This window comes from Arvicanthis niloticus, assembly GCF_011762505.2.
Source record: "Arvicanthis niloticus isolate mArvNil1 chromosome Y unlocalized genomic scaffold, mArvNil1.pat.X SUPER_Y_unloc_2, whole genome shotgun sequence".
NCBI classification, from domain to species: Eukaryota; Metazoa; Chordata; class Mammalia; order Rodentia; family Muridae; genus Arvicanthis; species Arvicanthis niloticus.
The window spans coordinates 2,315,380-2,386,585 of NW_023044979.1; the positions used below are offsets into that span (position 1 = coordinate 2,315,380).

Below are 71,206 nucleotides of genomic sequence, written 5' to 3' on the forward strand. Positions count from 1 at the left end.
TCTTCTTCCTGTAATCAAGGTGAACAGCTTCCATAGCCCAGTACTCAGTGTGCCATGGAGGTATCAATCTGACTTACAAGAGAAGGAAGCCCAGGCTATTCCTTAGCTTTCTGTCTAAACTCCACTTCATAATTACCTGGAAAAATCCAGGTAGGCCTGACCCACTGTAAAGGTGGCTACTTGCCCCTTCCTCTCTTTTGATCTCTTGCCCTTTTGTTCTCTCTTTCTCTGGCCCTCTTGGGCTCTTCCCTTCCCCGTTCTCTCTCCACATGCTCATGCCCAGCCTCTACTTCTCTACTCTGCCTCTCTCTGCATTTCTCTGCCTCTACTACCTCTTACCTCCCCTCCCCATGCCCTGAATAAACTCTATTCTATACTATATTGTCTTGTGGTGGGTTCCTCATGGGTAAGAACTGTCTCAGTATGAGACATGGTCCCTTCAGTGGCAGAAATATCTCACCAGGAGGCATGAGCCTGCTGAGACATCCCCTTTCTCCACACCTCCTCACACACCCATAGAACACATTCCATCTGTCTTTAAAGAGAGGTAACTATGGGGAGGAGGATAGTGCAGAACTATTGTGCAGCCCCACTAAGGGGCTGGAGGAGAGGGGCTTCTAGAGAGAGAGGATGGTAAAGGATCCTGAATAAACTGCATTGAAGAACTTGTTTATGTCTGCTGGTTGGATAGAGAAGTGACACTTTCTTCTTTTAGACACTTATTTTTTTCACTTATATGAGGATACTATAACTGTTTTTATACACACCAGGACAGAGTATTAGATCCCATTACAGATGGTGGTAAGCCACCCTAAGGTTGCAGGAAATCAAACACAGTACTTCTGAACAAGGAGTCAGTCAGCAGTCTCAACTGCTGATTCATCTCTCCAACACACAAGACATCCTATCTTAAAAAATGCAAAGTAGGAAGAAAATAGCACTTCTTGCCAAAAGCTGCATACTGACTAAAAATCTCTATGAAGTCCTTAAACATGTTATTCATTCTAAGCTTAAATGACACTGTTACATATATAACTGACTTGAAGTTATTTTATAAGTGAGACTGATCTCAGCTATTGAAGAGGTAGACTATCAGAAATAGAAGGACACTGTAGGACCCACCCTGGATATCTATGTAGGATAGCAGTAGTTGTACTTTCTTTTTTCCCCCTGAGATAGGGTTTCTCTGTGTAGCCCTGGCTGTCCTGGAACTCAATCTGTAGACCAGGCCGACCTTCAACTCAGAAATCCACCTGCCTCTGCCTCCCAAGTGCTGGGATTATAGGCATGTGCCACCACTGCCCGGCGTAGTTGTACTTTCTAAGTTAGATACACATAGCTTTCCAAATCTATTTTTACTTTATTTATTTTTCAATTTTTTATGTATTTTATGTATGTGAGTACACTGTAGCTGTCTCAGACACACTAGAAGAGGGCATCAGATCCCATTATAAATGGTTGTGAGTCACCATGTGACTGCTGGGACTCAGGACCTCTGCAAGAGCAGTCACCAAGCCATCTCTTTAGCCCTATTTTATTTTATTTAGGATTTATTACATATACAGCATTCTATCTGCATGCATGCATGCAGGCCAGAAGAGGGTGCCAGGTTTCAGTGTAGATGGTTGTGAGCTGCCATGTCATTCCTGGGAATTGAACTCAGGACCTCTGGTACAGCTGCCAGTACTCTTAACTGCTGAGCTATCTCTCCAGCACCATTACTACTGTTCTAGTCTGCCTGGTGTCTCCAGTTCATTTTTTCACAAATGTTGGCATGATAAAGTTTGATCTTATGTTTTTGCACTCAGAATGGACACACATCTGCAATGACATGGTCATTTTGGTGTCAATTACTGAAAATTGCATTTGGTAATCGAAGGTTTATTTCTGTTTGTATTTAGCCTGGAACTCTGTATGTAAACTAGGATGTTCTACTCCCTGACATTTACCTGCTTCTGCCCTCCTGCTTGGGCTCTTGAACTAACAGTTGGCCACCAACATGACAGGCACTTTTTTCTTCGTGTCCTACAACCACAAACAATTAAGTGCCTAATATGGCATTTTATAAAACATGCTATTAGGTTAGATGATTCACGACATCTGACATGACTTATAGGTTAAGATTGTTTTACCTGGGTATTTCGAGGCTTTCTTCCATTGGACTAGACAGAAGACACCGACCTGAATTTTTTAATGGCATTCAGTGCCTTCAGCATTTTTATGAGTCTGAAAGTCCTTTGAACTTTTGCCAGATTGAGGGTTGCACACAGTTCTCACTAGAAATCAAGTGTCCATTTCCTTAAAACTGAGGCTGAGTTTCTTTTGAGAGAGGAGTGCCTGTGGTGAGGGTGATTCAGGTCTCCTCCAACTCTTGGACTTGAAGGCAAGTGTGGGAAGACACAGGTTAGGTGCACTAACTATTTACTTCCACAAGGTGGCACCCCATACTTGGTATCCATATGCTCATTTCTTAATAATAAGTACATAACTACCGTTGGCCAGCAGGGGTCGCAACAACACCACTCTTCTGTTTCTCTATTTGTTGAGTGTAACCACTGAACCTCCTATGTGGAGCTCACCCTTATAGACAGCATACTGCTGTGGTCAGAATGGAGAAATGTGATATTTTAAGACCTGTCACTAGTAGGAATTAAAAGTTGACATTGGGCCATAGTCTATCGTACAATACTCTATTGAAGGATTTTGTTGATACTTATAAATTTATAAGAATAAAAAAGGCACAGTAACCCCTTTTTATCTGCAGATAGCATAATAAGATTTAAGAAAACCCCAAGGATATCATCAAGAAAGCTATTATCAGCATTATGGAAAATTTTCAAGGTGATTGCCCATTAATTATATATATAAATTGTATAAAAAATTAAAGAAAAGCATATGCTAATGAATACTGATTACTGAACAAAAAGACTGCATGTTTTTCTTTTTTAATTTTAAGTTTGTTTCACTCAGTGTGTGTGTGTATTCCTCCATTTTATACAGATGTATAAAAATATGAATGTCTCTATGACATGAACAAAGTAAAACTGTCCTGAGAGATAAAAGAAATGGTGAAAAGAGGTGAGAAAAGGATGGATAATGCTATTGAGAGGCAGAAATAGGCCTGATATACAGTAAATACATATATGAAAATTACACATGTGCATGCATGCTCTCTCTCTCTCTCTCTCACACACACACATTTGTGCAATAGCAGCAAGGTACTCAGCAGGTAAAAGTACTTGCTGGACTAGTATGATTACCTGAGTTCAACCCCTGGAACCCATGGTAGAAACTAAGAACTGAAAATTGTAACACATATTGCACAGACACATGCACATACACTGACAAATCTTTGGAAATTAATAAGCATTTTAAGTTTGAAGCACAAGGTTCAGGAGTTGGAGGTGAGCCCCTCTCCCTTGCCCAACATTAACCTGCCTTGAAAAAACCCAGATCACAGATTGAGCTAAACTAATGTATCTTATTAAAGTGTGACACATTTAAGAAAAAAAATTTAATGTACAAGTATGCATGACAGAAACCACAAGAAATATTAGGTTAAAAATATCAAATTGATGGTTCTTTAGCTTAGTTGAAAGAAAGAAAAAACGAAAGAAAGAAAGAGAGAGAGAAAGAAAGAAGGAAGGAAAGAAAGAAAGAAAGAAAGAAGGAAAGACAGACAGACAGACAGAAAGAAAGAAAGAAAGAAAGAAAGAAAGAAAGAAAGAAAGAAAGAAAGAAAACAAACAGAGAGAAAAAACTTAAAAAAAAATTACGAAGGGAAATACAAGCCATTCAAATTAAGTCATGGAATGAAAGCAAATGGGCTCGGGGTGCCATACTTGCAGGAAGAAAACACGTTGGACCCTTTGCTCTAATGAGGTTGACTGAGTTTGTCCCTGCAGGTCCTCCACAGGCACTTTTCCCCTGCTGGCTCAGCTTGGGCATAGTTGTTCCTCCTCTTGTCACCAGGCAAGGCAGGCAGTGGGAGAGCCAGGTCTCCAGCCAGCAGGATAAGCTGCTGTGCATCAGAGCCAGGGAGCATTGTTGCAGCCTGAGCAGGAGTTCCTGAGTCTGCACAGCCACTGCCACAAGGTTTCCACTATGCTCCTGCTTTTCTCGCCTGTGAAGCCCCTGCTGCACAGTAGTTGGTGTTTGCTACTGTACTGAACTGCTGCCAAAAAATCAAGATCACTCCCTGAACAGGTCATTCCTTCCCTATATCCTAGTAAATTTTGTCTTCCATTACCTCTGCTGGGTGGTGGGCTGGAGAAGAGGTTGAATGCTTATTAAAAGTAGGTTGCAAAAAAATTGCACACACACTGCTGTTGTGGAAATAAGGAAAAAGCACGCAAGCTCTTTTGTACAAAGTATTTTATCAAAGGTCTTGGGCTCCTCAGGCTTCCTCAAAAAAGCTCTGAAGTCAATTTTAAGGAGGATCTAATAATCCTGTGTGTGGTAAAGGAAGCAAGGCACTTGGCTCAACTAAAAGCCATTATATGTGGTTTTAAATATGTTTCTTAAAGAAAGAGAAACTTTCTCTTTGAACTCTGGAGCATCCTGAACTAAAAATAACAAATGAAGCTTAAAAATGACGTGCTTTCACATCTTCTGAGCCTTCTGTCTCCATTATTTTTAGTTTTTATTTTTTGTTTTCCTGTATGTTTTTGGGTAGACTGACTGGTTTTATGGGGGTGTTTTGTTCTTTGAGAAAAATCAATAAGACTGAGAAATCCTCTTTGTTTCCTTGATTATTTTTATTGTATTGTTTGTATTTTATTTATTTCAACACTCAATTTGAATATTTCTTGTTACATATTCTGCCTGTGTGTGATTTCTTCTTTAGGTTTAAGCTTTCAGGTGTGCTGTTAAGTTATTAGTATAAAATTTAGCTCTTGGAACAGTTTTCATTTTGTCCCCATAAGCTTGCACATATTGTATATTCATTTTCATTGGATCCTAGAAAGTCATTAATTTCTCTCTTGACTGATTTTTTTTTAATTAATAGAAGGTTGTTCAATTTCAGTGAATTTGTAAGTTTTTGTTGGTATCCAGCTTTAATCTATAGTGGTCTGATTAGATTCAGGGAATTGTTTCAACTTTCTTGTATCTGTTAAGATTTGCTTTGTTTCCAGTTATGTGATCAATTTTAGACAACGTTTCATGAGGTGTAGAGAAGAAGGCATATTCTTTGTGGTAGGGTAAAATGTTCTGTAAATATTTGTTACACATACATTTGTTTTTTTTTTTGTTTTTTTTTTTTTTGAGAAAGGGTTTCTCTGTGTAGCCCTGGCTGTCCTGGAACTCACTCTGTAGATCAGGCTGGCCTGGAACTCAGAAATCCGCCTACCTCTGCCTCCCAAGTGCTGGGATTAAAGGCGTGTGCCACCACTGCATGGCTGAATTTATTTAAAAAACACAGAAATATTATAAGAATGTGCTTTCACTTTAATCCCAGGTGTCCAGGGATATGGAGCTTCCTCAGATTGTCCACAGCAGCTGACTGTGATTTGACTCTTACTATAGCAGGGTCGTGATTTTGCCAACTGCAGGTAACTTCTTCAGTTGTATGATATTTGGAAAACTGGAAACTTTTCTGAGGGTATAGAAATGCCAAGAACTGAGAGGCAGGGGAAGGATTAGTTTGTTGTTGGTAGTTGTTTTCTCACATGGCTTGGTTGTAGTTATGGGTTGGTTAGTTGTCATGCTGAATGAAGAAACAAGAAGAAAAGTAATTAGATTCTGTGATCTTGTTTTTCCTTTCTCCCTTCTATCCTAGTGTTAGAAGCTTGGGGAGGGGGCAGGTGGAGAAAGGTGGAGGAAAGAACCCAGAAAGTAGCAGAGACCAGCAACCTTTCTCCATTTAGTTTTTGTCTAGATGATCTATCTAGTGATGAGAATGGGGCAATGAAGTCTCCACTTTCAGTGTGAGTGTCAATATGTGATTGGAGCTGTAGTTGGGACTGGGCATAGATTTTAAGAATTGGAACATTTTCTTAATGAATTTTTTCTACTATGAGTATGCAGTATCCTTCCCTATCTCTTCTCATTACTTTTGGTTTGAAGTTTATTTTGTCAGACATTAAAATGCTTATAATGCTTCCTAAGTTTATTTGCTTGGAATAATTTTTCTCTAAAGTTTTACCCTAAGGTGATGGCTATCCTTGATGTTAAGGTGCATTTCTTCAGTGCAGCTGACTCCAGATGATGCATCCAATTTAGATATCTCATCTGTTAGTCTGTATCTTTTTTTGGGGGGGGAGGGAATCAAGAACATTGATGTTGAGAGTTATTTATGAGCAATGATTGTCGATTCCTGTTGTTTTGATTTTATTGTTGTGTTACATGTATGCTTCTCTACTTTGACTTAGCTAGTCTAAGATTATTTATTTCCTGACTTCTCAGGATTGTAGTGAACCTTGTTAGTTTGGAGTTTTCCTTCTAGCACCTTCCATAGAGCTAAATTTGTAGACTGGTATTGCTTAAATTTTGTTTTATCATGTAATATCTTATTTCTTCCATCTATAGTGATTGTAAGTTTCACCTGACTTAGTAGTCTGGTCTAGCATTTGTGGTCTCTTAGTCTGCAGCACATCTGTCCAGGTGCTTGTGGCTTTTAGAGTCTCTATGGAGAATTAACATGTAATTCTAATAGGTATGCCTTTATATGTTACTTGGCCTTTTCCCCTTGTAGCTTTAAATACACTCTCTTTGTTCTCTAGGTTTAGTGTCGTGGGTAATATAGCCAAGGGGACTTTCTTGTTTGCTTGCTTTCTTTTTCTCCTTTCTATTTCCTCCCACTTTTTTTTCTTTTAGATTAAACATTTTCCTCGATCTATGTATCTATTCCTTCTATCATGTCTTCAATGTCTGAGATTCTCTATCTGTTGTAATCTGTTGTCAAGGTCTGCCTCTGAGGGACTATTTGAGTTCCTATATTTTCCACATTCAACTTTCCACTTTCCACTTTGGACAGGAACGAAACTAGAGAGCTCAGACTCAGGGATCTCTCCCTTTCCTTTCTTCTTCTCTATACTTCTTTCCTAAGTAAAGGAAAAATGAGTGGGAGAGAAAAGGGGGAATATAGTAATATCATAAAAATTAGAGGAATAGACAAGTAGAGGTAGGTTATCAAATTTATTCTTTTTTTTTAGAGGGCTGATATTTTATTAAAGATATTGGTTCTAACAACTTCCCCCCTTTTTTAATTGGTTATACTTTTTACATTTCAAATTTTATATCCTTATCCCATTCCCCCCACTACCCAGGAACCCCTTATCCCATCCCCCCTCCTTGTGCTTCTATGAGGGTGTGATTTTCCTGTTTATATGATGCTGCTTCCATTAACATAAACTGCCTCCTAAATTTCTAAATCCTTCCACTTGTGTTATTAAATCTCCTTTTTTTGATTTACAGGAGCAAAAGGCATGTTGTAGCCTGTACTATCCCACAATTTGGGGCTACTATATTGCTGTCCACACTGCCCCACGCTTTGTGGCTAAGTGCTCTGGTCAAGAGAGAGAGTGGGGCTGTAGGGGCAGGAGATGCAAAGAATGGAGACAAGACAGGATGTGTGGTCAGGTCTTAAGTCTTGTCACATCTCTCTTATTAAAAGGAAATCTGGGGTATTTATAAGCACAAGCAGGAGAACACAGGTGAAGACATTTTACCACGTGCACCATGCAGCTGGAGTCACTAAACAGCAAAACAAGCTATGTGGGATAAACAAGATGTTTGTCAGAGTGTGCTCAGCTGTTGTAGGCTGTTGAAAACCAAGTCTCTTATCAGGGAATATGGTTCCAGATGGCTGCAAAGATGATCTAGCCACTTTCTGCTAAAAGTCGGCTCCCAACAAAGGCGAGGTGAACATGTGCACCTAGCTTACCTGCTTTCCTGTTTAGAGTATGGGTTAGTGTTTTCTTTCTTTTGTTTTTTGTTTTTCATTTGTTTTAGTTTGGTTGGTTGTTTGGTTGGTTTTTGATACAGGTTTTCTCTAGTGTATTAGTGTTTTCAAAAGTCAATTGCTTGATTAAGATATTTGGGATCTGAGAAAGGACCACCCAGTTTCTTAATTCTTTTGTATGAAAATCAAGAAATTCAACTAAAATTTTTTCAGGTCCCTGGTACCCTCCACCCCCAGGGTTTTTATAGGTACCTATGGATAATCTCAAACTCACTTTATTGTTCAGAATGATCTTAAACACAGAGATCTGTCTTACTCTGTCTCCCAAGGGCTAGGATTAGAGGCCTGTGCCAGCATACCAGGGTAGTGCCTGGAATAATTATAAGAAGGAATGGGTAGCTTCTCCAAGTCAAGGCAAATTTTGATATGCATGCTGTGCAGATAGTTGAAGGGAGTCATGAAGTTGGTGTGGTTTAGTTGCCTTGAGAGGCATGTGTCATAGAATTTTCAAGTTAGAGTTCTTGGCTCCTCTAAAGTGGAAACTTCAGGGTTCCTTGGAACTTCATACACACAAGCATACATGCATACAAACACACATACATGCATGTGTACAGATCTACAGACAGGTATATATACATTCACACATAGATTGGTTAGAGCAAAGCTCCAGCAAGTAGGCTTCAATCATTTCACACATAGATACATAAATACACACAATAGGTGGACAGAGCAAGCTCCAACACACACCCAGACAAGCTTTACACATATACATTCATACACATAGGTGATGGGTGGAAGGAATAATGTTTCAGCCCACATTCTCACAAGCCATACATACATACATACATACATACACACACACACACACACACACACAAACACACACATCAATCACTTAATTTAACTTAGTTTACCTGTTTGTAGCATGTGGGATGGGGAGAGGTATGAATGAGGAGTTAAGATGACAAGTTGTAGGGAGTCTGTTGTATTCTGCTACTTTGTGGGATTCCGGAGCTGAACACAGATTCTCTGGCCTGCTTTGAGAAGCCTTAACCTGCTAAGCCTTGCTAGAACTAAAACACTTTCTTTCTTGAAGAATTTCTTTTGTTTTTCCATTTTGATTTAAGTTCCAAGTAAGGTTTTTCTGTGTAGAGAATCACTTACACACATCACCTAACAATAAAAAAGCCTATGGCTAAGGAGCAGGGGTAGGAAATAGGAGGTGGAACACAGGCAGAAGAGAGAATTCTGGGAAATAGTGAGAGAATAAAGAGAGATTCAAGAGACACACTGGAAGTAATGCAGAAGGAAGACACTAAGGAAGAAGCAGTCAGGGACTGAAGGAGAGGTAACTAACCAGCAGGTAGATGAATTCAGGATCAAATAAAGGGAGATTCTCCAGGGAACATTGAAGAGGCCAGAAGCATGGGAGCTGAGCAGAGGTAAGCAGCCACACAGATGAACTCAGGATAGAGTAAAAGGAGAAACTGGCCCGGGAGTGTTGAGGAGATGGATGTAAACCAGCAGGTAGCTGAAATCAGGATAGAATAAGGAAGAGTAAACACATGGAGGGCTTGAACACATGAAGCTAAGGAGAGGTAACTAAACATGTTGTAGAGAGAATAGTTTGAATGAGTTAAATAAGTTATGAGCTAGTAACATAATGTGCCAAAGCTATGGCCTGGGCATTTATTAATAAATAACCAGTGTCAGAGTCATCATTGTAGGAGCAGGGGCTGGGAGAAAATATATATATATATATATATATATATATATATATATATATATATATATATGTATATATATGTATATATATGTATATATATGTATATATATGTATATATATATTTTTTTTATTGTTAAATTTTATTGTTGTTTTATTGTTGTATTAATGTCTAATTGTTAAATTTCAAAACTGGTGGAGGAGCTGACAAGATGGTTCAGCTGGTAAATTAGGCACTTGTCACCAAGTCTGATGACCTGAGTTTAATCCTGGCATGTAGCCACCTGTGGCCACAAGTCAACTCAGTTCACCTGAAAGGGGGCTGGGAATGAAAGGGGACAGAGGGCGAGAAGAGATGAAGCCAAGACAAAGTTCTCTGATCAAGGCCCCAAGCTTTAATGTTCAGCTCTCAATTTAAAGGGGAAGACCCAACCCACAACCCCTCCTGGTTTCAGATGGGTGGGATAATCCATAATCCATTCCAGGTCATGGAGATGTCTCAAGGCAAGCCCAGAGGCAGTTCTGCTTCTGTGTTCTGTGAAGCTAAGGTGGGTAACTCCACCTAGATCTTATCACTTGGTCTGTTGTGGTAAACAAGGTCTCTCAGGCCTGCTCAAGGCTTGGGGGGAAGGTCACAGTTCCCCCTTTTTTAGTTTATAAAAATAAGCAGTGTCAACAGCTGGATGGGGTACACGATTCCATCCCATCTGGGGTACAGAGTGGCCAGGCTTGTTGGGAAAGATCTTTGTGTGAAGGCAACCTATCTGCTTGAGACACAAGGTTCAAAAGTTAACAGCAACATGATTATCTAAGCCATGTAGGAAATAAGGTTGAAAGTGGAAATGTTTTAGTATCTAATCCAACTGCTAGTTGACAGGGATTAAATACAAGGTCTGTGACTACTCTGGCTGGTAGATTTCAACAAAAGCTGTCTGTTTTTAATAGTTTATAGCCCTCTGTTTCAGTGTTTATCCATAGAGACCCGAGACTTTCTGTTAGCAGGCAAGTAATCCAGTAATTATTGCTGATTTTAGGCTTATAGCTGATTTTAGGCCTTCAGCGTATAAGCAGGGCTGTCCCTGACATCTCCTCTCTTCTCCAAGTATAGAAGGACCATGGCGATTCTAATCTTTTCAAGGCGGGATAGAGGCCTGACCTCCAGTTATTAAAGGGGACCTTGTAATGGCTCCAGTCCTCCTGTCGTTGTCCAGTGAGGCCTAAGGGCCATACCTGTCCCAATGTCTTTTTCCTGGAGAAGGGATACTTTTGACATCAACCCCTATGCAGTCAGGCTTGTCCCTCAGGGAACTCAGAAACATATTTTTAACTTTTATTTATATTCCCTTGCAGTGCTTAGCCTCGCAGCCTTAGCAAGAATTCAGATCACCAGACAGAGGGGTTCTGGGTGGCCCCTCTCTGCTTGGTCTAGTGGAGGAAGTCCCCTCTTTTAGGTTGGGTGGAGGTGAGACTTGGGAACACCCTGGATAGAGTAACAACCTTATCTAGAGTCTCAGGTCATCCATGGCTAACACATGATAGTGTATCTGACTAAATTTTGTTATCAGATTCTTCATCATCAGAATCATAATTATTAGGCTCAAGATCTGAGTCCACTTGACGGACCAATCTTTCAGGCAGCCATCGGGCTCCATTTTCTTTTTCTGAAAAAATACAGACCGAGCCACGAACTGAAATTAAGACAGGGTCAGGACCATTCCAAGAATTTCTTAGGAGGTCTCTCCATTTGACCCTGGCAAATGACCTGGAAGTGACTGGATGCCAGTGGTGATCTGCTGCAGACAGACCTTTAACATCAGTTTGCAGAAAATTTAAAACAAATAACACAAAAGCAAGATGTGCTTTTGGTGACCTTGGAGGGTATAATTCTCCCCCTTTAGTTTTAATAAGCCAGGTTTTTAGAGTGCGATGTGCATGTTCAACAATTCCTTGTCCCATTGGGTTATAAGGTATTCCAGTTTTATGTTCAATAGCAAATTCTTTACAAAAGGATGTAAAGTTGTTACCAGTATAAGCTGGCCCATTGTCTGTTTTGAGAACTTTAGGTAATCCCATAGAATTAAAGGCTTATAGGCAATGATCAATTACATTTCTAGAGGCTTCTCCTGTATGTAGAGAAGCAAAAAGGAATCCTGAGCAAGTGTCAATACAGACATGTATAGATTTCAATTTTCCAAATTCTGCATAATGGGTTACATCCATTTGCCAAATATGATTGGGCTTAAGGCCTCTTGAATTAATGCCTAAATGGGGAGCTGGAGATAAAGTAAGACAGTTAGGACACTGTTTTACAATCATTCTAGCTTGCCCCTTAGTGATCTTATGTCAGAGCCTTAAAGTGTGACTAGAGAGATGAAACTTTTCATGATCTCGCTTAGCCAGAGCAACAGGATCCAAAATTAATGCTTCTCCTATTAAAGCTCTGTCAACACAATCATTGCCTGCAGCTAAAGGTCCAGGAAGACCAGAATGAGCTCTTATGTGGCCAATATAAAAGGGATTTTTTCTGGTAAGAATGAGGTTTTGTAGTCAAGAAAACAAAGATCCGGCTCGAATATTGAACGACAATATACCACAAGTTTCTAACAAGGGGACAGACTGAGCCACATACAGGCTATCAGTAAAGAGGTTAAAAACATCACTTACAGACTGAAAAACATTTAGAACTGCTGTCAGTTTTGCTAGTTGAGCAGAGAGTCCAGGCATCTCTATGACTACCTGTTGATTACTTAAAAGATACCCTGCTCGTCCTTCAGAGGGTCCATCAGTAAATATTAAAAGAGCATTGTGTAAAGGCTGCAAGGAAGTCATGTTAGGAAATATAACCTCATGTACATTTAAAAACTATCAATTTATCTGGAGGATAATGATTGTCTATAATGCCATTAAATCCTACTTGAGCAAGCAACCAATCTGTACTATGTTGCTTTAACCAAGTATTTTGATCTGCATTAAAAGGCTGAATAATGATGTCTGGCTCGTTGACAAAATAAGTCACTGCCTGTTTTCTTCCAAGTACAATCATATGGGCTACTGCCTCATAATATGGTAGAATGTTACATTTAGGGGATATCTTTGAATGTATCCACATGAGGGGAGCCTTTTGCCACAACAATCCTGTAGGTGTATAAGTTGTATTAAAAATTAGCAAATGTAACGGTGAGGAATAATCTATATAAGTAACAAATTGTTCCTCAATGGCTCTTTCTACTTTTTGTAAGGCCAACAATCCTTCTGGGTTTAAGGATCGAGAGGAGGTAGGATCAGCACTCCCCTTGAGAATATCAAATAAAAGTTTCAATTCTCCTGTTGTAAGCTTTAAATAGGGACGAAGCCAATTGATATCACCTAACAGCTTTTGAAAATCATTTAGAGTTTTTAGACATTCCCTGTGGATGATTATCTTCTGGGGACAAATGGCTTGATCTGTAAGCCTAAAGCCTAAATAATCATAAGGCTCCTGAGTTTGTACCTTTTCAGGAGCTATTGGTTATCCTTTATCAGCTAATGCTTGCTGTACATCTCTATAGCATAAAAGCAAGTCCTGAGGATCTTTCCCTCCTAAAAGAATGTCATCTGTGTAATGGCTGATGTACATCATTGGCCATTGCTGTCTTACAGGCTCAATGGCTTGTGCCACAAATTTTTGACATAATGTAGGGCTATTAGCAATGCCCTGAGGAAGAACTACCCATTGATACCTTTTCATTGGCTCTTTAAAATTAACAGAAGGAACACTGAAAGCAAATCTTTTGCAATCGCGAGGATGCAAGGGAATGGTGAAAAAACAATCATTTAAATCTACTGTTATTTTATGAAACCCTTTAGGAATGGCCACTGGAGATGGCAGCCCAGATTGTAGAGCTCCCATAGGTACCATGGTTTTGAAAGACCCCCAAAAGGGGACCCTCACCCAAGTCTGGACCTGCACGCCCCAAGGACACATGAGAGACCTTCTTGATGCAATTGTAGAGGAGGTTTAATGACAAGGGCCCTCGGGCCGGAACATATCTCACGCAGGAGATAGAGGTTCCGGCACAGAACCCAGGAAATTTGGGATATTTATGGGTAGGGGTTGTGGGGAGCGGGAAAATTTGGCACGCTTACATATGATTGGATATTTCAAACATCAGCAACTTGCAGAAGTGGATACGTGCGAGCTAGAAGATGACTAGTTACTTTTGACATGAAACCATGGACTTCTCAGAAAGGGGGAGAGAAAGGTAAACACCAGATGGCCCATTACTCACTTGGGCTTGTCTGGGCACGTCTTAGCATGCCTTTTCATTTGGGTCACCCTGCCCCTGCAGTGGCTTAATATTTTTATTATGACTATATTTAACAAATTGTTGGTGGTCTTTGCTGACCATGAATTTTTGTTATTGTTACAATGCTGCTTTCAAATTTTGTCCTCACATTCCCTACCCCTTTTGTTTTAAGTAACTTTAATCTTAAAGTTAAAGATCAGTATCTTCTATCTTGTCTCTTATAATCTCATCTCTTTTTCTTAATACCATTAATTGAACAATATCTACTTTAGTTCCAACAAAAGCTAGCAATCTATTTATCACAAATGGACCTAAAACCAAAAATAATTTTCAAGATACCGGCCACAGCAGAGAGTAGGGTCATCATCCAAGGAGAGTGGGTAAACCAGGACTCAAACTGACCTTGTTGAGTCCTTCTTTCTTTCTGTCTTTTATCTAACTTTTCTCTAAGTCTCTGTATTGAGTCTCGGACTACCCCGGTGTGATCAGCATAAAAACAACAATCTTCTTTGAGGGCTGCATACAGTCCTCCATCTTTAAGAAACAGCAAGTCTAATTTTCTTCTGTTCTGTAGAACAATCTCTGAGAGGGAAGTACTGATTGTTCTAAGGCTCTCAAATATTTATCAATGGCAGCTCTTAGCTATTGGAAATAACGGGGTGTCTGTATTTGTGTAGCCTGTTCTCACACCTGCGGCCACTCCAAGTCCCAGTATGATAGCTAGAGTCAAAGAAATAGGCTCTCTGCAGAAGTGTCTAGGGTGTATCTCAAACTCATATTCAAAAGCACTTTCAGGGTGGTAATAAACTCGGGAGACCAGCTGGACAAGTATGAAATAATCTTTGACCTCATCAAAGACAGAAATAGATATATAAAGGGTTAATCTTGAACTGTAAACTCACAATTTATCAATCTTAGGCACTAAGTATTTGTTATCAGGGCTCCTTGGGCTGTATTCTATTGACCAGGAGTCTCAAAACATTTCATTTTCTTTGAAACACACTTTCAAAGTTGTCCTCTGACTTTTACACATTTTGTGGCACATAGCTGCCTACATACACATAAAATCACATATATAATAAAGAGAAATTGTAAAAAGGAACAAATATATATAACTCTAGATTCACATTTCAATTTCAATCTTGGAATCACAAGTTGTCATTTAACCTTGGGTGTACACACACTAAGTCCCACCCTCCAAGGCAGCATTTTCCCTTTGCCTCTGGGGTGGTCTCAGGAGTCAAGGCCTGCTGCTCTTTAGCCTTATAGAATAGCAGAAGACCTGGAGCTAAAGAGTAGGGGATTGTTCAGGCATCTGGATCTTCTCCAGTTGGCATCAGTCACAGGTGGTGATGGTGAACTTCAAGGAGGTCGGATGGTCCACAGCACAAGGAACAGTCTTTTAGTAGCCTGAAAAAATCATTTCTCACACAAAATTGACATTCTGGGTATGGAACAAGGACAAGGGACAATCTCCAGCCAGCGCCAGTTTCAGAGGGCAATTAGTTTTAGGGTTCTGTATATTCTCTCTACCTGTCCTGAACTTTGGAAACAGTATAAACAGTGGAGCTTTTAGTTAGTCTCTAATATTTCTGACAATTCCTGACTTATCTTAGAAACAAAAGCAAGTCTGTTATCTGATCTAATTATCTCAGACACTTGAAAACCTCGGGAAAACTTTTATTCTAAGCTGTACTCTTCTAGGTATTTTCTTATTCACTTTAAGTCTCATAAGCCTTTACTTGCTGGCATATCCTACACTATCTTATTATTTCTCTAGCCCAACACCTGAGGTCTATTATATACTTTAAATCTCTTAGCTGCTTCGTTGTACTCATATCTTAAGAGTCCATCTGTGCATTTAGCCTGGTAAGTCTTTTGCTTTCTGGGTAGTATAGTTCTCCCTTCTTGTGTGCACCATTGTCCCTTTTCCTCTAGATAGTATCTGGCAGGATGGCTAGCAATCTAAGTTTTGTCTCTTACTCTGTGCTTTAAGTGAGGCCATCTCTTAGGCCCACAACTGAACAGGCTCCCGTATCAAGCCACTTGATCTGTCCGATTATAGTCTCAGGCCACTGAGTCTCCTCCATTTTGGTGTCCTGGGCAACGCGTACTCACAGTTGCTGGCTTCATCAGGGTTTCCTCTCTTGGTATATAGTCCTGCAGACATGGGCTGTGGCAAAAGCAAACCTGTTGTCCATGCAGATGTTGGTTTTCTTGTCAGCCCCAAGTTCCAAGGTTGTTCTCTGCACCGATGATCCCAGGGTGGGGAGTCAGTTCAGATGACAGTTGTATAGCGCTGGCTTGTCTCTGACCAGCGTGGAGAAAACTGCTCCCATCTGCAAAGCAGGTTACCTCAGCTCCCGGATGGAGTCAGTAGGAGGAGACTTTCCTCTACCCATCAGTTCTTGTCAGTTAGTTGCAGCCTGTCTGGGCTCCCATCCTGGAAGGGTAAGTCTCAACACGACAGAGGGTAGGAACAGTCTAGGATGACCACAAATTAATGGGATACCCAGCCTGTCTCTTAGTCCACCATTTTTCAGGTAGTCCATAAATATATTTTAGCCCATTGGCCTGGAGGGAGACCCTGTCTATCTTAATCACTGTCTTCACACAGAGGTAATATCTTCGCCATTTGGGGTGTTTTTCAAGGCCTGGGATTTCCTGGCCCTGGCTTCTATTTGTTAGGGCCCTCTTGGACTCTGAGGCAGGCTCCTTCACTTGTAATGTGCACACTGGTCTTTTTCAAGGAGTTTCTTATCTCCCATTGATTTGAGTCTCTCTTCTCTGCTTTCTGTAAATTCTTTTCCTGTCACCTTTCTTTTTCTTCACCTCTCTCTAGTCTCAGAAACTTACACTAGACCTTTTATCTTCTCCACTCCTTTTCTCAGCAACTTACACTAAACCTTTTATCTTACACTAAATCTTTTAATGACTTACCTTGTAGTCTCTCTAACCTCCCTGTTTAACCTCATGTTCTTATACAAGATCTATCAATGGGATCTGGCATGGGCCTTTGGGTGTCCCTTACCTTCTGTAACCCGCAGTTGAACACGGCCTGATCAATTGATGTGGTCCCCATGTCTGAGGGAACATTCTTTTTCTGGTGTCCTCTCTTGTTCTTCACTCCTGAAGACCAAAACCTACACGGGTCTTGTGGAAGAAAGGTTTTTATCGGGGGGGGGGGGTATTCCTCCACTAGATTTATCTAGGTGACTATATTGGACACTAGGTCTAGGTGCCTGAGGGATCCTGGCCTATCTATTGCTTTGATAACTAACTTACTTTTTACTATAAATTTGTATCTGTACCAAAATGGAGGCCTATTCTTTTGGCTCTCTGACTCAGGACAGCCTGTAACTTTTTGTAGCAGGCAACCTGTCCAACCTGCCTGACCTGTTTGACCTGTCTGCAGGCAGTTTTGTTGATTCAGAGTTTCTAAGCTGGAGTCATGTCAGGTGACTTGTCTCAGTGCTACTTATTCACTTTTCATTTTTTTTTTAAATCTCAGCACTATTCACTCACTATTTTTTAATAAAAATATCATTATAAGTCTCAGGTGAATAATCTTGCTGGGGCTGTTTGTCTAGCTGCCCTGGCTCCATTGCCAGGTTTTTAATCACCTGGGCCCTATCTATCTTCATGGGCGGCAGGTGGAAAACTGCCGATTTGTTACAGCAGTGACCCCAAGGGCCCCAGTACAGCCAGGCACACCAAACTAAGTAGCTGTCGTATGCTGTTGGCCAACTTGTGTGGCTGGGTGGTTCAAGGGGGCTGTGCTAAGGAGCCTCAAGCTGTTGTCTGCCAAGTGTGGGCTGGGCAAGGGCACCCTCCATATGGTGTTATCTGGAGAACACCCTACATGCGGTAGGCAGGCTGTCCGAAACCAAACCACGGTCGGTGCCCCTTATGAAAGGACCTGTCTGCCTCTCTGATCTGCAGCAGCACTCTTGTACCAGCGGCTTCATCTCTTTCTCTGCTGGTGATCATATTATCTATTTTTAACTCAGGATGTTTAACACAGTAGATTAACAGCTAATACACAGACAATTTGCCAAGAAAACACAAAAAAACAACACAGATAGCTCACCACTCTCACGGGTGGCACGTAAACCAGGTGTTACAGACAGTTCTCACTCGGCCATGGGCGCAGACCAAGTTACACAATAAGAACATAGAAAGACAGTCAGAAATCAGCCTGCCTCTGCCTCTCAAGTAAGACTCCAACAACCAGACAATGCAGTCAGTCTTCACAGATTCAGATTTAACAGATTCAGACAACTTGGCCAGCCTATGCTAGACCAAGTCTAACAGATTTCTAACACGCCAGCAATGAACAACCCAAATATAGACACTGCCGTGAGAGCACAAGTGAGAGCACAACAACCACTGCCATAGGCTGCAGTGGATATTTCTGACCTTTTCTCTCTGCCCCATTGTAAATGCACAAAGATACTAACAAAAACCGGTCACAAATGCCAGTGCCAGCCAAGAGGGATTCCACATCCTCTCCAGCACTTAGATGAACCCCCAGATATCTCTGGGGGTGCAGCAGATAGTGAACCTGCAGCACATTTGCCAGTCACTCATTTATCTCCTCTCGAGACAGAAACAGCTACCAGTCCAAACTGAAAGTGCACTTTTCAGAAACCAAATAATTCAGACAGATGGGCACAAACAACTTAGAAACCAAATAACTTAGATAAACCAGCACACAAAAAATCAGACGACTTCACAGAACAACCAGACAGACAGACAGAAAACCAGAGTGTTTCCTTACCTCCAAGTGGGGTTCTTGGCGATTACAGTATTACGATGGTCAAAAAATCCCAGGGCAAGCCCTCAAATGAAGACCCCCAAACTAGGGAGACCCTTACTCAAGTCTAGGGAAGTCATGGCCACCCGAAGATCGCAAGACACCATACCTGGATGCTATCAGCAGAGGTTTATTGGGGAGAGTTGGCTAGTCAACAGTCGGTCAAAATAGTCATCCATGCAGGAACAGAATTCTGACCTCTAGCTGTCTCTTGAGAAGTTCTGCCAGACCCTTCCCAAAACATATGCAAATGTTTCCAGCCAAGTATTGAACTGAGCACAATGGAGTGAAGAGTCACCCTCCATCCACATTTCCAGTTCTTTTGACACAGTATTACCACTCAGTATACAAAAGTATAGACTATCACAACAAGACACTCAATTTACACAATCTATAGGTCTGCAAAAGTACTAAAATTTTTAAACTGACAAATTCATAATTCAACCAAAGTATGAAACAAATTCTCACTCATAGTAACTAAGATAGCACAATAAACTCAATAGCAATATTTACTATAAGCCAGTGACACACTAACCATTACAGAAATTGAGATAAAGACTCCACTTAACACAGTGTGGATATTATGGGCAAAAATATAAGAAACTTCAATAAAACACATCAATTTAATGTTCCATCTGTGTCACAAATTGTAATCTAACCAAGTTTCATAAATGAGCACGAGAGACATACATCTGTGTTGTTGCAATGTAATCCAAGACAGGACTGTAGCAAAACAAATACCAACTAGACAATAATAAAAAAAGGTATATACTAACATTAGCAATAAAATTCTCTCTCATAAATGACATCTAATTTCTTTCATTCCTGTGAGTAAAATGTATGAAATTGTTCTCAAATTTCTTAATGAAGTGTTAACAAACATTAACCAAAGAAATATTTCATCAAATGACACTGACTGTCAGAAATTGATTATCAAGCAAGATATCAGCATTATAACTCAGTGAATGTCTTTGCAGGTACTGATACTGGACATTACTGGATTCAGCATGATGACAAATTCTAGAGATGACAGGAATTACGTGATTTTGAAGAGATTTTGTGAACATGACTAGCATAGAATAGTATATGAACAACAGAGAGAATGCTCAACTCCTGCCTCAATGTTGCATGTGAGAGTGCCCTTCCCTGCACTAGACAATGGAAGATATAATGTCCCATGATTAAACTCAATGTCTAAATGTTAAGGATCACTTATGACCTTCTCAACTTTTGTCTTACTGTGGAAGTTCTGATGAGATGCATTGTGTTCATATATATGGCTGTTGACACATGGTCTGGTCCCAGCTGTCCAGGAGAAGATACTTTCTGAAAATATTTATGCCAGGAATATGAATGAAATCATGGCACCTGAGGATGGAGAACATGATCTTCACAACATGTTTTCAACAATGTTTTGATCAAAAGTTTTCAGATCTCAGATGTAGAGCTTGAGGCAAGAATTTTCCCACTGAATCCAGGGAGCATTACGTAAGATGAGTGGAAAATTATTGTTGAATATAATTAAGTAGATCTCCAAACAGCAGTAGCCTTAAAAACAGACACATAGTTGTAAATGTGTGTGTGTGTGTGTGTGTGTGTGTGTGTGTGTGTGTGTGTGTGTGATGTTTGTCTGCATAAGAAACAGATTAAACAACTGCTCTGGCTTAGATCCTAGCAAACATGAAGAAGCTACGTGGTTTCACTATTTCCTTTTTGCTCCTGAAGTTTTCTCTCATCTTGTGCTGTTTGACTGAACTCAGTTGCTTTTGGAGGATAAAGAATATTGAGGATAATGATGGGCATTTGAGAAGTGACTGTGGTTTTTCGCTTATGTTATGGGAGGAAGCTATTGAAGACGATTTCTATAATCAACTTATTCCTTTTAGGTAAGTCATTAACTATGTTTCCTTCTTCAATGTCATGAATTAGAAATATTTAACAGTATAAACAAACTGCAGGGTTCTGTCCGTTACTTTAGGAACTACTGAAAATTATTACATCATTGACTATTTTAATACTTTGAAATGTTTAGTTTATCTTTATTACGCTGGGCTCCAGTTCACAATGCTGGACAATGAGAGAGACTAGATTCTGTTGAGTGTTTGTGGATATCTTGTCTTGAAAGATGTCTCTTAATCTACCTTGAATTCACAGTTCTTATCTTTGGGAAGAGCTCAATATGAAGAGACTCCAACACTGCCTATATTCTATTGTCTGCCATTGATTCTTGTATGAGCAGGCATCTAAATGCCTTTATAAAAAGGTTATCAAATTTTGGTCTCCAAAAGTTAGGCATACATTCAGACATTGAAATATATGTGTATGTGCTGGTCTACTATACCTGATTACATGAATAACTATATATATATATATATTATATATGTCATATAACTTGTGATATAATGTAATATAACATTACATATATACCTTGCTTTTTAAAATAGTGTTTAAATGCATCCCTCCTGCCATTCTGTAGTTGACACTTAATGTGGATAAAGACTGCCAGGGTTCATATTCTATTACCAGAATAATCTTTTGGTCCAATTTTGCAAATATCCAGTCATATATTAGTCTTATTATCACTATCAGGAAGATGGTCAATATATCTATTAATTATCAAATAAATATAACATTAGAGAATGTCTAGGAGAATAAATGCATTTCTTGTAGATAAGAACCTGTTCTTAATGTGGCTACATAGTTCTGCGATTTCAAGTGTGAGATGTTATCATTTGTGCCTGCCGATCATGTAGGAAAGAGTGTTGAAATCACTCACATTTTACATAATCTGTATGACTGGGACTACTTTTTTGTGACTGAGTTTTCCTGTAGTTTTCTGTCTTTGTCTCTTCAACCAATCTCTTATTCAATTTTCATGTCTTTGAGATTTAAAGAATATGTTTTCCAATTGTTAGCCACAGTACACTGTGTGCACTTTGATAGTGATGGTGGCTTCACATTATTATACTTCTCTGTTAGGTCAGTAGGAATTTCATTTCTGATGTATTCTGTTTTATCCTACACCTCAGTAGAAAAATAGTGAAAATTCTCCTTGGTGACAGTTTTATAAGCCATAATTAGGTTTAAATTTATAAATATATGAACTGGGCCAATGCACTTTTCAGCTTTCAAAAGAAAAACTTAGCTCCACACACTCCAATTGAAATTGCAAATTTCATCAAAAGAGGATGTTTTTCATTTTTACTTCTGATGAGAGGTAATTGCTAATAGTAGTAGACAATCTGCCAACTGTCCTGGGCCAGGTGACCACATTTCATAGGGAGAGAAGATTTCTGTGTTCAGATATCACTTAAAGGTTCTCAAAGAATTAAGAAGACTGAGGTGTTAAGAGAAATCTGATACCTTTTTTTTAAATGAAATTGACTAGTTAATTAATAGTTAATTAATGAAATTGACACATTGAAAGGTAACATTAAATTGATGTGTAAAAGAGCATAAAGATTAATATTCTAGTTATGTGGATAATTGTATCATATTGTATATTTTGAAATAGATAAGTTGATTTATATAAAATATATCTTAAAATAATTATTGTTTATTGAATATTAACAGTTGAAAATATTAACAACATGTTCTACAAAAATCATGAAAATATTGATAATTTTTTCACTGTGCATAAAACTAGCATTTTTTAATGTTTACTACAAAGAGAGTTTGCTATTTTGAAATCTGTAAAATATTGTTACTGATGAAATAATTTCTTTCCTACAAACACTGATAATCATTTTAAGTAAACTGATTGTTAGACAATGTACACAGATGTATAATGTCCTTTGAATACTCTCACATTATATCATATAAGGGCTCTTGAATATAATTTTTAATGATTCCTTTTTAATATTTTATTCTCCTTTACTAAATTCCCCAAAAATATTTTGTAGGTCTTGAAAAAATTTAGTACTCAATGTTAGATATAGGATTCTCAGTTATGGATATTATTAAATATTCATTAATAATATTTTTAGGTTATGAAAAATATGAATATAAAAATTGAACAAATTTTTGATATATTATCTGATTCTCAAAATACTCAATAAAAATATGATGTATAAATTGCATTTAAATGATAAAAATTTTAAGGAGAATATGTTATAGCTTTTATGTGTGGTTTAAGCCATGCTTATTTATTTATTTATCTGTGGAATTACAACTCCAAATATAGTTTAAAGTAGTCTTGCTCAAGAGGACAAGAATCTAGTTCAAAGATGACAGAGGTATAAATAATCTTTATCAGTTTTCACGAATACAAAATTTATCATATTATAGTACCATACATCTATGAATTCTTAAATTGTATGGAGTTCTAAAGACTTCTAATTTATGAAACTTATTCAAGAAATTGATACAGAATTATAGCATGTCTCATATTACAAACTTTTGCAATTTATATTTCATGTTTCATACATGTCCCTTAATCATTTTTATTCCTTGTTCTAGAATACAAAAAAGAAAATCTGAGTTTCTTCTGGTAGTGATTTTTGCTGCTGAAGAGATCAACAAGAATCCTTATCTTTTACCCAATATGTCTTTGTATTTCGACATCATTGTTGGCCTATGTGGAGATACATTGGGACTTCTGGATGAAGTATATTCACAACAAAACCGTAGTTTGGAGTTTATTAATTATATCTGTGGATTAGATCCAACATGTGGTGCAGACATTATAGGACCATCATGGAAATCATCCTTAAGACTAGCACTTTATTCTAGGACACCAACGGTAAGAAGGCATAACGCTGGAATAGTTAACAACTTTTAAATTTTATTTGCATGTGCCTACAAGAAAGCTTGGAGAGCATGCATTTATGTGTGTGCTGCTACACACATACACATACATATTGTATATACATATACATACACACATATTGTGTGTGTATGTATATGTATATATGTGTATATACATAGTATATATATTATATATTGTATATATACATATATATGTGATAAAGAGTTAAAAATCATATCTAAGCAAACAGATAAAACTGTTTTATAGGACATTCAGACTTGTCATAAATAGTCTAGAATCTAATAGAAATATATATATATATTATAATCTTATTATCCTTAACAGGAGTTCTGAAGGTGAGTAACGTTACCTGTATGTAAGTCCAAGTATCCTAACAATCATATTCCTCATGTGGATGTTTCATCTTCTCTTCTGCATCCTTTAGGTTTTCTTTGGACCATTTAATCCTAACCTAAGTGACCATGACCAGTTGCCCTTTGTCTATCAGGTAGCCACGAAGGACACCCATTTGTTCCATGGCATGGTTTCCTTAATGGTTCATTTTAGATGGACTTGGATTGGACTGGTCATCTCAGATGATGACCAGGGTATTCAGTTTCTCTCAGACATGAGAGAAGAAATGCAAAGGAATGGGATGTGTTTGGCTTTTGTGAATGTGATCCCAGAAAACATGCACTTATACATGACAAGGGCTAAGGTATATGATGAACAAATTACAACATCAACAGCAAGGGTTGTTATCATTTATGGTGACATGAACTCTACTGTAGAAATCAGCTTTAGAAGATGGGGATATTTAGGTGCTCACAGAATCTGGATCACAACCTCACAATGGGATGTTATCACAAATAAAAAAGATTTCACCCTTGATTTCTTCCATGGGACTGTCACTTTTGCACACCACAAAGGTGAGACTGTTAAGCTTAGAGATTTTATGCAAACAATAAACACTGACAAATACCCAGTGAGCATTTCTGACTCTGTCCTGGGGTGGAATTATTTTAACTGTTCAATCTCTAAGAAAAGCAATAAAATGGATCTGTTTACATTCATCAACACATTGGAATGGACAACACTGCACAAATATGACATGGTCCCGAGTGATGAAGGTTATAATTTGTACAACGCGATTTATGCTGTGGCCTACATCTACCATGAACTCATTCTTCAACAAGTAGAGTCTCAGAAAATGGTAAAACACAAGGGATTATTCACTGACTGTCTGCAGGTAAAGTTTCTTACATTTCATTATGTTTAGATAAATCAATGTGATCTTTTAAATGGACTCTAAGAAACAACTGTACATTTGTTAGACATTATTCTCTCTGTGGAAAGATTTCTACACTGCAAAACTCCCAAATGATTCATTAAATGGAGAAATATCATACACAAAGATAAGATTTAAATGGAAACAATACATTTTTATAAATATCAGGGAGTTTTGTGAAAACATATCTCAACATTTCACCAAATGAATTCAAAATGTAAAATAGGAACTAAAAGTTTTATCATAAAAGCCTTAGACTTATTATAACTTAGACTCATTATAACTTAGGTTATAATGCTTTTCTAAAGAATAATTTCTCAAGTATAGGTACATGAGCTGGGCAGTGGTGGTGCACACCTTTAATCCCAGAACTCGGGAGGCAGATGCAGCTGGATTTCTGAGTTCAAAGTGCCAGCCTGGTCTACCGAGTGTCTGGAAAAAAACAAAAAAACAAAACAAAACAAAAAACCACAAAAAACAAATTAAAAAATAACCCAAAATCAACAACAACCACAACAAAAATAACCAAAAAAAAAAAAAAAACCCAAAAAACAAACAAACAAAAATAGGTACTTGAGCTGTGATTAATAGTTATTCATTTAACTTAACAATTATTTATAAAACCATAAATGACTAACACTGCACATTTTATTAAGTTTGTGTTTTTGTCATACATGCATAATATATATAAATGAAAGACCCAGAATTGTCATTAATTTTCACAACTTGCAGACATTCAGATTTCCCCTTCATTTGCACATACATGGCTTCCATTTTTCACAAAGTATTTTTGACAAACATGTGCACACTACACACGCACACAAAAACACACACACAAAATCACCATGTTACTTGATATCTGGTAATAATTTTTCTAGCACATTTTATCATCGAACATGAGTATTCAATATATTAATTTTAATTATCAATAAGGTATATTTTATTTTACTACACAAGATTATTTTAATACAGCTGTCTTTTCTGAAAGTCTTTAAAAAATTAGAGGAAATTCTGAATTTGGCATTCCCTTTATTGATATGCATATGTAACTATCTAATGATGCATCTCATTTAGATGGCTTCCTTGTTGAAAACCAGGGTATTTACTAACCCTGTTGGAGAACTGGTGAACATGAACCATAGAGAAAATCAGTGTGAAGAATATGACATTTTCTTCACTTGGAATTTTCCACAAGGCTTTGGATTAAAAGTGAAAATAGGAAGCTATTCTCCTTGTTTCCCACAGAGTCAACAACTTCACATATCTGAAGACATGGAGTGGGCCACAGGAGGAACATCAGTGGGTATACCACAGATTTTTTCAGAATATCTAAATTTTAAAGTATGAGGCACTGAAGTAATAGCTCTGTGGTTAAGACCAATTGCTACTTTTACAAAGGACCATCCTCAGTTCCAATCACCAAAATTTGATAACTCTCAACTTCATGTAAATCTGGTCATAGGGATCAAAGGCCTCTGGATTCTATGTTCAGTTGCACCCACATGCCTATTCAATGACATGACACAGGAATGTATTTACTAAACATATAGTATTATATATGTACAAATACATATATATGTATATATACATATATATAATTAAAATTTTGTAACTATATGTAAATCACAGATTTTTTTTGATCCTGTGTGAACATATTTATAGTTTAATTAAGTACAGCACATATTTATTAACAGAAATCTTTCTGAAGATTCAAGGTTTTTTAAATTTATATCTTTTTATTAGTTATTTTATTTATTTACATTTTAAATATCATTAACATTCTGGTTTCCCCTATTCTCTGGTGGATTCCTTTATCGGGCATCAGTAGGAGGGGAGGCCCTTGTTCCTTTGGAGGCTTGGTGCCCCAGCATAGGGAAAGGACAAGGTGATGAGGCAGAAGTGGGTGGGTGGGTAGGGGTGCTCCCTCATAGAAGTAGGGGGTCGGTGGGATAGGGGGTTCAACGTTTTCTTTTAAACTTAGGAAAACTTCATTAATTTTATGAGTGTCTTATATAACATATTTTGTTCATACTCACCAAACAACTTGTTCTTGATTTACCATACAACTCAGTGTTCTTATTTTTTATTTATAAATATTTATAGAGAAACTGATGCCAAATAAACATTCCTTTTTGATTAATCAGTTTTGGAAGGACAAATTTTAAATTGCTACAAACTGGTTATTGCATACATAATATTACATGTTATATAAATGTACGGTGCCTTTCAGTGCATTTCAGGGTAATACAAAATAAAAATATCCCTGAAATACTTAAGTAATCAGGGGAGTATTTATAGCCATATCTTTTAATATCCCACATAGCAATCTGTGGGTCATTATACATATGATGTATACATGAACTACACACACACACACATACACACACACACACACATACACACACACACACACACACACACACACACAACACTATATATATGTTGCTTCAGGTTCCCTCCTCCAGGTGTAGTGTACCATGTACTGCTGGATTCAGGAAAATTCATCAGAAAGAAACAGCAGACTGCTGCTTTGACTGTGTCCAGTGCCCAGAAAACGAGGTTTCCAATGAAACAGGTACATGCTTGCATGCAGAAGAGAATTTGCTGAATTTGAATACCTTCTCACTCCAGACTAGAAATATGATATGGCCTAGATGGAAACTGAAGACCTAAACTCTCGTGTTTAGAACATAATCAGTTAAATAATATCAACTTCTTTTGAACTTAGCAAATAATCTGCAATATATTCTACAAACAGCACATTTCTTTCACAATATGATGGTTACTGATTTTATATTAAGACCAGATGCTCATGGTAACGGTAATTGTTTAATGAAACATAATTTAAGAGGTTAGATGGCTTAAAGGATTAAGCATGTCTCATCAAAGAATTAAAACAAAAGTGAAGATTTCAAGAATGCAGCAAGAGAGGGGATAGCGCTTATCATCAATCCCAGCCTAGCTAAGGAAAGAGGGATGAATGTAAATATCCATAATCTTCATGCCTTATAGCTTTAAATGTGTGGTTGGGAAGAAAGAGATTTTACCACAATGACAGGGACATGCATTTGCCAGTGAGGGATACAGTTTCTAGAATGAAAATATTCCTTCAAGTATTTGCAGGAAGAATTATGTGGTGCCTATGGGTAGGTATAGACAAAGGGAACAACTCTCAAAGCAAACAAAGTACATAATGTGTTTCATGACCTGGCATCAATACCTATGTCTGCACACGACTCTTGTCTGTGAGATGTGAATTTATGGTTTGAGGAATGTCATAATCTGAGATGAGGCATATTATTCATCATCATAGTTTTCCTTGTTTTGTTTCATAAATAATGTTTTTTATGTTCCATTTCCTATGATGGTGTTTTGTTCCATCACCAAGCATATGTTAATAGAGAGCAGCTAAGCTTCTGAGTATTATTTTGTGGACCTGATTTATCAGTAGTGACTTGATTACAATGAATTCTTATCATTTGCTTTTCCTGTGTTTGAGTTGTTGGATCTCAGTGGACCCCATGATGTAAAGGCTTTAACACAGTATGTAACCACTGTCCAGTATGAATAGTTTCATAATGATGAAGACTACAGAGGTGTGAAAATGCTTCATTATACTAAACATGTCCATTAGGACCCTGTGAGTGTGTCCTGAGTCACAGAGGGCATGTTTAAGACTCCAGAAGTGTGTTCTGAAACATAGGGGAATGTGCTTAAAACTCAGGGGGCATGTCCTGAGACACAGGGTGCATGTTTACCACTCAGGAGGCAAGTCCAGAGTCAGAGGGGGCATGTTTAAGACTCAGGGGTATGTCCTGAGACACAGGGACCATGTTTATGAATCTGGGGGCCTGTTTAAGACTCAGGAGACATGACCTGAGTCACAGGGGGCATGCTTACACTCTAGCATGTATTTTTCAAGATAATGAAGACTAGAGAATTGTGCAAAAGCTTGACCATATTAAGCACACTCACTGGCTTTCTGTCTTAGTGTTTCCATTGCTATGAAGAGAAATCATGAACAAGGCAATTTCTGTAAAAGCAACAGTTTAATTGGGACTTGCTTACAGTTTCAGAGATTTATTCCTTTTTCATCTTAGCAAGAAGAATGGCAGGCATGCAAGAAAACATGATGGTGCCGAAGAAGCTGAGAATTCTGCATCTTGATTCAAAGGCAGCCAGGGAGAGACTGTCTGCCAGGGAGCTAGTAGGAGGGCCCATTCTGCACTGGATGAAACTTCAAAGCACACCCTAATAGTGATGCACTTCCTCCAACAAGGCAACATCTCATAATAACTTCCTCCCACTCCTTGAGCCAAGCATATTTATAATACCACATTCCACTGCCTTGCCCCCATATGATTGTGCAAACACATGATTGTATGAATACCACATTTAAAAATAGCATAATACAAAATATGTGAGGTTCGAATTAAAAAGTCCTCATCATCTATAGAAGTCTCATAAATGTTAAAAGTCCAAAGTTCAAAGTCTCTTCTGAGATCATTCCAATCAAGTAATTTAATCCCCTATACTTTCCAAAACAAATAGCACATCATATCCATACAAATTCACAGGATACAGGTCACCATTCCTAATCACCATTGTGAGGAAATACTGGGCCAAAAGAAGATCAAAAGCCAGCAAGGAAATCTCCAAACTCTGCATCTCCATGTCTGATGTCAAGGCGTTCTACCGATATCCAACTCCTTCCTGCCCTGCTCACTGCAGCACAATTCTTTATGTTTGGCTGATTTTATTTTCTGAAAATAGTTTTCCTGAGAAGATAGCTTAGGAATCTAAAATTCTTGGGGTCTGCAAAGAAACTTCGAAATTACAGCTTCTTGTTCCAGTATCTGGGATCCACAGATGATCTTCTGCACTCCTGAAAAGAAGCTGGGTCTCTCTCCAGCTCTTCCCTCTTTAGGTCACTAGGTTCTGCTTGACTACTCTCAACTGCTGCTGCTGCTGTTCTTTCTGCTCATCCCACGAGACTGACATCTTCAACATGCTGGGTTCTTCTGTGACAAACAGTCTTCACTACATTCCTCTCATGCTCCCTTCATGGTGCCAAGCCTCAGCCACACTGCACGAAACACTCATGCCTTAAAACCAGTGCCACCTGGGTGAGTCTTATACAGGACTGAGTCAAGCTGCACCACAAGGGACAACCTTGGCTACCTCTGGAATACAACTTCTTTCTCCTCTCAGAAAAAAAAAAAACATACCAGAAGATATCACCTCAGTGGTGCTGGGTTCTTCTTCAACCCCACTAATTTTCTAACTACAGCCAACTAGCACCAATTGTCTCAGTTGTTCACTCTATTCTTTCCTCTAAAAGCAGAGTCACATGGACAAAGTTCCTGAGTTCCTCTGCTTGCTGGGGCCCAAACATGGTCTCTTCTATAACTTCATCACCAGCTTTCTATTTTTAAACAACTTCATTGCCTAAGCTCAGCTGTCCTTGAACTTGCTCTGTAGATGAATCTTGAACTCAAGAGATCTGCATGGCTCTGTCTTCTGAATGTTGAGTAATACGTGTGTAACACTTTGCCCATATCTAAGCTTTTTATTACCTAAAACTTGTTCTGTACCAGGATGACTTGAATCAGAGATCTGCTTGATGTTCATCTCCTGGGACTTAAGGTGTGTACCACCATGCCTGGACATAAGTATATCCTATATCCTTTTAGATTTTAAATTGAAAACCCAGCATAGCAATCACAATCTGTACATTGTCAATTTGACACATAATTGTATCTCCTCATGTCTACATAAAAACAATTAGTGGTTAATAATAATGCCTAACATTATACAGTTCTCATCCATAAAACTTCACATCCTTATGTTTAGGTGGATGGAATCTTGCCATAATATCACCATTTCTTTAAAAATATTGTTTATGTTTGATCACAGGATTTAGCTTCATTCAAATTCCTGGTGAGATTTTCTCTTTGAAGCTAACATTTCATATTTTTTTTCCTTCAAACAATCACCATGAGAGTAAACACAGGAAAAAGGTTATGCTTGTCTTTCCTGAGACTTCCTTTATCAATGCAATTAAAAAAATAAACCTCTTTACCTTCAGATTAGAGCAAAACACAGCAACATTCTTCAACAAAGCATTATAAAAACTATATACAAATTTCAAACCACCCTTAGCACATATGAGTTCTACTAGCATGGCCCATGAAGTTCCACTTAATGCATGTACAAACCCAAAGTCAAACCCACATTGCTTCCAACGAAAATGTGTCCAGGCCTACCAATAAGAATACTTAAGTCTGTACCAACTTCTGTCTTAGATAGAATTTCCATTGCTAAGAAAAGACACTGTGACCAAGGCAACAGTGTTAAATGCAAATAGATACTTTGGTCTGTCTTACACTTTCAGATATTTAGTTCATTACCAACATAGCAGTAATGTCAGTATGCAGGCAGCGATGATGCTGGAGAAGGAGGTGAGAGTTCTGCATCTTCATGAAAAGTCATCCAGGAAGAGACTGTCATCCAGCAAAATAGTAGCAGAGTCTGTTTTACACTAGCCGGAACTCCAAAGACCATCACTCTAGAAATTTACTTCTTTCAAAACAGTAATTTCTACTCCAACAAGTCCAAAAATACTAACATTGTCACTTCTTAGGGACAAGCATATTCAAATCACCACAGTTAATTTCTACTGTGAATTTGTTCTTGCATTTAAATATGATTAGGACATGCAGACACTTTACCGCATTGACTACTTTCAGAAGGTTTCTCTCTAGTATCTGTTGATTTTTGTATTCAGAGAATACTGTGGCATGTAATGGATTTTCCAACTTGAGTACATTCATAAGATTTCTGTCCTATTTGTGGTCTTTTATGTCTTTGGAGTGTATAGTGATAGGCACAGACTTCTCTATGTTTGTTATATTTCTAAGGTTTTTCTAAAGGGTATGTTATTTGAAGTAGTTGGAGAGTATATTGTCATGCAAAGACTTCACCTCATTCATGAAATTCATGCAGTTTCTCTACAGTATGTATTCTTTTATGTATCAAGCAATGGCTGCCACATCCAAGGGCTTAGCACCTTGATGACACTGAGTGACTCTCTTGAATGTGTTTCATTGTGTAGTTACAGAAAAAAGTGAATTGTCAAGGTTTTATCACAGTGATTACGTTAATAAATATTCTCTCTGGTTTCGTTTCTTTTCTGTATGTGTAAAGAATTATGACGTGCAAAGGCTTTACCACATCATTAATATTTAAGCAGGTTTCTCTCTTGTATGTTATCTTTTATGTCATTGCAGATGATTGTGACTTGAAAATGCTTTACAACACTGATTGCATTCATAAGGTTTCCCTCCTGTACCTGTTCTTTCATAAAAATGAAGGCTATAAAGTGGGGGAGCCAACAGAAGGCAGTTATCATCCTTGCAGCCATCTTGAGTCATATACCCTGACAAGAGACTTGTTTTCAACAGCCTACAACAGCTGAGCACACTCTGATAACATCTTGTTTTAGATAAACAGGATTTTCCCTTGGGAGTGTGAGACTTAAAGGTGTGACTTAAGAAGTGAGACTTTAGAGTGGTATAAAAAGTGAGAGGCAGACAGAAGAAAGTACTTGGGATTTTGAGACTTTCGATTAGGGACTTGGGACTTGGAAAGAGAGAATAAGAAAGGTGGGAAGAGAGATAGACATAAGAATAAATCGGACTGAATCACACTCTGTCTGTTCTTCATTCTTCATGTCCATCCTCACACTCACTCTCTCTCTTGCTGAACCCTGACCCACAGACTGGAGCAACAGAACGAGCCAGAACAATTTAGCTCCCAAGCTTGGAATAGTGCAGGCTCTAACAATTTGGGCCCCAAGCTTGTGGCAATGTGGGTTCCAACATTTGGCAGAGCGGTCCTCTACAGTAAAGTTGTGAAAAGTGTTTACCACATTGGTTACATTCATGAGGTTTCTTTCCATATGGGATCTTTTATGTTTTTGAGACTAATGGAACATACAAAGGCTTTTATCACGATGATGACATTCATAGGTTTTTTTCCAATATACATCCTTTTATGGTTTTGAAAACAAAAACATTGTGAACAAGGCTTTTACCACATTAATTACATTCATACAGTTTCTGTCCAGTATGTGATCATTTATGTCTCTGGAGACTTCACTTATAAATAGGTTTTTCCACATTGATTACATAACTAAGGTTTCTCTCTGGTATGGGTTCTTTTATGATATTGGAGATGACCTTGTTGTGTAAAGCCTTTACCACATTGATGACATTCATAAGGTTTCTCTCCAGTATGTGTTCTCTTATGACAATTGAGACAACTGTGAGATGAAAAGGCTTTACCACATTGAGTACATTCATAAGGTTTCTCTCCAGTATGTGTTCTTTTATGATATTGGAGACCACTGTGACATGAAAAGGCTTTACCACATTGATTACATTCATAAGGTTTCTCTCCTGTATGTGTTCTCTTATGATATCTAAAACTACTGTGACATGAATAGGCTTTACCACATTGGTTACATTCATAAGGTCTCTCTCCAGTATGTGTTCTTTTATGTCTTTGGAGATGACTGTGACATGAAAAGGCTTTACCACATTGACTACATTCATATGGATTCTCTCCAGTATGTGTTCTTTTATGTCTTTGGAGACGACTGTGACATGAAAAGGTTTTACCACATTGATTACATTCATAAGGTTTCTCTCCAGTATGTGTTCTTCTATGACTTTGGAGATGACTGTGACGTGAAAAGGCTTTACCACATTGATTACATTCATAAGGTTTCTCTCCAGTATGTGTTCTTCTATGACTTTGGAGATGACTGTGACGTGAAAAGGCTTTACCACATTGATTACATTCATAAGGTTTCTCTCCAGTATGTGTTCTTCTATGTCTTTGGAGATTACTGTGACATGAAAAGGCTTTACCACATTGATTACATTCATATGGTTTCTCTCCAGTATGTGTTCTTTTATGTTTTTGGAGATGACTGTGCCATGAAAAGACTTTACCACATTGAGTACATTCATAAGGTTTCTCTCCAGTATGTGTTCTTTTATGTCTTTGGAGATGACTGTGATATGATAAGGCTTTACCACATTGATTACATTCATAAGGTTTCTCTCCAGTATGAATTCTTTCATGCCTGCAACAATAATGGGCACATGTGAAAGCTTTACCACATTCATTAGCCTGATCAGTCATTTTACCAATATGCATAAATTTTACAGGTGGTGTAACAGTAAAGAACACTCAGATCTTAAGGTTTTATCACTTTCATGTTCACGGTTGTACTTGCTCACTGTTGCTTGCTTGATCTCTTTGAAATGCATGTGATGGTAAGAGCATCTCTTACATGGCTCACATTTATAGCCACCTTTTCTATATGAGATTTCTATATGATGTATTTCACATGTCTGAAGAAATACAAAACAACTGAGAGCATTAAAATGCTGATAGCATTCTTAGTTTTTCCTGTAGTGTGAATCAAACCACAGGAGAACTGTGAACCAGGATGGACAGAAGAATTTCCAAACTTCTAGTACCTACAGAGATTTTCTGCAATGTGACATTGGGGATGTTCCCAGTAAAGTCAGAAAATGAATTTACTGCAAACAACTATCAAATTCAAAAACTCTACCAAAGGCAGAATACTACATATCTTCTCATTGTTCTAAAATACATAAAGGTACATTGTTCTTTATAATATCCCTATGCTCCCACAGTTGCATACATTCTGACAATTGATACACCCATTAAAACAGCAGAAGAAATGAAAAGTTTTCACATTGAATGCACACACATTGAATTTTTGTTCATTGTAGACATGATTAATGTTTCTCCACAACAACATTCTTGACTCTCATAAAGTGACCTCACAATAAATTTTAAAATTTCACTACAAGATATGAGTATCACCAACTTTATCATGGAATATTTGCTTATTAGAAGGTTATGGATACATGTTTATCACTATTCAATGTACAACGTCTAAATATTATGAGACAATACAAATTTGTTGTTCCACAACACAGCTCTAAATGAGATACATATCAAATAAAGGAATCTCTTAAGGCATTGTTTCCTTCTCTTCTTTCTTACATAAATGCCTTGCAAACACAAATCAGATAACTGACATTGAGGTACATAGTTTTGGGAGAATATTATAATCATAGCTACAATAAAATGACTGATATTTTACACACGTGCTTTCCTTTAGAGCTTCCAGATTATATTAAAATTTTCTCACAGGCACATTTGTATCAGTTTAGACATTAAAAGTACCTTTCATGACTTCTAGAAGTTTCACATTGTTCTTCAACATAATGGTCTTCCAAATAGGAGCCTAACACAGGGTACAAAAAAATAAATGATATGGTATTGGAATTAGGTAAAATTCAAGTTACTCTGAATTTTCACAGAAATGAACCTGATTTATTTCACTAAATATTACTTGTTCTCTGGGGAAATAAGGGATGATCATCAGTAACCCAGAAACATTTTTTCCCTTATATTGAGAAGCAAAAGAAAATTCACAGACTTACCTATAGCACTGAGGTTCCAGTAGGTCTCAAGCATCACATCTTTGTAGAGATTCTTCTGGGAAGGATCCAGCAAATTCCACTCTTCTGCAGTGAAGTTCACATGCACATCATCGAAACTCACTGCTTCCTAAAATATCACATACATGTGTACAACACAAAGCCTGATACTGACATCACTACAAAGTAAATGTATGCTTCCTGGACAATGTAATCATGTAATTCAGGTGATTCCTCCACTTATTTGCTGACACATGAATTATAATATAATCACCATGTCAGTTTAGAAGGAACTTGAAATATAAGGTTCACCTGTGTCACTTCTGAACCTTTTGACTAGGATATAGTCTTGCAACACAAATGGCAATTGACAGAAATATGCAGGGGAAAACAGATCAACAGTACTGAGCATACATCAGAAAAATTGTGTGAAAAATTACTGACTAAAAAAATGATGGACAAGCTGCATATATTTGCTCATGTCTTTAATCACAGAGGTACAGGCAGGTGTATGTCATTGAGCTAGATGGGAGCACGGTCTATCTATTGAGTTTCAGTACAGCAAATGTTACATGTTAAGAACCTCACTCTGCTACAAAAATAAACCAGGAATCAAAATTGATAAAATGAACTCACAGTTCTTTACTGAAATTCCTACAAAGAATTATACATTCACTGTAGGTTTGTATTTGTTTTGAAAAAACATGCAGTGAACCAGTTAAAACAGCAACATTAATTAAATTTTAATAAAAGGCAATGCATGTTTGAACAGTTAAAAATAGATAGAGGAAAATATTAGTAATGTATATGATGATCAGGAATAAAGAGTTTAGTTCAGGAGATATAGCTCAGGAGTTGAAAGTTCTTGCTGGTCTTCCACATAATGGTGGTCAATTTCTAGCATACATAGGTGGACCTACACCTATCATTTCTTCAATTTCAGGAATTCTGAGGCCATCTTCTGAGAACAGTAAAGATGAGGCACACATTCATGTTCATGCACACACATATAATACACTTATTTATTCAAAAATTTCAGAACAAACACAAGAGTGAGGCAGAACATCATACACCTGCAATTCAATGACTCTGAAACATCAGATAATATTGACGACATGAGCACAAGCCATCCAGAGACATAGAATATAATCCATATATTTTGCCAAACTTCAAAATCAAAGATGTGGACAAAGAGCAGTACAAAATCATGTGCTTATTGAGCAAAAACATGTCAGGTGGCTTATGTGCTTTCTATATCTACAATCAGAACAGGAAGTGCTTAACAGAGAATTTTGTTCTAGAAAACCAAAATCAGAATGAATAAAGTTAAAAATATGAAACCACCAGGTTTGCAAAATAGCATAGCATTGAACAGCAAATGTGTGCACAGTATCTTATGTGATTGAGGGACAGAGTCCAAATGGGGAATGTATGGGAGCATGAGAAGAAAGCTGAAGGATCAGATTCAACCACAACACTGGAGACACCCAGAACAAAATGTATCCTGTCTAAAAGAAATGTAGAAGTTAAGCTGGAGCAGAGACTGAAGGAGTGGACAATGAAAGCTCATTCAATTGGAAACCAACATGGACAAGCTCCAATCCATGACATTGTTAAGGATACTCTGTGATGCTCCCACACAGGAGCCTTGTATAATTGTCCATTGAGAGGCTCCACCAGCAGCTGACTGAAGCAGAAGCAGAGATCCACAATCAAACATTGCATTCACCTTGGCAACTCTGATGGAAAAGTTGGGGGAAGGATTAAGGGCCCTGAACAGGATAGGAACTCCGGAGGAAGACCAGCAGCCTCAGTAAACCTTGATACTTGGGGACATTAAGAAACTGAGACAAAAACAATAGCACACACAGGCTGGACAAAGGACCGATGGCCTGTAAGTAGCAGATGTGCAGCTCAGTCTTCATGATGGTCCTACAACACCTGTAACAGGAGCTGTCCCTAAAGCTGCTGTCTATCATTGGAATCTGTTCCCATAACTGGGCTGCCACGTCTGGCCTCAGTTGAGAGTATGAACCTAACCCAATAGAGACTTGATACACCATTATGGATACCCAGGAGCCCACACCCTCTCAAAGGACCAACAGGAGATACAGGAGGGCCTCTGTGAAGGCAGGTGACTTAAAGTAGGGACTCCACTAATTCAGAGCCATTTTATTTATAATAACTTGAAAGTGGAAATAATACAGATGCTGCTCAACCAAAATATGGATATGGAAAATGTGGTTCATTTACAAAAGGAAAAACTATTTAGCTATTAAATACAAGGCCATCATGAATTTTGCAGGCAAATGGATACAGCTAGAAACTATCATCTCGATTGAGGTATCCCAGACCCAAAAACACATGCATGTGTGTACTCACTTACAAGTGAATAATAATCATAAAATACAGGAAATCCACACTACACCCCATAGACACAAAGAAACTAAACAACAAGGAAGGCCAAAATGAACATGGTTAAATCTCACTCAGAAGGGGGAGTAAAGCAATCATAAGAGGCAGATGGAAGACAGAGAACTAGATGGGAGAACAGATAAGAAAGGGGAAATCGGGAAGAACCAGCAACAGGTATGGTGAGAGACAAGAGAGGGCCAGAGGGGAAAATGAATCAAAATCTGCAGCTGGCTGGGGGTGGGAGGGGGTACATTTAGGATGTGTCAGAGACCATAAATAGGTACCATGGAGTCTAAGGTTGATCTTAGCTGAGATGTATAGCAGTTAGATATGGATGCTGAAGAGGCCACATCCTGCATCAGGCAGGACCCTTAATGGAGAGTTAAAGACCCCAACCAGTCCAAAAATCTTTCTACCAAAAATTTGTCCTGTCTACATGAATACAATCTACAACATAGATTCTGTACAGCAGCAAAATAACATTGTTGTTCTAACTTGCTACTCTGCTGCTGTGATTAAGTCCTCTAAACAAAAGCATCTCAGGTAGTAAATGTCTGTTGTACATGGTTCTGTCAGATCACAGTCCATCATTTTGGGAGCTTAGATTAGAAACTGAAAGCAAAAAGCATGGACAATTAACTCAGCCATTCTGGATTTCTGACGGGATTGAAGACCTATGGTCTCAAAGCCAATCCTGGCTATTTACTTTGGGAGAAAAGTTTTGAGTGGATGGTTTTCAGCTGATATTCATTCTAAAGCCAAGGAAAAATCCAGGTTCAGAACTAAGTGTTTTAGTTAGGATAGATGATAGATTTGTACCTCACTTGTACAAATTAGCATAATTATGCTCTAATTGTATTTTGAGAGAAAAGATTTATTTTAACAGGAATGGCGATATGTAAAAGGAACTTAGGTGGGAAGGAGTACGGAGAGGAAGAGAAGGAGTAAGGAGAGGAGAAGAAGGAGAGGAGAAGCTAGGTGATGAGAGAGAGAAAGAAAGAGAAAGGGGGGACATGGAGGCAAATGTTCACGTGTCTCCACCAGTCAAAGATAGTTTATATATCTAGGTTGGGTATTGGGTTACACTTCAGAATCAGCATTAACAAACTTATAATGCCGTTAATTAATAATTTTTTAAAAGTGTATAAAACCAAAAAGAAAAAAAGGGCATGGGATAGGGGCTTTCATAGGGGTGGGAGGTGGGGAAAGGGATGGCATCTGAAATGAAAATAAAATATAAAATTAAAAAAGCATGGACAAACACTGTCTCCTGGCTTGCTCTCTTGCTTGGTCACTGTCTCAAGCTCAGCCTGCTCTCTCTTCCAGCCCAGGACCACTTGCTTAGGGATATTGCCATCCTCAGTGGAAGAGCCTTCCTAATCAATCATTAACACTATCTATCACAGACATAGCAACCAGCCATTCTGATGAGGACTCGCCCTCAACTGAGGTTCCTTCAGATGACTGTAGCTCTGAAATGCCGAGAACTGAAAACAACTATGACACAGACACAATAATAAATGAGGACGTTGTTACAATACAAAACCAATGAGCTAACCATATCAATTACAGGAACCCCTGACACTACTAGACAGAGTTGGAGTTGTGGATGAGCAAGAACAAAATAGAGAGGGCACCTGACTCAGAGCAGGGAAGGATACACTGGAATGGGGAGCTCAGAGGCTGTGCTGACCTGGGGTAAGCATCTTTAACCCTAGGTTCCCAGGCCAGTGCTACCAAAGAGGAGGCTAAAACAGCTGGAAGGTGGACAGAAAAGCAGATTGTTCCATAGACCTGGAAATGACCACCAACAAAGGACAGGATCTCTGGTCCAAGGAAGATATGCTAAATTTGTGAGAATCGATGAAGAACGACCTTCCATCTCATGAAGGCTCCAAGTTCAAAACTACAGAGTCACATATGAACTGGGCAGAGGGTAGTTCAGGAGGTTGGAAATGAGGTCTTTGTCTTTCTACCCTGTAAAACAAGGTAGGCAGAGCCTGATTTTGCCCTGGATGCTGTCTCAAAGAGCTCTCTGTCATGGACTAGTCAATGGGTCTAAGTCCTGTTGTTAAGAAGGATTTAACCCAAGGTGTGGGGCTAGTAACTAAATCCATTATGATGGAGTCTGTCTCATTTCCTCAATGAGAGAATAACAAAGTGCCACACACAAAATAGACAGCCACAAGGGGGTGGTAAAGGCTACTCAGCAGATTTCTCCCATTGTATAAAGGAGACAATGAAGATAGGAAGGGAGCTGTGAGCCATGTAGCAGGGTTCTAAGTAGGCTTTAACCTTTCCAATTTTTTTTCTTTTGGCTATTTTATTTACATTTCAGATCCCATCCCCTTTCCCCATTTCCCCTCCCTAGAAAACCCCTATTCCATGCCCACTTTCCCTTTTTGCTTTTATACAATTTTTTCAAAATGTTAATCAAAGGCTTTATAAGTTTTGTAATGCTCAACAGAAGTGTAACCCAGCAGGGCAGTGGTTGTGCACGCCTTTAATCCCAGCACTTGGGAGGCAGAGACAGGTGGATTTCTGAGTATGAGGCCAGCCTGGTCTACTGAGTGAGTTTCAAGACAGCCAGGGCTACACAGAGAAACCCTGTCTCAAAAAATCCAAAAATAAAGAAGTATAACCCAATACCCAACCTAGATATATCAACTATCTTTGGCTGGTGGAGACACATGAACATCTGCCTCCATGTCTTCCCTCTTTCTCTTTCTTTTTCCCATCACCTAACTTTTTCTCTCCTTCTCTTCCTCTCAGTACTCCTCCTACCTTAGCTCCTCCTACATATCACCCTTCCTGTTAAAATAAAACATTTCTCTCAAAGTACAATTAGAACATAATTATTTCTAATTGTACCAGTGAGGTACAAGATAGTCCTAATACACAGTCCATCATTTTGTTGACTAACCAAAACCTCTGTCATCTCTCCTAACTAAAACACTTAGTTCTAAACCTGGCTTTTTCTTGGCTTTAGAATGAATATCAGCTGAAAACCATCCCAAAAATTAAGACCATGGGCACACCATCCCCTACACCAGGCTTTGAAACATCTTCCAAGCCCTTTGTGGCTTCAATGCTCCAGTGCATCCACTATACTGTGCTTCCACATTCACTTTAGTCATCTCCCTTTACAAATACTCAAGAAAAATCTAAAACCCAAGGTACACAGACACAAATCTGACAGATAAGCCACTCTGACACAAAGAACAATGACACATCAGCATTCAGTTGGGATTCCTGAGGGTTTCCGGGTTCCAGTCCATGCACCAAGATGTGCCCAACTCACTGGTACACCAATAACCACCAAGAACCTATTGCAATGCAAATACACAAAGGTCTGTACTATGAGCTCAGTAACAAGGATTCTCCACAGTCAATCTCACATCAGGTCTAAACTGAGAGGCCAAGTCTAGGGGTGCTGAGTATTTATTGCAGCTACAACAAGATTGGGACATTAACATACAGGTCAGCAACTTATTTTTTTTAGAAATGGCATGTCTGGTATAATTTGCAAGAACCAGATAAGGAGACAAAACCATCTGACAACTATGATGGGTAGGTTAACATTTTTTTCCTCTTTAAGGTTTATTAGTTATCCATATGTAGCTAAACCCTGCTGTTGTACCTTGACTGGCTGTTGATAAGTGGGTTTAGTCATAAGATGTTTGCCCAAGTGGACTTTGTGCAATCTCAAAAACAGAGTTGGTTGGACTTCACAAACTCATCATTTTGACTAAGCCCCTTATTATCAAAAGATACTACTGTTTACCTGCAAGCCACACCTGACAGTAGAACAGGTACTTTATCCAAAGGCCTACCTCACTGTCTGTTACTGCAAACCCTAATATCAGTTGAGCTTACAACTGGCACACAATACCAGTGGCCGTCACCATTGGAAAATAATATTAGTGAAAATTACCCCTCCTATTGTGCATGCCTCCTAAAGACACTGCAGACAATCCCCACTTGCCCTTCCTTTCCTGCCTCATCCCTGTATCATAGCCCCCACTTGGGCAGACAGTTCCTGTTCACCTACATGCCATGCCTGAAAGGACACAAGGTAAACTTTCCATAGATCTACCACAATATTTGTTATCCAAAATGCAATTTTCCCAGTTGCCTCTAGTACTGTACTAAACACCAGAAGCAGGTTAACCTTGCTAATGACAAAGTCTCCTTGTAGATTACTAAGATCATCTCTTCCTGCACACCTCTTCTCCCAGCTTTCAACATTAGCAAGCATTCCCTCTGGAACATAACAAACAAACAGATCAGTAAAAGAGGCAGCACTCAGCCAAGGCTCTCTGCAAATCCGTACATTGAACAATAACCCAGTCACAAAACTCCCACCAAAATAAGACTGGAAAATGTATCAATGAAATCATAACTGAAAAATTTCTTAAAGTAAAGAGGAAGATGACTATTAAGGTACAAGAAACATCCAAACTGCCAAATAAATTGGGAAAAAAAGTGTCTTTGCCACATAATAATCAAACCCTAAACATATAAAGTCAAGAAATATAAAAAACTGCAATAGAAAAAGATTAACAAAAACTAAACAAAAACCCAAGTAACATATAAAACCAGATCTATTAGGTTTATACCTGTCTTCTTAATGTATACTATAAAAGACAAAAGGGTTTGGACACATGTGTTGCAGAGTCAGAGAAACCACCCATGTTTCTACAAGAAAAAACTGGTCCAAATGTTTTGTGCAGATTCAGAATCAGCCATGACAGTGAAGTTACTCAGAGGTCACCTCCTGATCTAACACATGAGGGGCATCACCAGGGACCTCACGGGTGGTCACATCTGGCTGATGCTTCCAATGCAGCCCCAGAGAGGACCCAGCACCCCAGCTCCCACTGCTCAACCGCCTGCCCCTACCCATTGTGGGCAGTGATCCTGTGCTCACCATGACTTGATTTCAGAGCTTCCCTGAGGTCTCCACACAGCACCCACAGCAGAGCTCAGAGCTCAGAGCAGGGCACAGATGACCATTAAAGCCTGCACAACCAAATCGAACTTGCAGAATGATACCAGGAAGAACTGCCTCCTTGTCTGATTGGGAGGTCTGCTTGGAAGCATTGATTGGCCAGTGAGACTTACCACTACTCAAGCTTAAAGTGTGCTTCCAGAGCAGGGTCAGATCTTTTGCAGAGCTCAGGAGGGGTTTACACCCAATTAGCATTTGTTTCTGTCTTCAAAGAGGAATTTCACAACACCCAGCCCTGGGGGAGAACCCACCAAACCAGCTCTGGCTGTTCTGCTGCCTGCTGTTCTGTCTCAAGAACAATGATCCTGCAGTTACCAGGACCTGACTCCAGACCTTACCTTAGCTTTCCACACAACACTTGCCTTCTTCTTCCTGTAATCAATGTGAACAGTTTCCATAGCCCAGTACTCAGTTTGCAGTGGAGATATTAATTTGCCCACAAGTGGAAGGATTTCCCAGCTATTGCTTAGCATTCTGTCTAAATTCCACTGCAGTTACCTGGCAACAGCCAGGTATGCTCCTCCCCACAGTTACCTGGCAACAGCCTGATCCCCTGTAAATGTGGCTACTTACCCTTTCCTCTCTTTTGATCTCTTGACCTTTTGTTCTCTCTTTCTCTTGCCCTCTTGTGCTCTTCCCTTCCCCTCTCTCTCTGCACATGCTCATGCCTGGCCTCTACTTCTCTACTCTCTGCCTCTCTCTGCATTTCTCTTCCTCTATTACCTTTTTAACTCCCCTCCCCATATCCTGAATAAACTATATTCTATACTATACAGTCTTGTGGCAGGTTCCTCAGGGGTAAGAGCTGTCTCAGCATGAGGCATGGTCCCTCCTGGGGGAAAAATATCTCAGCAGGAGGCATGAGCCTTCCCATACATCCCCTTCCCCTGCTGGGAGCCAAGACCCCCTTCTGCCTGAGAGCAAGTATCAGGTAAGTAAACAGCCTGAGTTAAGGAATACTTTATTTATTGCCCTTCTGCCAGGGACGAAATATTAATCAGATAAGCAACTTGGGCTGAGAAATGTTTTAATTGCCTTCTTGCTTGTGAGAAAATATTTAGATAAGTAATTTGGGCTAGGAATTCTTGTGGGCTTAAAGAACTCTGCAATTATGGGATGACCCTGGACTCTGACTGTCAGATGACCCTCCTGCCTGCTTGCCTTTATAATGGCAGCCTGAACAATAAAATTTAAGCACTAGATCAGACATTCAGACTGGTGCTTCTTCCTTGTGTCTCTTATCTCTTCATTCTTTTGCCCCTTTCCCTAGGGTCTTGTCGAATCCCCGAGGGACAGGGCATCTTGGCGCCAGACGTGTGGCCCTTTGGGTTGTGGTCGATTGAACGTTGCTTCTACAGGGACGTCCTGTAAGCATAGGATCAATGCTTCTCCAGAGAGAAAAGAGAAGAGAGAAGATCCGCATTGTGATCGCCACAGAGTAGCCCGCCTGTGAGATTGATCCAGTGAAGGTAAGAAAAAGCAACGCAGTTATGGAACAAACATTGAGCAAACATGATTTGTTCTTACAGGGTCTCAAAGAGAGCCTCAAGGCATGAGGAGTAAGGGTTAAGAAAAAGGATCTTAAAAGATTTTTTGAATTCATTGGTGCTATTTGTCCATGGTTTCCCCACGAGGGGACTACTGATGAGAAATGATGGGCTAGGGTTGGAGATTGCTTAAAAGATTTTTACAAAATCTTTGGTCCTGAGAAAGTCCCTGTTCAGGTTTTTTCCTATTGGAACCTGGTGCACGATATACTTCAAGTCTATATACAATTTCCAGATATTCGTGAGTTAGTGAAAGAAGGGGAAAAGGTGTTACAGTGACACTCTAGACCACTCTCTGTGTGTGAGTCTGTTTCTATTCCCAAACCTTATTTAGACATCCCTGCTGCTCCCCTTGAGGCTGCTGCAGGTGAGCCAGTAACTGCAAAAACCCCCTCTTGCTAACATTTACCACTCCCTTGCATCCTTAAAATCCCTGGCCAAGAATGGGCCTGACAATCACCTGCAGAGACATTGTCCCTAGAGGAGGGGGCAGCTAAATATGGTAATCCTGACTTGCTGCCCCAATGCTCATTCATGCCAAGACCACCTCCATATACTATTGCTGCTCCATTTTGTGCTCTGGTCCTCGACTTGACCAATATTAACAATCATACCACCAAGGCTAAAGCCCAACTTTCACAAAAAATGGCTTCTCTTAGAAAGTTAATAGAGGAAAAATGGGAACATTTGCAGTTAGTAAAAGATCTGGGAGCTCTTAATTTAGAATTACCTTCCCTCTTCCCAATGCCTGCTATCTCTAAGAATAAATCTAAACCAAAATCTCAAAAACATGTACTGGCCTTTCCTGTTACCAGAAGCAAATCTGCTGTCTCTTCCAATAGCAGAAATAAAAACACTGCCTCACCCTCTAAAAGGAGAAATGACTCTGCTGCTGGGGAAGACAATAAGGATATGGTGTCATCAAGCACTGAGGCCTCTGATAATGAAAACAAAGCCTCAGGGGACTCAGAAAGTGAGGAAGATGAAATAAAAACTCAACAGTATCACAAGCTAGGGTTTCTTCAGCTGAAAGACTTAAAAATGACAGTAACAAATTACTGACCAACAGCTCTCTTTACTTTATCCTTAATTCAAAATTTGAGTGAACGGTGGCTTCTTCCCAAGGATTGGTATTTTTTTAGCCTGTGCCACTCTGGCTGGAGGTGACTATGTTCTCTGGAAGACAGATTTTGTTGAAAACTGCAGAGAAATAGCACTTTGCAATTCTGAAAGTAAAACCTCTATGAAATGGAACAAAGATAAGCTTTTGGGGCGGAGCCCTTATGATACTAATGAAAAACAGGCTCCGTTCACTCCTGGCCTTCTAGCCCAAATTCAAAATGTGGGTCTTAAGGCTTGAAACAACTCCCTCCGAAAGGATCAGCAACCACTTCTCTTGCCCAGGTCCCCCAGGGCCCAGATGAGCCTTATAGTAATTTTATCAGTCATCTTACTGATGCAGCTGAAAGACTTGTTGGTCCTGAGAAAAACAAAAGTGCTTTTCTCAAACACTTTGCATTTAAGAATGCAAATCCTGCCTGCTAGGCAACAATACGACCCCACCATAGTGGTGCTGATATTCCTGATTATATAAAACTGTGTGCAGCCATTGGTTCAACTCATGCAATAGGACCTGCCATTGGAGCTGCCCTTAAGGATTTCAAGCAGGATGGCCACGAGAAAAAGTGCTTTAACTGTAAACAGCCAGGACATTTTTCTAGGGAGTGCAAAGCCCCTAAGGCAGATGGTACTCTCCCTGCCTCCTTGTGTCCCGTTCCCATCGAGGTAGACATTGGGCTTCAGAGAGCCACACCAAGGTAAAAATACAAAATAATACCTTGCCTCAGAATCAGGGAAACTCCCAGAGGGGCCAGCCCCTGGCCCCCAATCCGAGACAAAACCTTGGGGCTATCAGGTTTGCCCCTCAAACATTAGGCCCTCAGACTCAAACATTACCTCCCTTTAAGGAGCAACTGCAAGCAGCGCAGGATTGGACCTCTGTTCCTCAACCGATACAATATTAACACCAGAGATGGGGACACAAGTTCTACATACTGAGGTCTTTGGCCCCTTGCCCCCCCCCAATACTTTTGGACTTCTTCTTGGACATACCATATCCACTCTTGAGGGTTTAAATATCTCCCCCAGAGTGATTGATAATGATTTCACAGGTGAAATATAGATCCTGGCCTCGTCCACCTCTGGCCCCTTGACTGTTAAATCAGGACAGAAAATTTCTCAATTGCTTTTAGTCCCCCTTTAAATCAGCCCAACTTGTAAAACTTTTTGCAGTAATAAAGATTTTTCAGTTACTAAAAGATTGCCCTTTTAAGTTGTATACTGACTGTGCCTATGTTGCTCATTCTGTTCCCATTCTTGAAACAGTCCCATACATTAGACCCCCCCACAAATGCTGCCCCTCTTTTTTCTCAGCTTCAAAAGCTGATTGCCTCTAGATGCCAACTCTTTTTTGTTGGACATCTCCTTGCTCATTCTGATCTGCCTGGTCCCCTTTCTACAATAAATGCCTGTGCAGATGCTGCCACCCACTTGACCTTTCCAGTGTTGTTAGGTTCTGTAGAACAGGCCCAGAAGAGTCATGCTTTACATCATTTAAGTGCTCAGACCCTTCGCCTGCTTTTTAAGATTACTTGTGAACAGGCATGTCAGATTGTTAAACAATGCCCTGCCTGTGTCACAGTTTTGCCCACCCCCCACCTGGGTGTTAACCACAGAGGTTTGGTCCCAAATGAAATATGGCAAATGGATGTCACACACATTTCTGAATTTAGAAGTCTTAAATATCTTCACATGACCATAGACACCTTTAGTGGATTTATTTTTGCTAGCTTACATACTGGAGAGGCTTCAAAAAATGTTATAGCCCACGTTTTAAATTGTCTCTCTGTCATGAGTAAGCCTAAGATCATTAAGACTGACAGTGGTCCCAGCTACACTGGAAAAAATTTTCAAGAGTTCTGCCACCAATTACAAATCAGACATATTACTGGCATCCCTTATAATCCTCAAGGGCAAGGCATTGTTGAACGTGCCCACCAGACTATCAAGAACACTTTACATTAATTAATTAAAAGGGGGAAGTTATCCACCCAGAAGGGGTCCCCTAGAAATATTCTTCACCATGCCTTGCTTGGCCTCAATTTTCTAAATCTGGACGCTCATGGTAAGTCTGCTGCTGATCGCCTCTGGCATCCTGAGACCAATAAAACTATGCCACAGTTATGTGGAGAGACCCCTTTACATCTAGATGGAATGGCCCCGACCCTGTCCTTATCTGGGGCAGGGGCTCTGCTTGTATTTTTGACACAAAAGAAGGAGAAGCCTGATTGTTCCCTGAACATTTGATTAAACAAATAGATAATGACAAAAATCCCTTAGATCATAATGTCATTTCTAGGGAAGAGGGATCTCTCTGAGTATTCCCTTCATTTTTTTCTTTCCAGATAAAAAGATGCCACCCATGGTGTCTGCTGTTGGAAGTTCTAATTCTGATGCCAGCCTCAGGACTTCTACTACTGGAACTTTGAGGGGACATTGAGAAGGACATCGAACAGCTAGAGATTGACATCACTAATCTGGAAAAAAATCCCTCGTTTTGTTGTCTGAAGTGGTTCACCCAAAACACAGAGGGGTAGATCTGGCTTTCCTTCAGCAGTGGAATATGTGCTGCTCTCAAGGAGGATTGCTGTTTTTATACTAATCACACTGGGGTAGTTAGAGAGAGAGTATAGCCAAGATAAGAGAGAGATTAAAATGGCAAAAGAAACAGTGAGAACAAGAAGAAGGGTAGCTTAAAAATTGCTTTTCTGTTTCCCCTTGGCCTACCACCCTTCTCCCTTCCATCCTGGGCCCTGTGGTCAGTCTCCTTCTCCTTTTGGCTATCAGCCCTTGGTCCTTTAACAGCCTTACTGGCTTTGTAAAACAACAAATTGACTCCTTGGCATTTAAACCTCTACAAGTATATTATCACAGACATGATCTGGCTGATAGAGACATGGCTGAGACTTGTGTTGACATATCTCCTTTAGGAGCTGCATAGAACTCAGATCTATGCACACTGGTTTGAATGGCATGAACACAGTGTGGGTACCTACAAGGGGTGTGTAACGAGGTACCGCAGGGGGAGGACCCAAATTTTCTGCATCTGAGTTCCCATGAAGTAAACCTGATTGCATAGAGGTTGGTGTTAATTTCTTGTGTCTCAAAGCAGCTGACTAGGACCCTCGATATTCTATAAAGCCATGAGACATATAACCCTCTCCTCCCCCAAAAGACACCATTTCTAATGATAATGGGAGGATCAGGTCAATCTTCCCCCCTCTGGTTCATGCCCACTCATTTGTCAATGAGATTTGCAAATGTCTGCTTTCTCAGACCAGTCTCTTTAAAAATTGTTAGAAAGGAGGAGATGCTGGGAGCTAAGACCCCCTCTGCCTGAAAACAAGTGTCAGTTAAGTAAACAGCCTGAGTTAAGGAATACTTTATTTATTACCCTTCTCCCAGGGAGAAAATATTAATCAGATAAGCAACTCGAACTGAAAAATGTTTTAATTATCTTCTTGCTTGTGAGAAAATATTTAGATAAGTAATTTGGGCTAGGGATTCTTGTGGGCTTAGAGAACTCTGCAATTATGGGATGACCCTGGACCCTGACTGTCAGATGCCCCTCCTGCCTGCTTGCCTTTATAACGGCAGCCTGGTGCTTCTTCCTTGTGTCTCTTGTCTGTTCATTCTTTGCCCCCTTCCCTAGGGTCTTGTCCAAATCCCCATGGGCCTGGGCATTCCCCCACACCTTCCTACACACCCATAGAACACATTCCATCTCTCTTTAAAGAGAGGTAACTATGGGGAGAAGGATACTTGGCTTTCATCAGATAACTGTGAGGTAGAGTTTTAAACAGAATGCTAACACCATTAACATTAAAGAGGGATTTTTGGAAACAAGAGTCTAGTTTTGTGGCTTCATGCTGGGCTCAGGGAAACTGCAGCTTCTTTCCACCAGATGACAGGTATCAATCAACCCTAAAGAAAGGCCAGATTTATAAGGGAAACGCAGTTGAACACTATTGTTAGCCAGCATATCTTCATTAGTAGAAACGTGGAGAAAAAACACAGTTGGATTAGGACAGGTTCTGTAGATAAACATAGCCAAATCATAGAGAGAATGAATCTTTTTACACAGAAAGGTTATGTAATAGAATGTCCCAGTAAAGGCTGTTGGACAAGGGAAATTAGAAAAACAAGGGCTGGTTTATTTTATGCTGTAGGGTATTACAGCTGATCTTCAGTGAATACCAGAATTCTGAAGAATTAAGTACTTACTAATGCCAGTTTTAAAACACAAATAAACAAACAAATCACCTTTGTTTTGTAAAAATGTAGGGCAAATACTACAAACAAAAACACCACCCTGTCCAATGTCCTTTATATATGTAGGTTGTCAAAAGAATCTGTAGCCCAGATTAAAGGTGGATCTGAACATCTCAAAAGATCAAGATTAATAAAGGGTTTCTCCCTTCAACAGTGGTAATTAAGAAATATGCCCCACAGCAAGCAGGGTTTGAGTTAGGGTTAGGAGATTAGACAGTCATGGTTAGGATTAGGATAAATGTTTTTAGATTTAGGTTTAGGAAGTTAGGAAATTAAGAGGTGAGGGTTAGGAAAGGGTTAGGCTCAGGGTTAAGGTTAAGGTGGCCACCATTATTCTTGATGGTCCCAGTGTGTCAATATTATCCCTATTACACAAAGACAAAATATCATGTCTACAAGGTATTCATTTTATAACTTAATGGTTATTTTATTCTTATTCTGAGAGCTTCTCTTTTACTTAGAGAAAGGCTTCTCAAAAGAACCTAAAAGTTTTTCCAGCCATTTGACTCTAAAACCAGCATACTAACAAAGAAAGCAAAGACTTTGATAGTCACAGAACCCCACAGATAATCAAAGGATAAGTTGCCAAGAGTCACACAGCCTGCTGCCAGCAAAGAACATTTATGCTGCCCTATGCTGGGTCTCACTATCAGCTATTGCTGCAGTTAATTTTCCTCTGAGATAAAATGCCCTCAGTACTCTTCTGCTCTAGACATGTCTGGTTTACCTTCTTCCCAACCTAAAAATATGCTTATTAAAGATTTCTATGTGAAGTTTTCACTTGACAATGAAAATTCTGAAACAGAAATCCCAGACATGCAATAGACATAAATTCATGGCTTATTAAAAATTGTCTTTTTATTAATGACATGTAGAATATACACATGAGACATGGTTTGTTATACACATCATGTACTTAATAGCAAATGAATTACAAGTAAATTAAACTTGTTAACTTGATCCTAGTTCATTTTGTTCCTAATGAAAATCAACTTAAAAATTGATATGAAAGGACAAAAATATATTTAATCAATATATCCACACAGGTACAATAAATATAAACTGTTAATATTGGTCTGAATCTTTTCTTGGAATAGGTAACATGTATTAAATAGTTTACTACTCCTAGACCAAAGAATCAAATCCATCATTTTGGGTATCCCCATTTTCCTGTCACCTGCAAGGGTCTGGATTCATAGTTCCATAGTAGAGTTTTTGCCTGAAAAGTTGAAACTCTAGGATTGCAAAAATTTGGTATGCTCTTTCATATCTTTGAGAATTAGAATCAGGAGAATCAGAAGTTCAAGGACATCATCAGCTGTATAATAAATCTAAGCCGAGCCTTAGTTATGTGAGAGCTTATCCCCAACAAACAAAGCAAGACTGAAAGACCATCAGTATACAGATCCAAGAATAAGAATGCACTGGTTTCTGTGTGTAGAATGTTAACCACAGAAGAAAAGGAAAGCCTGTTTCATTCAAGTACTGTTGCATGTGGAGTAGTGGCCACTCTCCACAAAGCCTACCTGTGTGAACTTCGAGGACACAGTGTTCTTTTCTTTAGTTTGTAAATGAAAGATCAGATATGTGTCACACAGCAAGTTAGGAGGAGCTAAACCCTGGACCCTTCACCTCATGATTTTTTCTTTCCCACCTGCCAATAAGTTGAAGCCCATGTTTGTATATTTTGGGAAATACCTTCAGACTCATCATTAGGGAGGTCGAGGCATTCTCTTGCAGTTTGTATTCTGGTCTGGAGGTTGTGTTCCAGATTTCAAAAAGCTGTTGGACATGCTGGTGATGACATCTTCAACATTTTTCATCCTGCGCTCTGGCTTGCATTTGCTTCCATTTGAGGTAAATATGAGGTTAAATATCCAATTTTCAGACTTTCCATACTTTTAGTCAATAAAAACCAAATTTTATAATGTCTGTTTTGTGTAAACTCTTCCCTGAAGTGATCCAATAGCTAGCATATCTCTAATTTTATATTTTTTATTATTTTATAATCATCAGATAAGACATATTAATGTATTAGTTGTAGCTCTTCAGAACTGCTCAAAATATTACTTGTTAAGCCTCTGTACATGTGGAAGCCAAATTACGCCCCTGTCAGAGTCCAAAGGGTAAAGCTGTAGAGTTTTTGCCTTTTTTCCAAGGGAGCACAGCAGTGTGAACCCGTGAGTTCATGTGACATGAATCAAGTCCCTGCATATGTGTGGCCTTAGTGAGAACTGCTGTTTGGCATGATAAGCTTCTCCTAAATCCATTGTGCTGTGATACTGTGACTCATCTGTGGACATATGCTACATTTTTAAAAACATGCCTCTTGTACCTTATAATAAGGCTGGCTGAGTGCAGTGGTTTAAAGTAGGATGGAAGCCGAGTTGCTCAGAGACATAACTACATGCAATGTGCACAAACACCTCCCCTATTTTTCTATTTTAATCCCATTCTCTTGTTCTTTAAATAGAAAGAAATCCTGTCATCTGCTTAGCCCCCAGCTGATGAATGTGTTACCTTAGAAGCTTCTTCTGGGATGATACCCCCTGTGAAGGTTAAACCTGCTTGTCACTTTAAGCAGTTTGAAACACACTTGAACTATTCCCTATGAGTCTGTGAGGGAATTTTCAGAAGCAACTGGAACATGGCTCAGGAAGGAGTGGGATGGTACCCACCCCATAGGCACCATCCATGGATGGAGTGGATACAAAAAGAGTGGAGAAGCTTGCACAGGAGTCTAAGTTCTGTTCACCTGCACTGGGGTCTGGGTCTGCTGCTCCATCACACAGACACCTGACATGGGTATGTAGCAATGTCTCAGACTTCTCATCCCATTCCCAACTTCCAGGCTTCAATAAAAGTGGGTACTGCATCTCCAGCCTGTCTTTTTCTGAGGTTTCCTGCACTTTGAACTGAGTTGCAGTTATTTAGCCTAGATCTCAAGCCTAGAGTTGGCCACTAAAGGACTCCTCCCCCTCTCAAGTATAGGTCAGTCTTATCAAGACTACATTTTGGGAGAATTTGGGGAAGGGGAAAACCTGATCAAAATACATTGTATGAAAATTAAAAAAAATAAATAAAAAGATACAGACAAGAATCCACTATTAATTTAGGAATTCTATGATTGATCACATACACACAGTGATATATGTCTAGGAAGAGGGGAAATTGTTTTATCAGCAAGAAGAGTGAAGTGAATCAGTGGTGGTTGCAGTTTGTGGGGGTGGGGGAGGTGGGGAACTTAAATAAAGGAACACAGGGACTGGCTGGGCTCACAGGTGCTAGGATCCCCTGCTGTGAAATGAGACAGGATGTCTGCTCTGAGGCAGGGAGCCAGACACAAAAAGCTAAAGGTGCCTGCTTCTTTTTGTTTGTTTGTTTTTGTTTTTTGAGACAGGGTTTCTCTGTATAGTCCTGGCTGTCCTGGAACTCACTTTATAGACCAGGCTAGCCTCGAACTCAGAAATCCGCCTGCCTCTGCCTCCCGAGTGCTAGGATTAAAGGCATGCGCCACCACCAACTGGCCAAGGTGCCTGCTTCTTACTAGCAGGTAATCAAAGGATAGGATTCTAAAGTTTGGTTTAATTGTTCTTAAAGATAGAAGGGAATACAGATTTTACCTGAACCACGTGGGGAATTCTTCCTGTGCTTTGGAACTATTAGGAAGAGCTGCTCACAGGCACTGGGAGTCCTTGCTCTGCAGAGACAGGCTGTTTGGAGGAAGGCAGAGGCAGACAGTAAAAGGCTGCTGGCCTCCAAAAAGCAGGGAAAGAACAGCAATAAGGAAAATTGATTTAATTGGTTTTAGGGACAGAAGGCAGTATAATGGTAATTACTTAAGTATACAGAGATATTAAGCTCCACAGAAGAGAGGACTGAGTGAAAAACTGCTTTAGAGAAGACTTGAAAAGGTCTTGCCAGGATATACTCAAATTCTTTAAAAGTGGGTCCCATGGGAATTCTGGGATTGATTCCTGGCATGACAGATAAGAAGCCTAAGAATAGACTTATACAGTAAGCAGAAGGTAATTTAGTTGTAGATATTAAAATATTGAGGCATTTGGTCTTTAAAAATTAGATCAAAGGCAGAAGATAGAGTTTCCAGCCTATTCTCAGACAGTAGAAATTTAGGCCACTGGCCAGCCACTAAAAGTATTTTTGAACACAGGAAATCAATGTGCCATTGGCACAAAGGCATGGTACAGTGAGTGGTGGACAGAAGGTTTGCTATAACTAATTATTGGGTTATAATGAATTTTGTGAATGTTGTTGGAACATGTGCATTTTTCAGTCTCAAAAATAAACTTTGTCAGTTTTCTTAGTGGAAACAACTGCTGTGTAGAGACAGTTTTAAAAATAACAATTTATTTCCTGTCTTTCTGGGGGGCAGGAATGTCAGGTTTGCAAAGTCAGTTTTGAAAAGAGTACTGATTGTTTAAGTGTTTGCAAACTCTCTCAGATGTCTAAGGTGGAGGAAGGAAAGTGTTGAACTTTGGGAGAGGAGTTGGTTGGCTTCGTGTTTGAGTCTTCCAACAATAAAGATTATTACAATAACAATGGAGTCTCAGACTGGATACCACAGAGGCCTCCTTTGCCAGCCAGCAATGGACCACAAGTCTATGCCATCCCCAACTAGGCTGGAGGACCAGGACTGGGTCGCCTAGCTCTCTGCCCTAGTAGCCCCTGTACATTATGCACACTGAATGGGAGCAGCACTCACGCAGCTGCTCAGTCACTCAGAGGATGGGGGTGGGGCGCTAGAGAAGCCTGGTGGGGGGAGGAGCGGGGCGGGGCCATTGTGGGGGCACGAGGTGGTGCTGTGACTGAGGAAGCGAGGGCTGCAGCACGGTGCAGATGGTGCTGCTCGGGGCCCTGCTGACTGGTTACCTTCTCCAGTGTCCTCCCGGCTGCGGTGAGGGCACTGAGTGGTGGCGGCGACACAGAGGCCCAGGTATGGTGTGTTGAGGCGGTGTGGAAGGTGAGCGACCCTCATGGGACCTGCGGGTGTGGGAATGGAAGGGAGTCTGGAGGCCTCGGTCTGCGTTGCCCTCGCACCTCAGGCTGCTGAAATGTGTAACCGAGACCCCCGGTTCCCTCTCTGCCGTGGTGCGGCCACCCCAGCTCTGCTGCCTGCACTGCGGGGTTCTCGACCTGTGAGCCCACAGGCCTGTCTCTGAGTCCCCGAGACAGTGTCGCAAGTCACTCTTTCCTCCAGTGCTGGTGCGACCCGGGCCATTCATTCCCTGTGCGTGCGAGCATCTGCTCCTCCAGCTTTTGCAGATCAGGTCAGGGGCGCCAGGGGCCTGCGCTGTGGTTCTCCAGCTTCCTATCACCACTCACCTCCAGTGTAAGGTTTCTCTCTCTGCCTTGCATAGTTTCCATAAATAAAAACCAAAATAAGTCACAGGGTAAGTTAAGCAGAATATTGGAAAAAAAGCAAAAAAAAAAAAAAAATACTTTTTACTTCTTTTCTAGTCACAATAATGCCAACTGAAACAATGTGGGTGTTCATAGATATTCAGATATATAATTTTCTTTGAACAGAACTTGAGAGTATGCAGACAGTGATTTTTTTTTTGTTTTGAGACAGGGTTTCTCTGTATAGCCTTGGCTGTCCTGGAACTCACTCTGTAGACCAGGCTAGCCTCGAACTGAGAAATCCACCTGCCTCTGCCTCCTAAGTGCTGGGATTAAAGTAATGTGCCACCACCGCCTGGCTTGAGGACAGTGATTATTGAGAGACAAGTTGTAGGTTCTTTTAATATCTCACCTCCGTGTAAACCATACACAAAAGCAAGTCTTAAGTTCTAGTGTCATCTTCCTTAGACTGTGGGATTAGCGCTGTCATTTGGTGTCCTTACTTTGCTTGCTGTTCCTCACATAGTAAGAATGATCTTTTCTAAGTTCTTTTGAAAAAGGACATGGATTGAACTTTTTGTGCTCAAAGTCTTCGAAAAGCTCTGAGTTATGTACAGAATTGACCCCGTGACTCTCACTACTCAGTTTCAGGATGCTACCCAGGCAGACATACTGGACACCTCTTCTGGCTGGTAGTAATTGTTTTTGTCTTCTATTGCTGTTCTTTACTTGAGAGAACTCCTAATTGCTAAAATAGAAGCAAGTCTGTCTCTTTTTGTTTTTTGACTTTTTTGTTTTGTATTAAATTAAATATTTTTCTCATTTGTATTTATTATTAGATACACTTTTCACTTGTTAATTATTCCCATTAGACTTTGTGGTTCTCCTCTCCCTAACTACAGGGTAGAGATCCATTAGATTATTTATAATTTTATCCCTAGTACTTAGAACTGTGCCTGGTACCTAATAGGCTCTTGGTAAAAATTTCTAACTAAATGGATCCTGTAGTTGATTTGAACTTGTGACATCTTCAGTCCAGATCCAGCCAGCCCCCATTTACTGATTGCATGAGCCTGGACTGGTTAATGACGTCTGCTGCTTCATTTTTTCAGCTGTATATGATGACTATAGTATTACCTACTTCATAGCATTATAGTGAGGAATTGAGCTAATACATGCTAAAGAACATAGGTCTGAGTTTTCTATGCTGTGTGTAGAGGCCCTAGGACTATGCCCAATGTCCTCCACTGCTGTCTACATTAATATTAGAGTCAAGCACTGAACCTGGCCTTGCCATTTTGGCTGGACTGGCCGACTCCTAGGATCTGTGTCTTGTCAGACAAAGTGTTGGAGTGGATAGAAACAGGCAGCAGTTAGCAGATTTCATGTGGATAAGAGTCTGAACTGAGGCCCTTCTGCTGGCAGAGCAGCACTGCACTTACTGAGCACCTCCCTAACCCTTAAAATCAAACAAGCAGACAACCCACACTTTCAAAAATGTTGTTTCTTTTTTTGATGCAGGGTTTTTCTGTGAAACCCTGCCTCTTCCTTGGTAGCCTATAGATCAGGCTGGTTTCAAAGTCAAGTGATCTGCCTACCTACCTCTGCATCCACAGTGCTGGGATAAAAAGTGTGTTACCATTGCCTGTCTTCTGACAACATTTTTTATTGTCATAAGATAAAATAGAATTCGTCTTTATATTGTTTTTTGAGTGAAAGTTTGTTGCCTACCAAAGTTTATTTGACTTTCTAAATCGTTTCTCTGTATGTCTAGAATCAAATAAAAAGTACTGAGTGTGAGAAAGCCACCAGAGTGGCTTCCCTAGCTTTTGCTTTGATGTTCTACTGGAAATACGATTGTGGTGATGGACAAAGTTACTGGGCCTTCTTGTTTACAGACAGGAAAACATGAAGATCTCAGGGAAGTCTCTGTTTTGAAGTGTTTAGGAAGGAGAGGTGTTTTATCATCTTTAGTGTGATGTTTTCTACCAGTTTGTACAAGTTTTTCCTACATGTTATATTTTGGTTCTCAAGTTAGAGCGTAAAGCAACCTAGTATATTCTACATACTCACCTTTGCTCTTCTTTTTAAAAATGTGTTGTTTTTTTCCTTTATTGTTTATGAAAATGAAATCATATATTTAATCATAAAAACCTTGAGATTATGCATCAAATTATTCTTACAAACTCATGATTCTGCCTATGTCAATTATATTTCTATAATACTAGATATTTTACTTATCATTTATCCTTGGCAAATGGCTTTTTATAATTTCTTTTGTATCTCAGTCTCAACTTTAAGTCAGGATTCTAAGCCATGTGCCTGACACTTAAAAATGAAAATGAAACACTGCTTGTCTTTTTAACATTTGTTCCAACATTTAATAATAAATGGTAAATTACTATGTATGGGCTCTGTTCCAGAACTCTTTGCTAAGTGGTTTCCCAATTTAGTACTTGGTTGGGTCACATAGTACAAAGGAACCGGGATATTTACTTACTTCTCTGTGACTCATGACCCAGATCCTAAGTCTTTTGTGAGCTACATTTTAAAAGGACAAAGTTTTTGCATATATTTGTAAGTGTATGTTCCTCCAAATTACAAGCAGTTTTTTCATTATTTCTGCCTAAGAAGATGTCTGATTCATGGAAGCTATAGTCACATGTGTGTGAAGGATGCTGGGATTTGGACTCCAGCTGCATGAGCAGCAAGTTTCTTTTTAACCTGGAACCAATCTGTCTAGTCCCCAGAACTGTAGTTTATAAAGCATTTAATATAGATTTAAAAGTGGACATTAAGGGAGGAGAAACACATGCGAACATGATAGGCATGAGGAAAGGAAAGGTAGATGTGGGGAACAAGCTATGTCAACCTGTGCCCTTCCCCCAGGCTGCAAACCCATCTAGGTTGAGCTGGCTGGAACATGCTGTTTACCACTAGAGATCCAAATAAGGAAGGACCTGGGAAGCTGCCTGCATTGGAGACCTGAAGTTGGCCACAGGAGTTGAGTTGAATGGACTGCCTGCTGAGCTTGCTCCTTACACCTCTGGCCCATGATTAAGGATGCACACTCCTCACCCACACTGCTGAGCTATCCTTGACACCTCCCAGACTGCTATCTCCTTGCCCACCCCCCTGGAGAAGAGACTCTGGGGGGTGGGGCTTCCCCTTTCCCTTTATATGTGAAAGCCAATTATTAAATTTCAAGCCTTGATCAGAGAACATTGTCTTGGCTTTGTCTCTTCACGCCCTCTGTCCCCTTTCATTCCCAGCCCCCCTTTCAGGTGAACCCAGTTGACTTGTGGCTGCAGGCTGTTACATCAACCAAAGACAGAAGTGAGTCTGGGTCAAGAAGAGATGATGGGAAAAACCTTTAATAAATAAATAAAGTAAGTAATTTATAATGACCTTATTTTATTCTGTGTATGTTGTCTATATGTGTGCATGTGCATATATGGAGGTCAGAGGACAATGAGTAGGGAGGTTGTCAGACCACAGGGATTCTGGTGATAGAACTTGGGTCCTCATGCTTAATGACAAGTGCTTTAACCCTCTTTAAAAATTACATTTATTGGAATGGAGAGATGGCTCAGCAGTTAAGAGCACTGACTGCTCTTCCAGAGGTCCTGAGTTCAATTCCCAGCAACCACATGGTGGGTCACAACCATCTGTAATAGAATCTGATGTCCTTATCTGGTATGTCTAAAAATAGCTATAGTATACTCATACAAATATAATAAATAAATCTTAAAAAGTACATTTATTATTTTTATGTGTGTGAGTGTGCAGGAGTTGTGTATGTGGATGTTATAGAAATTATTTAATCCCAACTCAGGGGTTCTACCCTGCCTTTAGCCATTTAGTTCTCAGATAAAAGACACATACAACCTTTATATTTAAAATAAGCCTTAATTAGCATAAAAGCAGCTATTGATCCTCTAGCTGGTATGTCTCTATCCCAGCCAATAATCCCACTATATAATTTCCCATGTTTTGTCTAAGCTGCTTTTAACTCCAATTAGCCAACCTACATGGTCATTATCTTATGACTCACCTAACCCATTGCAGCTTCCTCCCTTTATCTTCTTTTCCCCTCCAGGTTCTTCTTTGATGCAGGGGAAGTCCTGGAATGCCAAAAGCTGCTTCTGTCTCTTCTGTCCAAGTATCAGGTATTGACTGTTGGCATCTCTATTCAGCAGTTGGAAATAATTTGGGGGAAACATCACAATAGCATCACTTGGGTCTATGTGTGGACTCTCTTGTCTCTGGGACCATCAGGCCTTGGGGGCCTGCAGTTAGCATTATAATACGTAGTGACAGACTAAACCTCAACAAGTGGAGGTCAGGGGCATCTGGTAGGAGTCTGGTTTCTGTGTAGGTTCCAGGTATTGAACTGATTGCAGATGTCCCTGGATTCCACTATACTTAATGTCCTCAGTTGTAAGTAACTAAGTAGAAAACTGGTGGTTAAGGTAAGGGAAAAGGTACTGAGAAGAGAGATAGGACTTGGTCCAAACTAAGCTTATCTCACCTTATCCTCGAGTTGCCACAGGTTGCTTTCTCTGCATTTGTGTCACATCATGAGTTATGCCATGTGAGTAAATGTGCACACCCATCAACTCATTGTATATTTGTTTTAGCTAACAAATATTTCTTGTAACTCTAAGTGAAGGTAAGGTAGCACTTTACATCTGGATATGATTACAGTAAGTGGATTGATTAAACATCACTCAAAGGCACTTGCACTTATTTTGGTGATTGGTGTGTTGAGATAGGCTCTGGCTGCATAGCTAGCTAGCCTCTGTTGGCTTGAACTTAAAACAGATTTGTAGGCTGTTTTAAGGCTAAAGACTTGTAAGTTAACTTTTATCCTTTGCTTTATCTCCTTGAACATAGCATGGTTATTGAAAAGGCTAAAGTTCTCTACCCACTAATTTTGTTCTTAGGTGGCTCTCATTTGTATAGTTTATTTCTTTGTGTCCAGTTGTATTTGTAAATTGACTGTAGAGTAAACAAAAGTGCTGTCATAGTGGAATACAGTTGCTCTAGCCAGTTGCTTCTTGCCAGGGTTACTTCAGTCCACTTTACAGATAACTATTGTGAGGTTTTTGGTATCAGGCTCTGAACCCAGTGACATCACATCTAGGCGACCCCCACAGCATTGCCAAGGCAACAGCCATACATTCCCAGAAGCACCTGGTTACTTTCACCTTTACCTGGGAGAGGCTATGTCACCGCCCATATAAAAACAGGCAGAACCCCCTGATCTCACTGTCTTCTTCCTCTTCTTCTACTTCTCCCCCTCACCATCTTTGCCCTGAATAACTTACCCCCCCCCTTGGAATTGTTTGGTTTGGTGTTGTGTGTTCTAAGCTGTGTGCAGACTTTTAACAGAGGTGGCGTTTGATTCTGGGAAACTTAATTTGTTTACTTCTAGTTTGTTCTTATTTCTAAGATACAAACAACCTAATATAGAGATCAGTATATTTGGAAAATTCTTAGACTCCAGTTCTCATTAATTTAGTATGGTGTTTCTTAAAAACATGGCCCACTTTTCAGCCCCTCCTCTGGAGTTGATAGACTATCTACTCTCAGAGGGGAAAGAATCCCATTTGGGGAAAAGGATCAGATCTTTGTGAATTTTGTTCTACTCTTTATTTATTATATATATATATTGGTTTTTCAAGACAGGGTTTCTCTGTGTAGTCCTGGCTGTCCTGGAACTCACTCTGTAGACCAGGCTGGCCTCGAACTCAGAAATCCGCCTGCCTCTGCCTCCCAAGTGCTGAGATTAAAGGCACGCGCCACCACCGCCCGGCTCTACTCTTATTCTTAACTAATTTCCACTACTTGGGAGGTGTCTTTGCCTTGGGACAATTTAGTATAGAAAACGCAGTTTTAGTTTTCTATAGGGTTTGCTTTTTTTTTTTTTTTCAGTATTGACACCAAGGCCACTGCCTCTTGAATGGTAGGTAAGTACTGCACCCCTGATCCATATCCATAGTCTTAGCATCTATCTCAGTGTCAGACCTGTCTACCCTCCTCACTACACCATCAGTAAGAATTTTCTAGCTGACTTTTCTCAGCAGAAATCCTGGTGAGCATAAGGTGATTTTAAATGAGTTATCAAATAAATTACTATTTTATTTATTTATTTATTTATTTACTTACTTATTTTGGTTTTTCCGAGACAGGGTTTCTCTGTGTAGCCCTGGCTGTCCTGGAATTCACTGTGTAGACCAGCTGGCCTCGAACTCAGAAATCCACATGCCTCTGCCTCCCGAGTGCTGGGATTAAAGGTGTGCGCCATCAATTATTGATCATTATTGGTTATCAATTAGTATTGATAATTATTGATTACCATTTATTGATTATTGATTGGCATTGATTGTTGATCGTTATTCCATCACCGTGATCCCCCTGCCTCTGCTTCCCTCCCGAGTGCTGGGATTAAAGGTGTGTACCACCCCTGCCCAGCTGAATTACTATATTTTTATTTCTTATTTATATATTATTTACAACTGAGACTGTGTTCCTGTAGTCTAGTCTTGAGCTCTTGAGCTTTCCCTGAACTCCTGATTCTCATTCGACCTCCCAGACACTGAAATTATAGGTGTACTACCTGGCTTTAAATCTGAAGATATATTTGACTATTTGTAGACAAATGGCATGAGGAGACTGCTTCCAGCTTGCTGGCTTCCAGGCAACCTAGAGTCTTTGTCATTCTCAGCTGACTGAGACAGAGGAAGCTTATGTTCTCAAGCAGAGAATCCTGGTGTTCTGCCAAGTAAGCTGCAAACCTGAGGAAGCCCCATTCCCATTCCTTTTCCCATGAGAGAGTAACTTAGTTTACAGTTTAATAGACATCATGATGGGAAGCAGTGCAGCAAGCAGCAGGCATGGCAGCTGGAGCAGAATGCTGGGAGCTCACATCTTCAGCCACAAAGCAGGAAGCAGAGGGAGCAGACTGGATATGACAACAGTCTTCAACCTCTCAAACTCACCTCCTGGGACTTACTTCCTCCAGCAAGAGCATACCTGTTAATCCCTTCCAAACAGCACCACCAGCTGACAGGTGTCCAAATATCTGAGTCTGGGGGGCATTCTCATTCACGTGACTGCATATAGTTATATTTAATGGCTGGGACATACACATTAGCAGAATTCTCAAGTCATTTGCTTTTAAAAGGAGATATATAGATTCAGAGTTTGAACCAGTAATTTTTTAATAGGAATCTCTTTGACTCTTAAGGGATGAATTTTTTTAAATTTATTTTTATTTTTATTTTTATTAAGACAGGGTTTCTCTGTGTAGCACTGGCTGTCCTGGAACTCACTCTGTAGACCAGGCTGACCACGAACTCAAAATTCTGCCTGCCTCTGCCTCCCAAGTGCTGGGATTACAGGCATGTTCCAAAAATTATTGATCATTATTGGTTATCAATTAGTATTGATAAGTGTTTATTGATTACTGATCGGCATTGATTATTGATCGTTGTTCCATCACCATGATCCCCCTGCCTCTGCCTCCCAAGTGCTGGGATTAAAGGTGTGCACCACCACTGCCTGGCATATGAACTTCTTGGAGGATGCATTTGTATGGTGAATGTGTTATACTGTGTGTGTTTTCTTGTGTGGCTAGTATGACACGGTTTAAGGCACATTTTAGGTCAGATGATAAAGGGAATATTTTAGTAGATTGTTTAACTTGTTAGGGGTAAAAAGTAAGTGACTCTTAGTTGGACTTATCTATGTTTTATGCAAAGTGAATGTTAAGTGTTGTTATTCAGGAGGGTATAGATTCTTTCTCCATTGACCCCTCTGACCCAGTTGAAAAATTGTGAAGTGTTTACATATGAGGCTTAAATTGTAGGGAGGATGTTCTCTGGACAGATTGAACTGATAAAGCAACCTGAGAATAATGCATTTTGATAAGGTTTACTTGGCAGTAATCTTTTGTCTTGCGTTAATCGGACATTTAAATTTTCAAATTCCAGTTTCCCTTGATAGAAGATCAATGAAGAGTACATTATGGTATAAAATTAACTTTTTTTTTTCTCCCCATACAGAAGTTCCACCCACCATGAGGCAGTGTTGCAGGAAGCAAGCAGAAAATTATGGCTGGGAAATAGGTGTGTTTTAATGATTAAAGATATTTACATGTCTAGATAATTTTTGTTATTTTTATTTTATGATATGGCTTCAGGTTTAACATGTGACTTTATACACCAACTCTGTATTTTCAGTGTTCATAAACTCTAACTCTTAAAGTTTATTTTACTGTCAAGGATTTTGTCCTGAGGAAGTAGATATTCTTGCACAGAACAGTTTAATATATTTTAGTTTATCTCAGCATTGCTAGTAATACTGAGAATTGGGAAATATATATAAGTATCTAGTACATAGTATTGTCAGTTAATCATCTCTATATAGTAAAACATTTTCTTTTTCATGTGTCTATTTTGAGAAAATACAGGGAATATATAAAATTTTAATAGTCAGTAAAAACAAGGCGTTTGCAGTTTGGACAACACACATACCATTGTTGTCACCTCTAGCTTTACTTTAAAGACATGATAATCAAAAGAGTGAAGCCTAATTATTTTAGGGTTAAAAAAGTGAGACTGTATTTGTAAATCTGTCAGGGGTCTTTTAAGTTAATTGTGTGGCAGGGAGCTGTCACTGTTGTTTATTGTCTTGCCTTTTTTTGGTTGTAGGATGAGTACATGGCTGCCAAGATCCAGATGATGGAGGAGCATTTCTGCTATGCAGGAGGATGGGACACTTTCTGAAATATTTAGTGGAACACAGAGGTTGAGTACATTTTGCTTTTTTGGTGCCCAATTTTATTGTGAAGATTTTAGGATTAAGATTAAGAATTAGTTAAATCCTCAATTATTTATAGTCTGTATTATTTACATTTCTGTTGCTGTAAAATAAACATACTATGACCAAGGCAATTTATGGAAGAAATTATTTTGGCTTGTGCTTCCAGAAGGATGAGACCATCATGGCAGGGAGCTGAGAGATCATATGTTAAACCCCAAACATGAACAGAGATAGTGAACTGGAATTGAGGCTAGTCTACATACTATCCTCAGAGCCAGCCTCTAGTGAGGTGTAGCCTGTTAAGTCACCACCAGGGTTCAGATATTTGACCCTATGGTAGACATTCTCATTCAAACCACTATATTCTACTCCCAGGCTCCAAAGGCTCAGAGGCCGTTGTGATAATGCAAAGTGTATTGAATCCTACTTCAGAAACCCCCTTAGTCTTCCACAGTCTCAATAAAACCCTGTGAGTTTGAATCGTGAATTAACTTCAGCATACAACGGCACAGATATACATTACTATTCCTAAAAGGAGGAATGGGGAATACAGAAAATGCTGGACCAAACAAGACTGATAACGCAGCATGTAATCACCGAATCCCCAGCTCAGCAATTCCCAGCTGTGGGCCTTGACCCATATACAGGGGGGTTGCCTACGAACATCTGAAAATTGTAATTTATATGACAATTCATGACAGTAGCAAAATAACAGTCATGAAGTAGCAATGAAAATAACTTTATAGTTGGGGGTCGCTACAACACAAGGAACTGTATTAAAGGGATATAGCATTAGGAAGGTTGAAAACCAGTTCTCTAGATTAATATCTGATATCAGAGGGCTTAGATGCCTCCATCCCTCCATCTTTTCTGCCTGCAGAATATGTCTCTAACAGGCTGGTTCCACTCTGTGTAAGCCACTTTTCCTGACAGATGTCTCACAGCTTTGGCGCCTCCAACATCTTGGAGTCTGTAGAGCGACCCAGGCTTCACTTCATCTCTCAGGATCTTCATGCAGGGACTCAGGATTAGGGTTGAGGTCCTTTGTGGTACATGCCTGTGATATCCCTGAGAAAGGATCTGATGGTCTTTCTTTATTGAGAAAGGGTACATACACAGCAGTAACCATTTGGTTTTGCCAAAGAAGTCAGGAGAGGGCCATATTCTCAGTCTGGAAAGGGTATCACCTAATTACTTCTTTGTTTTTGCTGTCTCTTCTACCAGCTCTGTCTACTCTTCCTGGGTCTAATCTCTGCAGTGGTTTAGTAGCTTGTCTTGTGGGCTGGTGAAGATATCAGGAAATTTTAAGTTATATATAGTGTTAGCTATGAACTTCCTGTCTGAAGAATTATCTATTGTGATGGTTTGAATAGGAATGGCCCCCATAGGTTCATGTGTTTGAATGCTTGTCCCATAGGGAGCTGCACTATTAGGAGGTGTGGCCTTGTTGGAGTATATGTGGCCATGTTGAAGGAAGTGTGTCACTGTGAAGATGGGCCTTGAGGTTTTAATAGATGTTCAAGATGTGCCCAGTGTGGACACAGTCTCCTCCTGTTGCTTACAGATCAAGATGTAGAACTCTCACCTCCTTCTCCAGCACTATGTCTGCCTGGATGCTGCCATGCTTCCCACCATGATGATAATGGACTGAGACTCTGTAAGTCAGCCCAGTGAAATGTTTTCCTTATAAAAGTTTCCTTGGTCATGGTGTCTCTTCACAGTAATAAAACTCTAAGATACCTACTCACCCACTTTCTTTTGCACGGTGAGCCTGTTCCATCAGATTCTGTCCCCCCCCACCCCCAAATCACTTATTTATTTAATTTTATTTTCCATTTTTTGATTCCAAATAACCTCTTTCTGAGTTTTCATTTACCCAATCTAGATTCTTGCCTTTCTGATGATTTTAGCACTTGTCTTTGTTTATTGGGTATTACTCCCAAGTTTTTTCTTAATTTTGAGTCTTCTTATGGTCACATTTGTATATGTTTATCCCCCAGCAATTGTTCACAATATGTATGTCAGTATTACATTTTTTTAACCTTAGAAACTGGCTGATACACGATTAGCATTTAAGATCTCTGTTCATACATCAGTGCTCCATTGCCTGGTTTAGATGATTTCATGTTGTTTCTCTGGGGCCAGGACTCTTAATGTATGTGCATATTAGCACTGTTCAGTCCTTAGTGTAGTTCCTTGTTATGTAGACAAAAGCTGGAGCGACATTTTCATTACTGTGGTATTGTATTGTCTCTGTGATGATTGAATCATTCAGGAGAGGTTTGTTAAGTTAAAATTAAGTACTAATCAACCAAAATAGTTGCATTGCTTAATGAGGGCAGATTATACTGTTTGTTTGTTTTTTATTTATTTATTTATTTATTTGTGACAGAGTTTCTTTGTGTAGCCCTGGCTGTACTGGAACTCACTCTGTAGACCAGGCTGGCCTCGAACTCAGAAATCCACCTGCCTCTGTCTCCCAAGTGCTGGGATTAAAGCTGTGCGCCACCACTGCCTGGCTGGGTCATACTGTTTATAATTACAAGTTTTGCTGGTAAATGTTACTTTAGAGTGGATCCTAGTACAGTTTTTGGAGTTAGTCTCAAGAATATGCAAAATTTTCTTCAATGTATCTTGGCAAATTTAATTTTTTAGACTTTAGTTACATACACTCTGAGAAGCCAAGAGTGTTAAAACAAAACAAAACACAAATCACTGCTTTTTAAATCACTAGTTAAGAAACTCCTTAATTCTCTATAGCACTTACTCACATGGGAGGAAGTGAAGGAGGAAAAGATTGCAGTAATTACTACTTTAATTTTTATTATTTGCTCTTATTAATTGGTGTCTTTGTTTTCCTCTGGTGTTTGGTTTTTGACTTAGTGGGCCTTTCTGATTTTTTTATTAGTAGGGAGGGGCTGACTGCACAAAGACCCTTGGCTTTTGTGGTTTTGAGCCCTCTGGGTCTTTTGTCTGGGCTATAGCCTGCAGCATGTGTATTGATCACCTGGGTACAGCCCAGTGCAGCATCCCTCCAAGATAGAGCCAAGTACAGCAGGGGGAATGACTGGCTCTATGACCTTGGTGGATAGAATCAAGGTGAGACTGGAACATGACCTCCAGCAGTCACTGGAGTCCAGGGATCCAGTGATGGCATGGGGAGAGTGATAGTGGGTGAGTGAGAAAGTGGGATAGAAGAAGAGGGGCCTGGCCCTGGGCCTGTTTAACTGAGAGCTGGCCAACCCAACCCAAGGGCCACATTTGCCTTAAGCACCTGCAGTCCTGCAGGACTGTAAGACTGGTTCCCTTGATGTGTTTCTCTCCCAGGTAGTCTATTGGCAAGCTGGCATGTGGGCAGGGTGTGTGTTTCCTCTTACCAGGTCAGTGTGGCATAGGTTAAGGACTTAGGTTTTGAATCTAAGGCAATCCAGTTCAGTCTTTGCTTCATGTATTTGAATAATCTCTTTAACCTCTGAACCCGTTACTCCATTTGCAAAGTGGCAAGACTAATACTTCCTCGAGCATTCTATGGAGTTTAAAAACTAGCATGGTCCTCAGACACATAGTAGGCCCCGAATGGCAGCTGCTGTTGTCAGGGCCAAATGAGAACTGTAGGTGTCCTGTGTCCTGAGATCACAGAGGACCAGCTGGACCTTGGCCCAAACCCCTCCACACTCAGGCCTCCTTTCCCATCCTGTGGATCAGATCTGAGCTGGCAGACACTGGCAGGAGGACCTGCTGTCCAGGATGCATCCATGCCCGAATGTTAAGTCACTGGCTGCATCCCTGCCTGCACTGTGATTATAGGGTACTGAGAGAGATGCACCCCCTGATAAAAGTGAGGCACCAAAAGGAAACAGAGGTTTTCTTCTCTGAGCCTGTCTATTGTGTCTCTCTCATCTCCCCCACTCCCCTCCTCCTCTATCTCAATAAAGAGAGAAAGAAAGAAAGAAAGAAAGAAAGAAAGAAAGAAAAGAAGAAATAGAAGAGATTTCCATGACCCACTCCCTGGCATCGCTCATTGGGGGGGAGGGAGGGCAAGTCCTTCTGATTGAGGCCCAGCCTGTGGAAGGTCTGAGGCCGATAGCGGCCCTGGTGCCCGGGCCCGGGTCTTCCCTGAGTCGGTTGCTTGGAATGCAGCCCAAAGCGGGTGGTAAACTCCATCTAAGGCAAGAGACCCAGAGTCAACAAGTACCGTAAGGAAAGTTGAAAAGAACTTTGAAGAGAGAGTTCAAGAGGGCATGAAACTGTTAAGAGGTAAACGGGTGGGGTCCGCACAGTCCACCTGGAGGATTCAACCCGGCGGCGTGCATTCGGATTCGGCCGTGCCAGCGGTCCCAGCGGATCTTTCCCCCCCCTCCTGGTTCCTCCCGACCCCTTTGCGCGCGTAGTTCCTGCGTCCCGCCACCGCCCTCATCCCCGCTTCCCCTCTGGGGGAGTGTCGTTGGCGGGCCTGAGGTGTGGCGGGGGGGGGGTGCACGGGCGGGGCCGGGGGCGGGGTCGGCAGGGGACCACCCCCGGTCGGTGACTGGCCGCTACGGGGGGGGGGGACTTCCACCATGGCAGTGCTCTGGGATGGTTGGGAAGGTGGCTGGGGGGGGGCGTACCACATGTGGGGGCACCGAACCACTCCTCCCCGAGTGTTACAGCCCCCTGGCAGCAGCGCTCGCCGAATTTCGGGCCAAGGAATCCAGATATCCGTTGCCGCGCTCTCCCCCCTCCTCCTCCTCCATGTGGGGAGGAGGGGGCCGGACCGACCCTCCCACGATGCGACCGCTCTCTCCACACCCCTCTTGGCTTTCCTCCCTCTCGGGGGCAGGGGTTCGGGGGGCTCGGCGGACTGTCCCAGTGCACCCAGGGCGTTGTCGCGTCATCAGGCTCGAAGGGGACCCTGTGTCATGCGCCTTTTTTTTATCGGAGCCCAAGCGCTCTCGGGTCGGTGGAGATGTCAGCCACCCACCCGACCCGTCTTGAACACGGACCAAGGAGTCTAACGCATGTGCTGTGTCGGAGGCTCATCTGAAAGCCACCGTGGCTCAATGAAGGTGAAGGGCCCCACCCGGGTCCCCGAGGTGGGATCCCAAGGCCTCTCCAGTCCGCGGAAGGCGCACCACCGGCCTGTCTTGCCTGCCGCTCAGGGGGGTGGAGCACAAGCGTATGCGTTAGGACTCGAAAGATGGTGAACTATGCCTGGGCAGGGCGAAGCCAGAGGAAACTCTGGTGGAGGTCCGTAGCGGTCCTGACATGCAAATCGGTCGTCCGACCTGGGTAAAGGGGAGAAAGACTAATCGAACCATCTAGTAGCTGGTTCCCTCCGAAGTTTCCCTCAGGGTAGCTGGCGCTCTCGCAGAAATCGAAATGCCTGCAGTTTTATCCGGTAAAAGCGAATGATTAGAGGTCTTGGGGCCGAAACGATCTCAACCTATTCTCAAACTTTAAATGGGTAAGAAGCCCGCTCCCTGGTGTGGAGCCGGGCGGTGGAATGCGAGTGCCTAGTGGGCCACTTTTGTAAGCAGAACTGGCGCTGCGGGATGAACGAACACCGGGTTAAGGCGCCCGATGCTGACGCACACCAGACACCAGAAGGTGTTGGTTGATATAGACAGCCAGAGGGTGGCCATGGAGTCAGAATCCGCTAAGGAGTGTGTAACAACTCACCTGCCGAATCAACTAGCCCTGAAAATGGATGGCGCTGGAGCGTTGGGCCCATACCCGGTCGTCGTCGCTGCCAGTTGGAACGTGATTGGAGTGGCCTCGGGCGCACATCTCCAGGCGGGCGTGTGCGGGCGTCGCATGCCACCACCCCTCCGGTCTTGCCCCCGAGGTGTTGGCCCCTGGACACTACGCTGCGAGTGGAGGGACCCCTGCGGTGAGCCTTGAAGCCTAGGGCGCCACCCCCCTGTGGAGCCACCGCAGGTGCAGATCTTGGTGGTAATAGCAAATATTCAAACTAGAACTTTGAAGGCCGAAGTGGAGAAAGGTTCCATGTGAACAGCAGTTGAACATGGTCAGTCGGTCCTGAGAGATGGCGAGTTCCATTCTGAAGGGACGGGCGATGGCCTCCATTGCCCTCGGCTGATCGAAAGGGAGTCGGTTCATATCCCCGAATCCGGAGTAGCGGAGATGGGCGCCGAGAGGCGTCCAGTACGGTAACGCGACAGATCCCAGAGAAGCCTGCGGGAGCCCCGGGGGAGAGTTCTCTTTGTGAAGGGCAGGGCGCCCTAGAATGGGTTTCACCCCGAGAGAGGGCCCGGAAAGCATCGCGGTTCTGGCGGCGTCCAGTGAGCTCTCGCCGGCCCTTGAATATCTGGGGGAGAGGGTGTAAATCTCGCGCCAGGCCTTACCCATATCTGCAGCAGGTCTCCAAGTGAACAGCCCTAGCAGGTTGGAACAATGTAGGTAAGGGAAGTCAGCAAGCCGGATCCATAACTTCGGGATAAGGATTGGCTCTAAGGGCTGGGTCACTCAGGCTGGGGAAGAAGCGGGGCTGGGCCCGCCGCAGCTGGACGAGGCGCCACCAACCTCTCCCACACCCGGGGATCCCCCCTTCCCTTTCCTGGCGCCCGGGCCCACCCTCACCTCTCCCGAGAGACCCCATTGTTTTCCCCCTCGCCGGGTGTGGGGGCCAGCAGGTTCAGCCCCCTCGCGGGCTGGAGCAGGAGGAACCCGTGGGTTCCCAGTCGGGTTCGGGGGGAGTCCCGGACACTTTGTGGGGGGGCAGTGTCGGCGACTCTGGACGCGAGCCGCTCTTCCCATGGATCGCCCCAGCTGCTGCAGTGGGCATCGCGCCTGTTACCTGGGAGACTCGGCGGGTCACGGCACAAGGGTGGTTGGGGAGTTCTGGCATGGGCCCCAGGGCCTCTCTCCTGTCCTGGCGGCCCCGTGTGTCTTGCCCCCACGATCCTCCCAGCACGGCGCTTCCCTGCAGAGTCCGGCTTCCCCGGGCCACGGTTTTTTCACCGAGAGGCGCCTCACCTAGGCTGGCGCCCTACAGCCCGACTTAGAACTGGTGCGGGTCCAGGGGAATCCGACTGCTTAATTAAAACAGAGCATCACAGAAGGCCCTCGGCGGTGTTGATTCGATGTGATTTCTGCCCAGTGCTCTGATTGTCAAAGTGAAGAAATTCAATGATGCGCGGGTAAATGGCGGGAGTAACTATGACTCTCTTAAGGTAGACAAATGCCCTGTCATTCTAATTAGTGATGCGCATGAATGGATGAACCTGAATTCCCAATGGTCCTACCTACTATCCAGCAAAACCACAGCCAAGGGAACGGGCGTGGCGGAATCAGCGGGGAAAGAAGATCCTGTTGAGCTTGACTCTAGTTCTGGCACCGTGAA

At 40.7% G+C, this 71,206-nt stretch overlaps 1 protein-coding gene across 1 annotated transcript; it reads left to right on the forward strand.

Annotated features, from left to right (window-relative positions):
* Positions 1-20,408: 20,408 nt before the first annotated feature.
* LOC117695982 (vomeronasal type-2 receptor 116-like) lies at positions 20,409-46,341 on the forward strand. Its single transcript, XM_076706169.1, has 8 exons — positions 20,409-20,614; positions 23,187-23,469; positions 23,921-24,724; positions 25,838-26,077; positions 27,299-27,338; positions 44,007-44,103; positions 46,005-46,100; positions 46,251-46,341. Exons 1-8 carry the CDS (start codon positions 20,409-20,411, stop codon positions 46,339-46,341), a joined length of 1,857 nt encoding a protein of 618 aa, XP_076562284.1.
* The last annotated feature ends 24,865 nt before the right edge of the window (positions 46,342-71,206 follow it).

Bases quoted from the DNA above. Each gene is read 5' to 3' on its own strand.
- LOC117695982 (XM_076706169.1), top strand. From the start codon at position 20,409: ATGAAGAAGCTACGTGGTTTCACTATTTCCTTTTTGCTCCTGAAGTTT. The intron at 26,078-27,298 runs ATTTTTTCAGAA...TGCTGCTTTGAC, and splicing joins CATCAGTGGGTATACCACAG to TGTGTCCAGTGCCCAGAAAA. The intron at 46,101-46,250 runs GTAAAAATACAA...CCTCCCTTTAAG, and splicing joins CTTCAGAGAGCCACACCAAG to GAGCAACTGCAAGCAGCGCA.